This window comes from Diospyros lotus, chromosome 8 (assembly GCF_014633365.1).
Source record: "Diospyros lotus cultivar Yz01 chromosome 8, ASM1463336v1, whole genome shotgun sequence".
Classification (NCBI taxonomy): domain Eukaryota; kingdom Viridiplantae; phylum Streptophyta; class Magnoliopsida; order Ericales; family Ebenaceae; genus Diospyros; species Diospyros lotus.
Genome location: NC_068345.1, coordinates 15,549,612 through 15,621,700, shown reverse-complemented (window position 1 = coordinate 15,621,700; position 72,089 = coordinate 15,549,612). Strand labels below are relative to the sequence as shown.

Sequence of the window (72,089 nt, the reverse complement as noted above, 5' to 3'; positions counted from 1 at the left end):
TAATAGAGGCTTTGACTGGTTTCCTTGTCATGGAGAGGATCGAGATTAAGTGTCAAGTGTAGCCTCCTTATAGAAACTGAGTTCTTCACCTCTTGGTTGGGTCGTCCTAGGTGGGGTGGTTTCTAACACAAATCTCTCCAGTGTTGCAGGTAACGTTACATGGGGAATTATGCTTTGGAGGATTCTTACCATGTCTTGTAACACTTGCATTCCTTTTGTATGTTGTTGCTGTAGTGCTTCATAAGCTTCCCAGGGAACTGTGGGAAGAGCCTATTGTGAAGTGCCTCTTGTTTAAGATGCCTATGATGATTAATTTCAAATGGATGCTAGAAGCCTAGGGGCGACAATTGGTTTTCCACCTATTATTGAGGATCCAAGGGAGATGGCTACGTACTCCCTTGTTGATTAGAGCCTTGTGGAGGCAAACATGCTCTTATTGGATACTAGCTGTCTCGCGGGGGTGGATAAGACTCCCCCCTTGAGAGTGAGTCTGACGTTTACTTCTAGTGTTATGACGACCCCACCCTAGGGAAACCCTGGCTGAGGGATCCAAGGGAAAAGCATCAAGAAGAAAGGTACTTGACGAGTCATTGAAGGAAAATACCATACTCATCTTATAACCAACAATAAGGATATATACAAGACCGAACATCAAATACAGTCATATATAATGGGATTATATCCCCATAACATCTCAAAGAAACTAATACATGGCCCTTAGAAGAGCAAAACATCTGCAGATAGGCACCATGCCAAAATCCCTTAAAGACCTTCTAGTTGGAACAACTTTGTACATGTCTAGACACTGGACCCTACATTGCTAGGCTCCCTATCTTCTGTAGACTTACCTTTACCTAGAATGATGCAAGCATAAGTGAGCTACTAAGCCCATCAAGCATAATCAAATAAAAAGGGTAATAAGAGTACCAGGGCTGAATCATAGACGATAGCAAACATACCCACTCAAGCATTTATGGAAAAGAGTAACCAAGACATATGCATCATGATCATGTAACAACATGCACCCATAATATGCTAGAGTTAAGCCACAAATGAACATGGGTAGAGAATAAGGTGTATGCTTCCACAACTCAACTATAAACATCACCATATCAAGGGATCTAAGTCCCACACGAGTCTGGCACTCTAGCTTACTCGTGCTTGACACGAGTCCAGCATTATAGCCCACCTAAGCTTTTGGCTTAATGTCGTGAAGGATATATCCTAGCTAATCTTGTCCCACACAAAACCATGCCATGCATAAGCATAAACATCATGTCCCACACAAAACCCATGCATAAGATCTTTTATTAATAACATGCATAATGCCAAGTATAATCATATAATCATGTTTAAAATGCATGTGATTCACTCAAGGATAGGGTGACATGATTTAAGAGGGAAGAAAAAGGTTTCCAAGCTTGTAGGAAGCATTTGAGCCAAAACAAGGGAAATTGATCGATAGATTGCCCTTAGTCTGTCAACTAACAGAACCCAAAAACACCCTGATCCTTTGCTTCTCACACCCAAAACTATGGCAAAGTGGATCAAACTCTTGCCAATTCTTCACCCTAGCAAAAGAGGTGAAGAATTCCCATCCTTTCTCTTTAACAATTCCCATCCTTTCTCTACCTTCAGTCTAACTTATAGGTTGCCATACATGGAGATTTGCATCTCTTTTTAGCCACAAAACAAAGGAAAAACAAAATTCTAGGTTAAGGAAGGCTAGAGGTTGAGTTTCTTACCTTGTAATCCCTTCTTTGAGAACCCTAGCAGCCTCAAGAAGAAGAGAAATGGAAAGGAACAAAGCCCTAATAGCTGGAGAAGACTCTCTCGATCCTCCATTGCTTTTTCTTCTAGCTTTTCTATATATATATATATATATACTTAACATTTTGATTTAATTTAATCCCCTATTTTTCAGCCCACTTAAGCATATTTAAATCCACATTTCTATTTCATTTCCTTACATTTAATAGCCATATACCTTGCATTTCAGCACTTCCACCTTAGCCCATAATTTTGACTTGTTCCTTCTCCATTTGACTTTGAATATTCCACCCTCTTTGCTTGCTCTTGTTTGACTTGTCACACATTCCGTTTTAACTTCCTTAATCTTTCCGTAGTCCTTTAAGACACCTTGCACATACCAAAATAATTCTCCAAGTTATTTCCCCACATAATGAGAATTTCTTAGAATAATACTATCAATGTAGCAATAACATACTATTAGGGCATTACAAGTTCTCTCTCTCTCCCCCCCCCCCCTTATTAATAGAATTTGGTCCTCCAAATTCATACATGGTCATTTGAATAGTTGAGGTTAGGACTGTTTCATCTTGTCGATCCTCCAGTTCCCACATCGCTTCTTCTGGGCCATGGCGTTGCCACTACACTTTCACATATGGGATGGACTGGGTCCTTAATACTTTTTCTTTGTGATCTAAGATACGAATAGGAACTTCCTCGTATGATGCATCCTCATTCACTTCAAGGGTCGCATAGTCAATGATATGCCATGGGTCTGGTATATATTAACACAACATAGACACGTTGAACACATTTTGCACGTGCGATAATTGTGGGGGTAATGCTAGGCAGTAGGCAATAGATCCTTCTAGCTCAAGTATCTCGAAAGGTTCGATGTACCGGGGACTAAGCTTCCTAGATATCCCTTCGCATGCCCTTCATAGGCATGACTCTTAATAATACATAATTACTGATAGAAAACTCTAGCTCACAACGCCATTTATCTGCATAATGTTTTTGTCTATCTTGGGCAGTTTTCATACGTGCTTGGATCATTCGAATTTTCTCTGTCGTCTATTCAACCACCTCTGGTCCCAATAGTGCTCTATCTCTTGGTTCCTCCCAACTTAACAATGACCTTCATGGTCGGCCATACAAAGCCTTGTAAGGTGGCATCTCAATGCTAGAATGGTAGCTATTATTATATGAAAATTCCGCCAAAGGTAGATGATCATCCTAATTACCACGAAAGTCTAATACACAAGCTCTTAACATATCTTCCAATGTCTGTATGGTCCACTCTGTTTGTCCATCGATTTGCGGATGGAATGTCGTTCTAAACTGCAATTGAGTCCTTTGAGCATCACGTAGGGCCTTCCAAAAATGAGAAGTGAATTGGGAATCATTGTCAGACACAATAGTAGATGGTACTCCATGTAATCTTACAATCACCTTGATATATAATTAAGCTAACCGATTCAGAGAATAAGTCTTCTTCACTGGTATGAAGTGTGTTGTCTTTGTTAACTTATCCACAATTATCCATACGGCGTCATGTCCTTTCGCAGTTCGCAGTAAGCCTATGATAAAATCCATGGACACATCACCCTATTTCCATTCTAGTATAGGCAAAGATCACTACAAGAAAAATAATTTTTAGAGATAGAATTATTCCGTCACTAATTTTTTAAAATATTTTTTTAATTTAGTAACTGAATTAGCGACGGAAAACCCGTCACTAAATTTAGCGACGGAAATCCTGTCACTAAAAAATAAAAAATATTAAATACAAAAATTAAAATTTAGTGACGGGGTCAACCCTGTTGCTAAAAAATAAAAATAAATAATTCAAATTTAGTGACGGGGTCAACCCAGTGGCTAAAATATAAAAAAAATTAAATAAAAAAATTAAAATTTAGTGACAGGACCAACCCCATCGCTAAAAAATAATAAAAAAATTAAATAAAAGAAATAAAAAAATTAAAATTTAGCAACGGGGTCAACCCCATCGCTATAAAATAAAAATAAAAAAATAAAAAATTAAAATTTAGCAACAGGGTCAACCCCGTTGCAAAGAAATAAAAAAAAAATAAAATTTAGCAACAGGGTTGACCCCGTCGCTAAAAAACAAAAAAAATTAAAAAAAGTTAAAAATTTAATTAAAAATTTTACATTTAAACATATCATAATAATTTTTACTAACATTAATATTAATAAAAATTAAACTAATAATTTTTTAAATATATGACAAATTAAAATCAAAATAAAAACCTAATTTTTCACTGCTAATATAATAATTAATAAAGTTTTATTTGAATTAATAACGAAATAAAATTAAAATTAATATTCATTTCCCTTTACTAACATTAATATTAAAATTAATATCATTAAATAAGTTTGAGAAATTTTGGTGTATAAATATAATTCTAAAATATTTGGAAGAGAATACTATAAATATATTTTATATACATCAATAAATAAGAAGGCTTCCAGATTGGCTGGTTCGCGCGCGGAACTTGGTCATGAGAGGTTAGGGGTTCAAATCCGGTAGAGAGCTTGAGATAATAGCTGGGAGTAATATCCCAGCGCTGCCACATAGCGAGTAGAGGTGCGGCCACGTGGCGCACATAAGGGGATGTCGGGGCCTAGCGTGCATTGAATTTTGAATTTTGGAGTTGAATTTAGCAACAGAATTAGTGACGGAGTCAACCCTGTTACTAAAAAATAAAAATTAAATTAAATAAAAAAATTAAAATTTAGCTACGGGGTCAACCTCGTTGCTAATTTCGTCGCTGATTAACGACGGGTACAACCCCTGTCGCTGATTCCGTTGCTAAAAAAATTCCGTCGCTAACCCCGTTGCTAAATTTTAACGACAGAAAGGTACCCGTCACTAAATCTGTCGCTAATGTCACGGCAATGTTGTGACGCTCTTAGTTCAGTGTGAACCTAGGTAACGAACTAACACAGAGAGGAAGAAGGGAGAGGGAATTATAGAAGAGAGTGAAAGGAGAAAGGGAAGTAAGAGAAAAGATAACAGATTCTTTGATTGAATTCTTGAATATCCTTTTACAGAAGAGAGAATAGGCTTATATAGCTTAGCAGTGAGTGCTGCCACAAAGGATCACTGCACCTCTAACAAACTATTTTGTCCTATTCTAGCATTTAGACACCTGGCAGATTCTGCCATACCAATCTTCCTAGCTGGAAAGCAATCCATAACAAACTATCTAGTTGGAAAGTAAATGCATGCAAGAGAATAAAAATACTAAGGTAGTACATATAGGTAATAACTGATCCATAGCTCAAAATTTAACAGCAACAACAAACGTTCTTTTCTGGACTCGTGACAGTACCCCTCCCATCAACATTTCTTATCCTCAAGAAATACTCAAAAACGTTGCTAAAACGTTGATTTTTTGTAGTGGAATGCAAAGTATCTGCTGGTCTCTGGTGTTCTACTTTCACTTGTTGGCATATAAGGCATCGAGATACAAACTTTACTACATCTCTCTTCATGTCGTCCCATCAAAATTAACGTCGTAGTGTTTGATACATCTTGGTTGTCCCAGTATGAATAGCATTTCATGCCCCATGAGCCTCAATAAGAATTTCCTGTCATATATCCTCATCATCAGGCACACAAATCCGATCTCAATATAGCAATAAACCATCATCTCGTTAACTATATCCCAAAGGAATGAACCTCTCCATATCTCCAAGAATCTTAGCTAATAGTTTATCATCGTGTTGTAGCTCTTGAATCTAATCAATTAATTATGGTTGCACTTTTACATAAGCACAGAACACAAGAGGTTTCTCCTCAGTAGGGGTAATAGTCAACTCACTCATGTGTTTCAATAGTTCCCATTCGTGCACCATCGTTGTAGCCATGGACTCTCCACGTCAGCTTAAGGCATCTACCATAACATTGGCCTTTCTAGGTGATACAAAATCTCACAATCATAATCATTGAGCAATTCTATCCAATGTCGTTTCCTCATATTTAGTTTTTTTCTAGGAGAAAAGATACTTCAAACTCTTGTGATCAACATAGATTTCCACTTTCTTGCCATAAAGATAATGTCTCCAAATTTTTAGGGCAAATACTATTACAGCCAACTCTAGATCATGGGTAGGGTAGTTCATTTCGTGCTTCTTCAGTTTCTTAGAGGCATAAGAATTCACACGACCTTCCTGCATTAAAACACATCCCAAACCCAAATAGGAAGAATCATTATATATAGTAAACCCTACTCCACTCTTAGCGATAGTCAATACCGATATGGTTGTCAATCGTCGCTTTAACTCTTGGAAACATTCTTCACAAGCCTTACTCCATTCAAAATTCTCGTATTTTCTTATCAACTTAGTCATCAGTAAAGCCATACTAGCAAATCTCTCAATAAACCTCTAGTAGTAAACGACAAGTCCAAGAAAACTCTGAACCTCAGTCATAGTTTTAGGTCTTGGCCACTCCCCCATGGCTTTTATCTTCTCCAAATCTACTGAGATGCCTTCCCCGAAAACTATATGCCCTAGAAACACAACCTAAGTTTGCTAAAAATCACATTTACTAAGCTTTACGTAAAGTTGCTTCTTCGACAGCTTTTGTAATATTATTCTAAGGTGAATCTCGTGTTCCTCAAAATTCGGAGAGTGCACTAAAATATCATTAATAAATACAATCACAAAATAATCTAGGTACTCTTAAAACACTCAGTGCATGAGATCCATGAAGATAGTCAGGACATTAGTCAATCCGAATAGCATCACTACAAATTCAAAATGACCATAATGGGTATGGAAAGCAGTCTTTAAAATATCTTCTTCTCTCACCTGGACTTGATGATAACCCGATCTCAAATCAATTTTAGAAAATACAAAGGCTCCATGAAGTTGATCCAATTAATCATCTACCCGAGAAAGAGGATATTTGTTCTTTAGGGTTACATTATTCAATTGTGGATAATCAATACACAACCTCATCAACCCGTCCTTCTTCCACACAAACATCACTAGTGCACCCCGTGGTGAGGTACTAGGCCGAATAAAGCCTTTGTCAATTAGCTTTTGTAATTGTGTCTTCAATTCTTTCAACTCGTTTGGGGTCATTCTATATGGAGTTTTGGAGATGGGCTGAGTCCCAAGTACCAAATCTATCAAAAATTCAATCTCTCGTCGGGGTGGTAAATCTGGTAAATCATTTGGGAAAACATCGAGGAAATCACACACCACAGGTATCTCTGCCAACCCTATTTTATGTCCCCCACTCTTTGTAATACCCAATATTACATGGTACTGAAAATAAATAAATTTTGATTATTTTGGCAGAACCTCAGGTGGTCCGGGAAGCCCGAAAGTTGATTTCAGGTGATTAATTAAGAAAAATTGCTGAATTGGTGATAGGGAGTGCCTCGGGACTTGGATGTCTAGGGAAGAGGGCAAGAGATTGGTGATTGTCTCGAGATGAGGATAATGACGCTAGAAGCAGTCCGATCTGGAATAATTTTTGGAATAAATTCTGTATAAGCCCGAATGGGTGCCAATACCAAATGGTTGTAGATGACCTCTGGGAAGCTGAGGGGACCCTAGGGGTGGTCTGATTTTGAGAATAAGGCAACCCTTAAGTGTTTTCGGGTGGAATAAAGGTTCCGTGAAGGTGCAAGGACAAAATCGGCATTTTTGAGTAAATACCGATCATTAATTTTTAGAAAATTAAGGAATTGTGAAGCTTGATGGTTTTAATTAAAACTTGGAGGGTCCAAGTGTAATTATAAAATCCCCAAGTGCAATTATTAATTCCCCAAATGGAATTATGAGATATATGGGGTTTAATGCGTCATATATATATACATAGGCGTGCATGTGTCTGAGGAAGCTTCCTAGTCTCTGCCATTTGAAATGGCCGAGAGGAGCAAAGTGGGAGAGAGGATGGCTGAGAGAAAAAGCTCTCAAGAGAGAGAGAGAGAGAGAGAGAGCAATGTGAGAGAGATGGAAGATCGGCCATGGCAGTACCTGTCATGGCCGACGATTGAAGAAGTGGTAGCGGTTGAGGCGAGCAGCAGCCATGGCGTGCGGCGGAGCGGAGGCAGAATCAGAGCTGGAGAGACCGATGGAGGTCGGTTGGGCCGATGGTGGCTGGAGGCAGCTGTGACCTATAGCAGCGGAGGTCGGCCATGGCAGCGCTCTGCGACCAAGGGAGGCCGGTGATGGCTGGAGGTGCAAGCTGCGATGGTGGCCATTGTGTGCGGCTGAGCTAGAGCTGTCGACGGTGACGTTGCAGGCGGCAGTGAGCGGCCGCTGATGTGCACGCAGGCATGGCGCGGGGAAGAAGAAGAAGCCGCGTGCGGGAGAAGAAAGAGAGGAAAAGAAATAAAAGAAAAGAAAAAAAATGAAAATAAAGGAGAAAAATAGGGGAAAATCTTAAAAAATTCCAAGAAAATTGGGGAAAGGTCTGGAAATTAATTCAGGGATCGGGGATTATGCTAGAGGCTCAAAATGGGAATCCGATCGCATTATGGCAATCTAATGGGAAATGCCAGTATGAGCGATTAACCGATTTTCTCTTCCCGATTATCTGAGGTAAGTTAATTAATTCTTTTCAGAATATTTCCATTATGTGAGATAATGAATTGTGTAGTGTTGTTGGATTGAACCCTTGGGTGGGGTTGTTTGAAAAATTGTTGATGACTAGTTTATGTTGTGGTTGGTGTTGTTTGGAGATAGTGTTGATGAGTGATTTTGTGGTGTAAGCAAAAGCGAAGGCATTGGTTAATGTTTGATATTGTGGGGTTTTTTGTGTGATTGGTATCTAGGTTCGATCGGGAATACGGTGATCCTAGAAGAGTTGAGACTCAGGTTAGAGTTCGTGTTGAATTAGAGATGAGGCTTCGAGCTAGGTAAGGGATGGCCCCATGTGGAGGTGGCCTTGCAAGTTGGTAAATATGTTTGTTAATGTTTTTATATAGCATTTGCATGTAGTGTTTATCACTTGCGTGATGTGAGATCTAGTAGACCAATGGCTATATGGAGGACTAGTGTTGTGGGGGCTGATAGGTTGATGCCTCAAACCTTGGTGGGTTGTGAGGATGAATGGGCCTAGCCTCATTTGCATGCATTTAGCATACATAAACATGGTTATATTCATATTTGCATGCATTGCACCCTCACTGAGTCTTTATGACTCATGAGGTTTTACCCTATGTTGTAGATGATACAAGCCCAGATGCAAGCAGGGATGGTGCCGGGAGGTTGATGGGGGCAACTAGTGGTGTTGCCCGAGTTATATGTTATGCATTTATCATGTATATTTATTCTTGTGATTGGATGTAAATGTTGTTGAGCACTGGATGGTATCCAGTTTGTTGTAATCATCATAGTGGGATAGTTGATTGTGAAATATTGGGATATATATGGCTTTAGTTGGTGGAGCCCAGTTCAGATCGGGTAAAGATCAGCGAGGTATGTTCTCATAAATCCCCAATACTCAGCGAAGTGTTTGTTATGCTAGCTTTGTGCCTAGGTCAGCTTTGGTTTGCTATGAGGTGAGCTGGAGAAAGGTGAAGCTCACTCGGGTTTCGAGTCTCGGTCCGCTGTGTTTTCTTGTTTGAGTTGGGACCGATTCCCGAATGGAGCGAAGGGAAGGACGAAGCCTAGTTCCCACCTAAGGCATTTCCTGTTGAAACATAGTCCAACCCTTCGATTGTGGTTCGTCGGGTGAGTAATCAGGTCGATTATTTACCGGTGGCACCCATAAGTGGAGCGGGTCGTTACAGTTGGTATCAGAGCATGGCTAGCAAGATAAATCGGGGAAAGCTAGCATGTTGGAATGTTATGTATGGTCGATTAAGTGATTGATGTGAGCGATTGCCAGAATTTTGAGTCGGGGATTGTCTAGCATGATTTGGATGTGAGTCGGAATGTCCTTCCTGCTGAGTTGGGGTTGGGAATAGTCGGTTTGTGATTCAAGGTTGCGATGTGAGATTGAATCGATGCTCTTGAAAGTAAGGACATATGGTCCGAAGAGCCTAGGGATCGGGTTGAGGCATTAAGGCTTATGATGGTTTGAATGGTATGTTTGAATATTCTTGTTATAGGGATAAGAAAATATCATGGGTTGAGATGATATACCTGTAAGAGGTATACGGGTCGAGCAAAGAAGAACCGAAAACCCAATTGTGGGTGTTGGTGTCAAGAAAACTGAATGTGGCATTTCACGGATATGAAGTATTTTAAGGATGGGAACTCCTTGAGATTGAAGTGTTGAGGCTCGTGTGCGGACATGAAGCTGAAGCATGACTAGTCCGAGAGGGGATTAGTCGAGCGTCTCTATGTTAGGGATTTGCCGAGCATGTTCGAGGGAATAGAGTTGTCCCTTGGAAGTGGTGCAGTAAGGCTTGTGCACTTGAGATAGAGTGAGCTAAAGTGGGAGTTAGCTTGGGGCTCAAGGAAATGAGTTGTTAGCGGGCTAGGTGGCGAGCCCCAGGAAGGGGGTAAGGTTAATTGCAGTGAGGCTCTATGGGGAGTGTGCATGTAATGCATCTATATGTCATGGCTAGTGAAGGCATGACGTAAGTAGAATCCAGAAGGACTCTAAGGGGAGTTAAGATGCTAGATATATGTGATGCGATGTGATCGTATTATTATGATGATCCCGGAGGGGATGTGCTTAGGGTATGAGTGGAACCTAGTTGGTTTCATAATGAGACGAGGTCTATCCTTGGGAATGATAGATGTGTGGCAAGTAGACCCTAGCGGGTGTTTGTATGAGATGAAAATCCCAAGTAGGACGAGCTGGAATCCAGATTTGGGATTAAGGAGTTGGGCATGCATTGATATGCATGTGAGAGCCATTGGGTTAAAAGTCCTAGTTGTGAAGGGCCAAAAGACCGTTCATGTGATTGATTGATGATGGGAGATCTCGATTTACCTAGAGGGTAATGGTAGGTGCTCTATGACTATGGGTGCTAGAGCTTGAGATAGGCTCAGCATGTCGGTTGTGGATTGAGAGATCATTGATGATTAGGCTTTGGGATGAGCGGAGTGGTGAAGTGAATCCCAGGGACTTGGATCCATTGTTGTGGAAAGTTGGAACTTTCAAAAATTGATTGAAAGCCATGAGGTGTGATCTTGTGGGGTAAGATCATGAGGCCTTAAGAGTTGGAGTGGTTGGAGATTCTCTTAGGTCATAAGAGATGTAGAGTCTTGAGGAGCGAGACTCATGGTGTGAGTTTGAAGTTGTTTTAGTCGAGGGTGGTGGAACCATCATAGTTCGCAGAGGTTTTATAGTAACACAATGCTACGGGTGCAAGGCTTGCAGTGTCGGATCTAATGCTGTGGACCATGTGGCAGAAGACTAATGAGTTGGCTCGCAAGGAGGGCAGGTGGCCCATGGGCCTGAGCAACTTAGTGAATTGCAGGTGACAGTTAGATGCTGAACATCTGGAGCAGCACCTCAGGAAATTTGGTCTGGTAAGACCGATAGCCTCCTGCAAGGGATAGGACAGCTAGAGTAGTCCTAAGGAGGAATCGCGGAACGTGGTAATGTTCCGATAGACTAGTAGCTGAGTAGGGAGCTTGGTGGGAAGAATGGCTGTGAGCGTGGCGGGGTAGCTGTAATACCTGGTATTAAATAATAAGAGAATTTCTGAAGATATGGGTCAAAATGATATTTAGCAAAGTTTTGGGCCTAAGTGCAATATTCGAAACGAAAGGCGAATGACTAAGTTAAGATGAGCCAATTGAGGAGAAATGGCACAATTGGATGATATTTGATAAAAATTAGGAATTTTCAAAGGTTTGAAGTCAAAAGCACGCAATTAAGAGAGTTCGGGCAAAAGTGCAGATTTTGCAAAATATCAGAGGGAGGTCGAATCGACGAATTTTTCAGAAATTTCAAAAGGAAATGGAAAATATAGAACTTGAGGGTCGTTGTGGTATATTTAGAAAGATTAGGGACTCAAAGAAAAGGGCCAAAATGTCAAATGAAGAAAATAGGGGGTGAAAATGCAATTTTGAAAAACTTGCATAGTGGGAACGCGACCACCGCACATGGCCGCCGGCAGCCGCCTCTGGAGGCATCGGGAAGCTCGCCTAAGGGTGCTAGGGTGATCTACAGGTGATGATGAAGCTTCAGGGGGTGGTCATTGGCCGAGCATGGCGGCGAAGTGACCGGAAATGATGGCCAAAAATATTTCCGATTTGGCCAAATTTTTTGAGGGATCTAGCGCTTGATTTGGTGTTTCTCGATTGGTTTAGAGGCTAGATTTGGGCTTAAGGGATAAGGACGAGCAAGATAGGGTGGGGAATCGAGTAAAAATCGAGTATAAAAGGAGGTTTTCGGCCGAGGGTTTCAAAAACGAAATCGCTCTAATTTCTTGTGTTTTTGCTTGAATCGAGCTTGAGGGATAAGGGGCTTTTGTTCCTTGGATTGAGAGGATCATTTCTGGAGCATTTGGGATCGATTGGTGTAGAAATGGAGAGGTTTTAGAATCTTGGCCGGAAAAACGAATCGCCGCCGCCGCGACCTGCAACTCGCTTTTAATCCTACCTCCGGCCACTCTTTCCGACGAACAAGGGCACCATTGAGGTCGCCTTGAAGAGCTCTACAAGCCCCTATAAGAATTTAGGGCATTGGACGTCATCGGAATCGAAGAAGACGACCGGAGAAGAAGACTGTGCGGCGGCGCGTGGCAGCCACTCGCGGGACCTCTGGGTGGCGCGTGAGGGCGCATGAGGTATGATTTTTATGTGTTTTTAATTTCATAATTTAGGTAAAATTATTCTAGGAATTATCATGGAAAAATATTTTGTGAAAATTGATGTTAGGTATTTTTAATATTTTTCCGAAGGTAGAAATGTTTGAAAATTAAATAAAAATAGAGAAATTGTGGAAAAATAGAAATATTGATTCCAAAGGTCTTAAATGGTGAAATAGGAATCAATTGGGTCATTGGAAGAAGAATTACACAATTTTTGAGGTGTGGCACGTTTTTCGAGGCGAAATCCAGACTTTTCCAAATTGAGGTGAGTGGTTTGATTCCAGCTTTTCCTTGTCTTGGAAGTGTTTTTAGGTGCTTGTGGTGGGTTCTAGTGAGCGGTTATACCCTCCTAGACATAGATTGTTTTACAAGGCTTTTGCTTATGATCATTGTGTCGATATTTGCTACATTGCATTAATTGTTTTATTTTAAAATGTTGGTGCATGGAGTGTAAATTTTCATATCATTTGGGGTCAAGTTTAATTGCATCGTTGGGTCCGTATGGGGCAGGATGGGGTCTACTTGAGATTGGGACAATGTTAATCCAGGTGAACGGGTGTCACACTGGGGCACTCGAGGGAATAATGTTAAACCAGGTGAACGGGTGTCACGACGGTGCACTCGAGGGATTAACGTTGGACCAGGTGAACGTGTGCCACAGTGGGGCATTCAAGGGATTAAGTATGTCAAGGTGATATCTCGGGTTAGACGTGTCTTGCATGTTGTCGTATAGTATGCCATGCTCGTATGTCTTTCATGCATTGTATAACTGTTTCATACCTTCACTTAGATGGTTTATCATCTAACATGGGTTATGCCCCTGGAACATTCAACGTTCCAGTCAGGGACAACAGCGAGGTCGAGGACATGACAGATGAGCCAGTGGTGTTTGTTTGATAGTTGTTGTTGTTATATTATTTTGGAAGCATTGATGTTATATATCGCTTGACGATGTTGTAATATTTAGTATTGATGTTGTATACATATGACGGTATGGGAACATTTTGTGTGTAACACGTGGTAGGCCACGTCATTTTGATTAATTAAGTATTTCGCTGTGTTTATATTGTCTCGTTCGGTTAAGGTTTGTTATTGTTAACTAAACGAGTAAGACTGGATCTCTCGGGGTATATATCTGCATGTGGAGATTGTTCTTAAGATCACCGCGGGTGCCGGCTGTAGTTTTACGACGAGTGTTTCATCTGCATGTGAAGATTGTGCTCACAGGCGTCGCGAGTATCAGACTTGAAAAAAAAAAAAAAAAATCCCCGAGAATTTCCTTATAGTGACACGCTTGTATAGGGCGGGGTGTTACAGTAGCCATGCCGGGGTCAATATCAAAGGTGGGAGCGGAAGGTTTGGAGTCACACTACAGGTGCGAAGCAAATCAGTGATGGACCTGAGCCATGCTGTTGGGAACTGTTGTTGGGCCAGTGTAAGGAGTAACACAGTAGTGATGAATTGGTGTTGACTCTCTGAAGCACAGGGCAACACAATGGGAAACCAGTGTTGGGCCAATGTATTGGAGTGACACGGTAATGATGATTAGGTTTTGACTCTCCGAAGCACAAGGTAACACGATGGGAAACCAGTGTTGGGCCAGTGTATGGGAGTGACACGGTAATGATGATTAGGTGTTGACTCTCCGAAGCACAGGGCAACATGATGGGGAACCAGTGTTGGGCCAGTGTATGGGAGTGACACAGTAATAATGACTAGGTGTTGGCTCGCCTAAAGCACAGGACAACACAGTGATTATGAAGATGGTCAGGGGCCAAAGAGTTGTGAGATGCACGGTAGGGGTGACGAAAGCTGTAGTCAGTTCCACAACTCAGCTGCGAGTAATAAGCTATGTTGAGACGGTTTAGCAAATGTTAAGGCATTATAGCATCTCAAGATGTTTGAGAAAGAAACTTAGGAAAAAGAAACGGGTTTAGCGTGGGAATAACGCTACGATTGATGCCTACCGTTGAAGGGTCTAATGCTAAGGACCACTGGATATAGATGGTTAGTTCACGGGAGGGACTGCAGCCCTCTATGTGGAGTAACCCGTCTACGGTGGAGACGGTTAGATGCCGAAGACCTAGGGTATGCTGTAGGTTATGTCTGGGCTAGACCTAAATTTTCGTGAGGGTTGAAGTATCGGGGTAGTGCCTTTTGTTGTCTTAACAGTAAGAAGGTTTGTCAATCGATTGAGTGATATCTTGTGGTGTGAAAACAAGATCTATGGCGATGCTCCTTGCTAAAGGATGCTAACGCAGTTATGGTTAAATTTGATCGTAATGGTTATGGTAAATTGAGATGATGGACCCAGTGTGATCTTGCGGAAATGCAAGAAGATGGGTTGATTGGTGGAGTTGGTAAATGGCTCTAGAGTGTTATGTAAGTGCCGTGGAGGGCGAGACTTACGAGTTGGAAGCCAACCGTGATATGAGAATATTGAAGCGCGAGAAGGTTTCAAGTAAAGGGATCTCAAATCTTATGATGTTTGTTGTGGTAGGCTGAACGCGTGGCTAAGGCATGGTTCAGAATTCATGAAGGCTCGCAGTTGCACAGTCTAATGTTAGTTCTGAATGTGTCGATGCGAAAATGAGGAAGTATCCTCGTGTGGCATTGGAGGGGTTTTCAGTTGATGACTCAAGAGCAATTTCCAGGTGGTAAAGCCTTGTTGATTTCCATGTATACCTTTATATAAAGGTTCAGCGGGTCCTGGTAGTTAGACCAGGCGGATTTTGAGAAAGAGATCCAAGGTGATAAAAGATGGTTGGTCAAGGTAGAATTGTGCAGCTTGAAGGAGTATTACTCCGTAGTGAGGGTTATAGATAGTAGAGTTGAAATGTAGCCTGGGTGGAACTTGAGATGTTCTCCCAAGAAAAGTTGAACATGGAGCAATAACACGGGATAAGCTTCCTAAGGCGCTATAACTCTAGTAGGAGGGATCACTCGGGGAAAGCCAGCGTAATGGCAAATGCCTGAGTAGGAAAGTGAGTCATACGACATTAAGTGGAAATGTGAATTCCATAGGAGTGGCATGGGTGATTTCCAGTGGGTGGAGTTTAAATCGAAGTCATAATCGATGATTGTAAGTGTAGTGCTTGGAGGAAGGTTGTGTTGGTGGTGGGCCAGGCGATCTGGCTAGAGCTAATTGAGTTAGTTAGATGAAAGTTGAGGGCGAATTTAACATGTTGCCAATGGATGACAAGAGCTCGAAAGAAGAGCTCGTGGGACGAGATGGGTTCCCAAGAATGGTGTTTAGGTGATGAAATCACCTGAAAGTTGTGAGTAATACAATAGAGGGATGCCTTCGAGTGTGGGCAATTGATGAGATTTAACCTCGTGGTTAGGGGTTAATGGGTGTGAAATGAAGCAGCTAGTGGAGCCGATTGGTGACTGGGTAGGGGTAGGCAGTGGTGACTGAAGGCTCCAACCGGTGATAGCAGCAGCGGCGAGCAGCCGCTGGCCATGGTCGTGAGGTGTCGTGAAAGTAGTTGGTCAGTGGCGTAGGTGGCTCTGGAGTCGCGGTTACCGTTGGATGTAGCACCAAGCGATGGCAGGAGGTCAACCTAGCCGATGATGGTGGCATTAAAGCCAATGTGGTCGCCACCGAGTGATGTGAGTTGATTGAAGTAGAAGATTTAAGGAGAATCCGAGAAAAGCCACGATTTTTCAAGGGATTAATTAGTCATCCGAGAAATGGCAAGATGGTAGAGAAAGATTAATCCAAGATTAGAGTTGTATGGGTCAAGTTAACCTGTAAGAGTGGAGATGCAACAACTGTGGAAAGAAATTCGTTACTAACCTGGTATGTCATTGTTGAGAAGGACAAGGAGAACCATTATGCATGGTTTAAGTCAAGTGTCTATTGTGAATTGAGAATGAACCTGATTTAAGTTGGCCGAAAAGTTTCGTGCCTCCAGAGTAAGAGGCCCTGTTGAGAAATGATGGGATTTGAAAAGTCCCAATGAAATTGAAGCTAGGCGAGTGAATTTGGCTAGAAGATCGCTACAAGGGTGGGGGTGTAACCATGTTAGCTTTTTATGATAAGGGATCAAAGGCACGAGTCATCCTACAGGTGCGATGCAATAAGTGATTGTGCAGATGGTAATGAGCTGATCACTTGTGCCACGCATCATGGGTGATGATGAGGGTCCATTAATGGTTCCAAGCCTTTAAGCGCAATGGTAGGATCCCTGACTCGCGGTAGGGTTTAACAGCCAAGGTAAGGCCTAGCATAGAGTATGATGGTGAAAGATGAAATTAGGTGAAGAATTGAAGGGGGTTGCTTAGTGAAAAGTTTCCCAGTATGGGTATGAGACCCCTACTAGCGTGTAATATTGACCAGTAAGGAAGGTCAAAGTATCTATGTGTGCTTATACGAAGAACTCCTGGTTGGGAGAAGGTTATGGCCCGAGCATGGTTAAGCTCGAGGTGAGAATGTAATGGTGCGTGCATCGCCAAGCTCGAGGTGGACTCGGGTAGTGCACATATGATTGCAATATGAAATTACCTAGCATGGTGTTGGGTATGTCGGTTATGCTTGATCTTATTAATAAATGAGGATCTACTGGTCAAGGTAGAAGACCATGTATGAAATGGTTAAAGTTGGCTGGGTGGGCCAAATGGTTGCTTCCCATGTAGTGCTAGCATGGTTAGTTGATCGGTAATGAGAGGTTGCCATGAGGATCGACTCAAACTATGCATGCTTATAATAAATGGCAGTATGCCATGGTGGAATGGGTGTCAGAGTGTCTTGTGGGCACTACAAGTGACATTGTGACTGATGATCAGTGCTAAGACATTGCTGGTTAGACCAGCGTAAAATCATAGTAAACTGATCAGTGATGCAATGTTAGCGAGAGTTTGTTTCGATTAATGGGAAAATGGGAAGTGGACTGCAAAGCGATGCTTCGAGGCAAAAAAAATCCATTCAGAGATGGACATCGTTGCAGTAAGCATGACCAGCGACTAGTGATGCAGTTTGGCAAGAGGCCAAAGCGATATTTGGTTAATGAATGTCCTCGAGAGTCGGAGGACCCAAAAGCCTAAGCGAAGCCTTATGGAGGGAATAGCCTGAGGTAAATGTGAGAAATGGATAGGCTATGAATTTCTCGAGTATGAGAATTTGGCATGTAGCCTGAGAATGTGATTGTCTTGGGCAGGAGAGTAGGGTAAACTGAATTTCGAGGGCGAGATTCTTTAAGGGGGGTGGAATGTAATACCCGGTATTACATGGTATTGAAAATAAATAAATTTTGATTATTTTGGCAGAACCTCGGGTGGTCCGGGAAGCCCGGGACTTGGATGTCCAGGGAAGAGGGCAAGAGATTGGTGAGCATCTCGAGATGAGGATAATGACGCTGGAAGCAGTCCGATCGGGAATAATTTTTGGAATAAATTATGTATAAGCCCGAATGGGTGCTAGTACCAAATGGTCGTAAGGGAACTCTGGGAAACTGAGGGGACCCTAGGGGTGGTCCGGTTTTGAGAATAAGGCAACCCTTAAGTGTTTTTGGGTGGAATAAAGGTTCCGTGCAGACGCAAGGACAAAATCGACATTTTTGAGTAAATACCGATCATTAATTTTTAGAAAATTAAGGAATTGTGAAGCTTGATGGTTTTAATTAAAACTTGGAGGGTCCAAGTGTAATTATAAAATCCCCAAGTGCAATTATTAATTCCTCAAGTGAAATTATGAGATATATGGGGGTTTAATGTGTAATATATATATATATAGGCGCGCGTGTGTGTGAGGAAGCTTCCTAGTCTCTGCCATTTGAAATGGCCAAGAGAAAAAGCTCGCAAGAGAGAGAGAGAGAGAGAGAGAGAGCAATGTGAGAGAGAGGGAAGATTGACCGTGGTAGTAGCTGCCATGGCCGACGATTGAAGCAGCGGCAGCGGTTGAGGCGAGCAGCGGCCATGGCGTGCGGCAGAGCGGAGGCAGCATCGGAGCTGGAGTAGCCGATGGAGGATGGTTGGGCCGATGGTAGCTGGAGGCAGTCGTGGCCTGTAGCAGCGAAGGTCGTCCATGGTAACACTATGCGAGCAGGGGAGGCCGGTGATGGTTGGAGGTGCAGGCTGCGATGGTGGCCTCTGTGTGCGACAAAGCTGGGGCTGTTGACGATGGTGTTGCAGGCGGCGGCGGTCGACAATGGAAACGGGGGCAAGCAGCGGTGGTGGGCGGCCGTTGATGTGCACGCAGGCATGGCGCGAGGAAGAAGAAGAAGAAGCCGCGTGTGGGAGAAGAAAGAAAGGAAAAGAAATAAAAGAAAAGAAAAAAAATAAAAGAACATAAAGGAGAAAAATAGGGAAAAATCCTGAAAAATTCCAGAAAAATTAGGGGAAAGGTCTGAAAATTAATTCAGGGATCGAGGACTATGCCGAAGGCTCAAAATGGGAATCCGATCGCATTGTGGAAGTCCAATGGGTAGTACCAATATGAGCGATTAACCGATTTTCTCTTCCCGATTATCTGAGGTAAGTTAATTAATTCTTTTCAGAATATTTCCATTATGTGAGATAATGAATTGTGTAGTGTTGTTGGATTGAACCCTTGGGTGGGGTTTTTTGAAAAATTGTTGATGACTGGTTTATGTCGTGGTTGGTGTTGTTTGGAGATAGTGTTGATGAGTGATTTTGCAGTGTAAGCAAAAGCGAAGGCATTGATTAATGTCTGATACTGTGGGGTTTTTTTTGTGTGATTGGTATCTAGGTTCGACCGGGAAGACGGTGATCCTAGAAGAGTTGAGACTCAAGCTGGAGTTCGTGCCGAATCAGAGAGGAGGCTTCGAGCTAGGTAAAGGATGGCCCCATGTGGAGGTGGCCTTGCAAGTTGGTAAATATGTTTGTTAATGTTTTTATATAACATTTGCATGTAGTGTTTATCATTTGCGTGATGTGAGATCTAGTGGATCAATGGCCATATGGAGGACTAGTGTTGTAGGGGCTGATAGGTTAATGCCTCAAACCTTGGTGGGTTGTGAGGATGAATGGGCTTAGCCTCATTTGCATGCATTTGGTATACATAAACATGGTTATATTCATATTTACATGCATTGCACCCTTACTAAGTCTTTATGACTCATGAGGTTTTACCCCATATTGTAGATGATGCAAGTCCAGATGCAAGCAGGGATGGTGCCGGTAGGTTGATAGGGGCAACTAGCAGTGTTGCCCGAGTTATATGTTATGCGTTTATCATGTATATTTATTCTTGTGATTGGATGTAAATGTTGTTGAGCACTGGATGGTATCTAGTTTGTTTAATCATCACAGTGGCATAGTTGATTGTGAAATATTGGGATGTATATGGCTTTAGTTGGTGGAGCCTAGTTCGGATCGGGTAAAGATCAACGAGGTATGTTCTCATAAATCCCCAATACTTAGCGAAGTATTTGTTATGCTAGTTTTGTGCCTAGGTCACATTTGGCTTGCTATGAGGCTAGCTGGAGAAAAGTGAAGCTCACTCGGGTTTCAGGTCCCGGTCCACTGTATTTTCTTGTTTGAGTTAGGATCGATTCCCAAATGAAGCGAAGGGAAGGACGAAGCCTAGTTCCCACCTAGGGCGTTTCCTATTGAAACATAGTCCAACCCTTCAGTTATGGTTCGTCAGGTGAGTAATCTGATCGATTATTTACCGGTGGCGCCCGTAAGTGGGAGCGGGTTGTTACACTCTTCGTCATAAAGGCTAGGTATGCTTCACACCCATGCCGCACTAACTTTTCTACTTTCATTACCAAAATCATAGGAGTGGAACTGACTGGCTTAATCCCTCTATAAACAATAGTAGGTTACTGAGGCAACTCAAGGTGAATGATCTTCTACCGATAATCAAATTTAGCATAATGCCGAAACAACCAATCCATACTTAGAATAAGATCAAAATATTTAATATCCAACACTACCAAATCACCAGGACACTCCCTGTCACATACTTTAATTTCACAATCCCTAAGGACTTCACTGCCCAATAAAACTATGCCTCCCGGAGTAACCACCGCTAAATGATATGGTAAATGAGTCTTAGGGATAAAAACATGACACATAGCATGTGGAGCAATAAATGAATGAGTGGAACTTGTGTCAAAAAGCACACATACGTTTATGCCATATAAGGAAAATATACCTTGCACTGTCTCATTACCCTTCTCAACATCAGCTGCCCTAGGGGCAAACACTCTCCCCTACATATGGGGTCTATAAAAAGTTGTTGGGTGTTGTGCTAGTGGTGTCACTGTTTGCTAAACTACTCCTCTCGGCATAGGCAGTCTCTGAGTAAATCTGGGTCCCTATCCGCTAAATCGCTATCCTCTAAACGAGGTTGGGGTGGCCTTGGGCAACTATCTACTCGGTGTCCTTTCTGGCGACACCGATAACACATCACATCTATGTCCTTGGTTGTGATCACTATCCCCTAACGCTATGGGAAATCCTTACTCTAATGTCCCATCTGTCCACACAAATAACATACACCGCCCCCAAAATGGAAGATTCTCTTATAGCTCTTTCCACAAGTATTACATAATGGAGGATTTACCATACCTCGCACTGGTCGTGCCTCCCACTTTCTTTTCTTGCTCCTACTAGGCCCATGAGATGTCTCTACTTCTTTTTATGGTTATTTCCTACTTTGAATTCATTTAAATATCTTTCAATAGCATAAGCCTGATGTACAATAGTAGGGAAATCCAAGATCCTCGCTCCAACCAAGGCATGGCGAATCTCTACTTGAAGGCCTCTCTGAAACTTAGCCTTTTTTTTGGCCTCTGTAGATATCAAGTCCGAAGTAAATTGAGCTAAGGAAGTAAACTCCCTCATATTAAGCCACTATGTTGCTACTTTGCACCAGCTCGATGAAATCATATATCTTCTGCTCCTGTATCTTGTCAGGAAAGAAGTGCTCATTAAATGTTACCTAGAATTCCTCCCACAGTGGATCTCGATTTCCAAACCATTGTCGAACCATCTCCCACCATCGCTTTGTGTCACCTCTTAAGAGAAAAGTAGCTAATTGCACCCCCTTATCTATCAATACAATCCATAGCCTGAAGATGCTTTTCTATAGATAACGTCTAGGTCCCCACAAATGCAACGTCCATACTTTCATAAAATTCTAGTGGTCTAAGAGCCATAAATTTCTTGAGCAACTGACTTCTAGTATTGCCATTTGCTCCCTGAACCACAAGATTTGAAGTTTGCCCTTCATCACTACTAGTTGGATCCCCTTTGATCCCCCAGCATATCTGACCCTGCCTCACCTGATTAGCTGCGAGTATTTCCATAGTCCTCATCATTCCCTCGAAAGTCCCTCGCACTTCCACCATGTCCTGGTGCTAATCTCCACTGGGCTTATTGGCAGACTCACGTGCAAGCTTAGCTTAAGCTCGACCTTGACCTTAGCTGTGGGTCGGTAGTCAGTCATCCCCTACGGGTACTCATCTTTCTTGCACAACCAGCATACCCAAAAATTTAATTCTACAACTAAACTCACATCCATTCTTAAGACATCCCCTTAACTCTACCCAACATGCCTACGTGTATAGAGACTTATCTCTACCCTGGTTTGATACCAAACTTATGATGACCCTATCCTAGGGAAACCCCGACGGAAGGATCCAAGGGAGAAGCGTCAAGAAGAACGGTACCTGTTGAGTCATAGAAGGAAAATACCATACTCATCTTATAACCAACAACAAGGATATATACAAAAATGAACATCAAATACTATCATATACAATGGGATTATATCCCATAACATCTGAAAGAAACTAATATATGACCCTTGGAAGAGAAAAACATCTACAAACAGGCATCATGCCAAAATCCCCCAAAGACATTCTTGCTGGAATAGCTCTATACACTTCTAGACACTGGACCCCACATTGCTTGGCTCCCTATCTTCTTTAGACTTGCCTCTGGCTAAAACGATGCAAGCACAAGTGAGCTACGAAGCCTAGCAAGTATAATCAAATAAAAGGGGTAATAAGAGTACCAAGGCTGAATCATAGATGATAATAAACACCCCTACTCAAGCATTTATGGAAAAGAGAAACGAAGACATATGAATCATGATCATGTAACAACATGCACCCATAATATGCTAGAGTTAAGCCACAAATGAACATGTGTAGAGAATAAGGTGCATGTTTCCACAACTTAGCTATAAACATCACCATATCAAGGGATCTAAGTCCCACATGAGTCTGGCACTTTAGCCTACTCGAGCTTGACACGCGTCCAATATTATAGCCCACTAGAGCTTTTGGCTTAATGTCGTGAAAGATATATCCCAGCGAATCTCGTCCGCAACACATATTAAGTATCACGTAGAATCCCCAAAACCATGCCATGCATAAGCATAAACATCATGTCTCACACAAAACCAATGCATAAGATCTTTTGTAAATAACATGCACAATGCTAAGTATAATCATATAATCATGTTTGAAATGCATGGGATTCACTCAAGGATAGGGTGACAAGATTTAAGAGGGAGGAAAAAGGTTTCCAAGCTTATAGGAAGCATTTGGGCCAAAACAGGAGAAATTGGTCGACGGATGCATTGGCATTAGTCGATAAATTGGTCTCTGGAATGAAATCCATCGACTAATAGAACCCAAATGTTGGTCCCTTGACACACAATGGTCACTCAAAATGGGGGGTGAATTGAGTGATAAAAACTTATTAAATAGAATTCTTTTATTTTTAAAACTCTTGAGCTTTCTTATACAAATAAAATACTTGTTATAAATATATATATATGTTATTTGGGAGTGATAACAACATAAATACACAAACAAACACAATATTAACACAAGATATATAGTGGTTCAGTGTCTCCAACACCTATGTTCACTCTTTCAAGGTCAACTCGACACTTGAGGTTCCATTATACCACACCTAGGTTTTCCAACGAGTTCACCTAGGAAACTTTTACACCACACCAAGGTTTTTCCCTTAGCTCACCCCGGAAACTAATACAACCCACCTAGATTACAACGGGCTCTAGGATGCCACTCATAATCCACAATTAATAAAAATAAACAATCATATATCCAACAAACTTGGACTAATATCGATATGAATACAAAAACAAATATTACAAGGAAAATATACAAATGATATAAGAATTACCAACAAGAAGAAAACTTCTTTTTCTTTGCCTTGGGCTCCAAATGGATTGATCTTTGTAGCTTGAGCCTTAGATTGCTTTGAATGAAATCTTGAGAGCTTGGGTGCGCTTTAGAATGATAGATCTTGATAGTGCATTAGCCTTCTCCAAGAAAAACTCTTCTTGATATATATACTTAAGCTTTTAACGGATTTATAACAGTTAGAAAAATTTGACCGTTGGAGTCTGGAAGTCGACTGTTAAAACTGACAGTCGACTCTGCGACACCCACAGTTGACTCTCATTAGCCTATAGTTGACTCCCAATCGACTGGCTAAAACCTGCTCTCGACTACCTCAACTCTACATAACCCACAATCAACTGTCTCACACCAAGAGTCAACTCTCGGTCCAAATTTTCAGAAAAACTAGATTTGCTTGATGATACAGTACATACCATGTACACATTACAACATATTTACATTTGTAAATGTCCACATTTTCTTTAATTTATATTTTACCTTGCATTTACTTTAATATATAAATGTAAATAAGAAAGTACCCTCCCCCCATTTAGATTCAATAAAAATATCTAAAAAATCAAAATCCATAACAATAAGAGAATAGAATTTTGATTTTAGTACAAATTCGAGATTTAGCGATTTTACCACCCCTAAATACATACATTTTATTTCTTGAAAATTTTATTAAAAATCATTTCAATAACAGTGAATATTAGCTATCAAAATACCGAGAGATAGTTTTTCAAAATGAAAATATTTTCTTATATGTCCGTCTTATAGTGTGTTAATCTTCCAAACTTAGAAAAATAGCATTTCTTGGCTCATTTTGATACACAACATACTATAATACTTAAAATGAGTTTTCCGCCATAAGGCATATAAAAATTCCATTAGGGGATTTAAATATACCAAAAATAGTTTTACTAAAATTATATTTGGTTAAACATCAAAATACACAATAGGTTGATTGGAGCAATTTGGCTCAACACCCTAATCCTCTATTTTTCACATCCAAAACCATGGTAAAGTGGATCAAACTCTTGCCAATTCTTCACCCTAGCAAAAGAGGCATCATTCCCAAGAAAAATAAGGAGAAAAAGTCTCCTTGGAAGCATTTACAAGGACATTAAACAAAAGGAAGGAAGTATATTACAATCATGTAGTTGTTTTACTCTCAAAACAGAGAGTTTTGTAAAAACCATTTCAAAAGCTAAAATTTCAGACTTCCAATCATTAGAAATGATGAGAACTTGCCTTAGCTTCATTCTTCAACAATTCCCAGCCCTTCTCTACCTTCAATCCAACTTATAGGTTGTTATACATGGAGATTTACATCTCTTTTTAGCTACAAATAGAGGAAAACACAGAGTTCTAGGCTAAGGCTAGAGGTTGAGTTTCTTACATTGTAATCCCTTCCTTGAGAACCCTAGCAGCTATAAGAAGAAGAGAAATGAAAGGAACACAGCCCTAGAACCTGGAGAAGACTCTCCCGATCCTCCACCGCCTCACATTGCTTTTTCTTCTAGCTTATTTCTTTATATATATATATATATATGATTGATGATCAAAAATATCAAAATGATGTCATAATTTTATTAATCCATAATAAATTTAATGAGCTAAAATGTCAAAAAAAATACTTGTTTACAGGACTCAATGGAGGGTTAGGATCAAAGGTCGAGATAATTCTTTCTGAGGCATGATCGAGTATACGTAGATGAAGATGAGCAACCCAAGAAAGAAAGAAGAAGAAGCAGCCGAGGCAAAGTCATTCGAATGATCTTTGCACTCATTCGAATGTCAAGACCACCAGTTACTCATTCGGATGAGGTTCGCTCAATTCAAATAAGAAGTAGTGAATCGAGAAATCAAGTTCATTCGAATAAGTCAAACCCATTCGGATGAAAATAAGCCCATTCGAATGTTGCCAAATTCATTTGAATGCATAGAAGAAATCAGAAAGAAAAATCAAAATCCATCCGTATGTAGTCAATGTTGCATTCGAATGACTAAAGAAAATCAACGAGGAAATGAACAGTAAAAAGAAAATTCATTCGAATGACCCTTGCACTCATTCTAATGACATGAGCAACTTAAGGAAATTAAGCTTGTCATTCAAATGCCTTCTCCACTCATTCGATTGACATTCCGAAGAAAGAGTTCAAATGCGCAAATGAGCGCGGTGGCACAAGTGGTAAATTCAAGCAACTTTTTGGGAAACTTTTCACCAATTGATCCCCCTCCTCCATGATGTTTTACACTTGTGATTAGTTTTGATAATGAAAAACATCATTTGGTTTTAATCCCCAAGTATCGAGTCAAGTTTATGGTTTTCAACAAAAATCAATTTCAAGTACGTATGTGAAATGAAAACCGAATTATCTATAATTTTTTCTAAGTCTGGAAGATTAGAAAATGTTTTCATTTTGAAAAACTATTTCCCGGTATTTCAATAGCTAACATTCATTGGTGTTAAAATGATTTTAATGAATTTTTCAAGAAATAGAAAGTCTATATCTTGGAGGTGGTAAAATCGCAAAATCCTAAGTTTATACTAAAAACCAAATTCTACTTTTTTATTATTTTGATTTTTGATTTTTTAGATATTTTTATTGAATCCAAATGGGGGTGTTTTCTTATTTACATTTATGTATTAAAGTAAATGGAAGGTAAAATATAAATAAAATAAAATAAAGACATTTACTTAAACTAAATAAATGTAAATATGTTGTGGATTGTATCATCAAAGCAGTGAATTTTTATCTTGGCAAACTGTCAACAGTTTGTTTCAAGATGTCGACAGTTTTTATAAAATGTCAACAGTTTCTATGAAACTGTCGACAGTTTCAAACATTGCTCTCTGTATCTAAATGTTGACAGTTCCTACATAAAAAATGTTGACAGTTCTTCATCAAATGTCGACAATTTATGTCGCAAACAGCTTCCAACGGCTAGATTCTCCACTGTTCAAGTCTCCAACGGCTATATTTTTGAATGGGCTCGAGATGCTCTATAAATAGAGATCAAATGGATGAATCAAGACAACCAAGAGGATTGATTTCAAGCTTACAAGTGTCCATTCTTTCAAGAGCTTCATTGTTTCATTTGTGCTTCATTTTTCTCTCTAAAGGCTTTTATTATCATTTATATTATTTTGTTCAAGTCTTGTATTTCTATTGAGAGATCTTGTAACTAAGAGTGTCTACTCTTAGATCCTCTCCTTTTGTATTATTCTTGGTTTTCCTAGCTTGTTGTACTAGAGGACTTGCTTGGTGAAGCAAGGGGTTGAAATACTTAGCTTGGTGTTAGAGGGCTTGCTTGTCTAAGCAAGAGGTTGTAATCTCCTAGCTTGTTGCTAGAGGGCCTATTCGGAGAGATAGGAGGTTTTTAGTGGATTGATTGAAAAATCCTTAGTGAGGAGCTAAGGTAGTGGATTAGGCTTGGTTTAAACCGAACCACTATATATCGGTGTGTCTCTTATTTTCTTGTGCTCTTTGTTTCATTTATTGTTCCAAGCATTTCATTAATCATCTCTTTCACTAAAATCTCATTTTTCATCAAAAGGATTTTCAAGGTTAATCAATTTTTTTAAAAACAACCCAATTCACCCCTTCTTGGTGTTGGTGCCATTGCTATTCATATCTAACACTCCAAGCGCAACAAGTTTAAAAAGGGATGATCCTCCTCGAAATCAAGGCAGTAGTGGACAAAAACAAAAAACTTTTTTTATGCTTAGAATCAGATAGGAATCAGTAGAAAGTAGTCTTTTCCTTTATATTCTGCATGTTGGTCTGCACTTTTAAACACGCACTTTGATTCTTGTTCATCATTTGTTCTTTTAGTTTATTGTAAGTTCATTACCAATTGTAGTTTATCTTTCTTTTAGCATTCAATACAACAATAGTTCATCTTATAGCTATCGTTATTGCTTGTTTTCATTCTGTTCATTACCTATCTGCTAAGTTTAATTCAAGCTATTTATTTTCCATGAAGATGTGTTGTTAACTCTGAACTTGGGGCAAGGCAAGGACAGTGTCTAATGCCTCTTATTACCCAAGGTAGCCGAACTTCAAATGTTCAATAACAGAAACTAAGAAAGCTTGAGAGTTGTTCTTCATTTAAAAACTTCAGGCTTAGATTGGTTCGTATGCCTGATCTAGAGTCTCCATGCCATGTATGGGGATTGCTTAACCTAGACACGTTTTCATACCCAAGCCCGAATGATCATCTTTGTAAAACGTTATTTACACACTGATTTATGATAACTGCTTAACATAGAATCCTCCATGCCATGTATAGGGATTGCTAGAACCAGAGTTATCATTATCTCGGTGGTATATTTAATGACTAAACCTCAAGCAATCTGAACATTCTGTTACTCCAAAGAAAGCTATATGGGAATCAGTTGAGCTTGGCACTTGAATTGTCTTGACCCAAGATTTCACCATAACCGAACAACAAGTAATTACTCTCAATTTAAACAATACTCATATTCGTGAAGTTAAGTGACTTGGTGTGATTACCTCCTTTCATGAGTAATCTCCATTTGAATCGACTCAGACTTACCCAAATAATATAAATTTCTACTACGATTACACTCGTGCACTGACGAGTCTAAATGCCTCACTCTTTTTTTTTTTTTTTTTATGATTTGAGCTGCTAAATAACCTTCATTATAACTGGAAAAAGGATAAAAAGTGGCAATATAGGGTGAGTGTTGTAGCAAATTCTGGCATCGTTGCCGGGGAGATTAAGGTAAGTAAGTAATCATTTCCAATTTATTTTGATCATTTAATTATTTTCTTTCCTTTAGTTTTTAGTTTCTTTTTAGTTTGGTGTTGTGTATGAGACTTAGATCTAGTAGAGTTGTGGAGCAAGAATTGCATTTTAGCCAATCGAAAAACTCTCTATCTGATTTTGAACTTTCACTGCTACATTCACTCATGTCTCAACATAAGAACATGTCTGCACATGGTAGTGACCATGATGAACTTGATCCCATTGATCAAGAAATGATCAGACCTCTCAGGGAGTATCTCCATCCTCCTAGGCAAACAACTCCCTCATGCATTATTCTTCCTATCAATCATCATAGGTTCAACTTCAAACTTGGCACCATCCAACTGTTTCCAACTTTCCATGGTATGGATTTTGAAAACCCCTACACCCATATGAAGGAATTTGAGGAATTATGTAGCACTTGCATGAATCATATAGTGAACGAGGATGTCATAAGATTGAAACTCTTCTTATTTTCACTTAAAGATAAGGATAAGATGTGGTTAAACACTCTTCCTCCTAGGTCCATAGGAACTTGGAGAGAGATGCAAACAACCTTCCTGAAAAAGTACTTCCCTGCCAATAGAACTACCACTCTCCAAAGACAAATAATGAACTTTGTGTGCAAATCCAATGAAAACTTTGCCTAGACCATAGGAAAGGTCTAAGGACCTTCTTTATGCTTTCCCATACCATGCTTTTGAACAATGGAGAGTGGTCAGTTTCTTTCATGATGCTCTCAATCCTCATCTGAAAATGCTAGTGTCCACCATGTGTAACGGAGAGTTTTATGAAAAGACTCCGAATGAGGCTTTTCAGTTCTTTGATTCGCTGGCAGAAAATACTAGAAATTAGGAGGTAGGACTGATCTCTTCCAGTGATCTGAGAGACCAACCACAACCCAGGGGAAGGTACCAGCTGAGTGAAAATGATGATTTGAGTTCAAGGTTAGCTGCATTAACCAATAAGATAGAGAATCTGGAAATCAAAAAACCCCAAACAGTGAATGAAATTGAGGTAAAATGTGTTGTGTGTGAAACAAACAATCACAAACTTGATGAATGTCCTACATTGCCTACTTTGAAAGAGGTTTTGTATGGCTAGACCAATAGTACACACTCACATGCTTCTGAAGGAAGGCAATACTCCAATCAGAGTCAGGGAGGAAATTATCATTCAGGTGGTCATAACTCAAATTTCAACACTTACCACCCAAATAATCCTAACCACCCAAACTTCTTTGGGAGAAATGACTTTGGAAACCATACTCTGACCTTTTTTCCTTCACAAACATAGCAGTTTCAACCTAATCAAGTATCTTCATCTAGTTCTTACCAACCTCCTCATAGGAGATCTTTGGAAGACACTCTTCATCAGTTCATGCAAGGATAGATAGGAACTAATGCACAAGTGGCTAAATTTCAAGACCAAACCAATAGAGCCATGGAAGACATTAGATGTCAACTCACCAAACTGACCCAAAATCTTAGCATTAGAGAACCTGGACGTTTTCCATCTCAGCCCAACCCAAATCCAATCAAACAAACAAACCAGGTGGAAGCAACTGCTAGTGAACCCATTTCTCACGAACAAGTCCAGGCCATAACTGTTCTAAGAAGTGGAAAAACAATTGAAAAACCAGATGATCCTAGGACAAGTCAGCCCACCTAGGAAGAAAAATCAACTGAGTTAGCCTTGGAGGAAAAACATGAAAAACTAAAAAAAGATGAAAAGGGCAAAAACATTGTGGGAGAAAGTCAATACAAGCCTAAACCACCCTTGCCACAGAGACTGAATCAAACAAAAAGAGAGAAACAAAATGCAGACATATACGAGGTGTTCAAACAAGTTAGAATAAACATTCCATTGTTGGATGCAATAAAACAAACACTTTCGTATGCCAAATTCTTAAAAGACATGTGTACAGTGAAAAGAAAAATAAATGTCTATGAAAGAGCATTCTTGACTAAACAGGTTAGTGCTATTTTGCAACTAAAAACACCTCCAAAATACAAAGACCCTGGTTGCCCCACCATCTCGTGCATCATAGGAAATCAGAAGGTTGATCAAGCACTCCTAGACTTAGGGGCAAGTGTCAATCTGTTGCCATATAGTGTGTACCAACAGTTGGGATTAGGAAAACTTAAGCCTACCAGAGTCACCTTGCAACTAGCGAATAGATCAGTCAAGTTTCCAAAAGGTATAGTGGAGGATGTTTTAGTTCAAGTCGATAAATTTTATTTTCCAGTGGATTTCATAGTTCTGGATACTCAGCTCCACCATGGTCATCAACCTCATGTTCCAGTTATTCTTGGTAGACCATTCCTAGCCACCTCAAATGCAATCATTAACTGTAGGAATAGAGTACTTAAGTTATCTTTTGGAAACATGACTGTGGAAATGAACATCTTTAGAGTCTCCAAACAGCAGAATATTGAGAGCGAGGTAGAGGAGGTCGATCTAATTCACACACTAACTGAGGATTATTTCAAGAAAGAATTCACAAACTCAAGTGTAGAAAATCAGGAAGTAGAAGAGAAGAGAGAGATGGAAAGCGTCAGAAGTGATTGGGAGACAACCATGTCTAGATGGATTTCTAAGTTAGAACCTTTGGGTTCTTTGGATAGTAAGCCATCACCTAAGAGTCACCCACCCACACCTGAATTGAAGCCATTGCCAAATGAGTTGAAGTATACCTTTCTAGGTGAAGGGGAGACACTCCTAGTCATCATTTCTTCTAGTTTGACTCCCTACCAAGAGAGAGAACCGATCAATGTTTCGAAAGCACACAAGAAGGCTATAGGATGGTCCATAGTAGACTTGCAAGGAATCAGTCCTTTGATTTTCACCCATATAATCTTTTTCGAAGAAAATGCAAAACTAGTCAGGCAAATGCAAAGGACACTGAACCCAAACATGAAGGAAGTAGTAAGAAAGGAAGTGTTCAAGTTGTTAGATGCAAGAATCATTTACCCTATCTCTGATTCAAAATGGGTTAGTGCAACTCAGGTAGTGCTAAAATGATCCGGAGTCACTATGGTTAAGAATGAAAAGAATGAGCTGATCCCAACCATGATGAGCATATAGATGCATGCCTTTTGGATTATGCAATGCCCCAGCCACCTTTCAAAGGTGCATGATGAGCATATCCAGTGAAATGGTTGAACACATTGTGGATGTATTCATGGATGATTTTTCTATACATGGAAGCAGTTTTGAAACTTGATTGGAGAACTTAGAGAAAGTACTGATTTGTTGTGAAGAAACCCATCTTGTGCTCAATTGGGAAAAATGTCACTTCATGGTTAATCAAGGCATTGTCTTAGGCCATATTGTCTCAATTAGGGGGATTGAAGTAGACAAGTCCAAAGTTGAAGTAATTCAAAAACTCCCCGTCCCTAGAAATGTCAAAGACATTAGGTCTTTTCTTGTTCATGTCGGATTCTATAGGAGATTTATTTCCTCATTCAGCACCATAACAAAACCATTGTGTCATTTGCTCACTCGGGATGCTCCATTCAAATGGACATCAGATTGCTAAATTTCCTTCAAAAAATTAAAGAAAGCACTTGTTTCTGCACCCATCATACAACCTCTTGATTGGTCATTACCCTTCAAGTTAATATGTGATGCAAGTGACTTTGCAATCTGAGTTGTTCTATGGCAAAGAAAGGATAAGAAACCCCATGCCATTCATTATGCTAGTTGAACACTCAATGAAGCCCAAAAGAATTATACCATCACAAAAAAAAAGTTGTTGGCTATTGTCTTTGCCCTTGATAAGTTTAGATCATACCTGGTAGGTTCACAAGTGATTGTGTACACTTACCATGCTGCACCGAGGTATTTTCTTACCAAGCAAGATGCCAAGTTGCATCTTATTCGATGGTTCGTACTCCTGCAAGAATTTCACATTGAAATTAGAGACAAGAAAGGAGTAGAGAATGTGATGGCAGATCACTTGTCTAGATGATTCCTGCATCTAACAACTTGAACACTTCCTTTCTTGCTACTTCCTTCATGTCAGGACTAAAGGTCGAGATAATTCATTTTGAGGCATGATCGAGTATACGCAGATGAATTTAATTAGCTAAAATGTCAAAAAGAAAATACTTGTTTGCAGGATTCAATGGAGGGTAAGGATCAAAGGTCGAGATAATTCATTCTAAGGCATGATCGAGTATACGCAGATGAAGATGAGCAACCCAATAAAGAAAGAAGAAGAAGAACTTGAGGTAAAGTCAGTCGAATGATCTTTGCACTCATTTGAATGTCAAGACCACCAGTTACTCATTTGGATGACGTTAGATCAATTCAAATATGAAGCAGTGAATCGAGAAATCAAGGTCATTCGAATAAGTCAAACCCATTCGCATGAAAATAAGCCCATTCGAATGTTGCCAAATTCATTCGAATGCATAGAAGAAATCAGAAAGCAAAATCAAAATTCATCCGTATGTAGTCATTGTTGCATTCGAATGATTAAAGAAAATCAGCAAGGAAATGAACAGTAAAAGGGAAATTCATTCGAATAACCCTTGCACTCATTCGAATGACATGAGCAACTCAAGGAAATTAAGCTTGTCATTTGAATGCCTTCTCCACTCATTCGAATAACATTTCGAAGAAAGAGTTCAAATGCACAAATGAACGCAGTGGTACGAGCGATAAATTCAACCAACTTTTTGGGCAACTTTTCACCAAGTGATCCCTCTCCTCCATGTGCGACGAGTTTAAAAAGGGATGATCCTCTTGGGAATCAAGACAGTAGGGGACAAAAATAGAAAACTCTTTTTATGCTTAGAATTAGATTGAAATCAGTAGAAAGTAGTCTTTTCCTTTACACTATGTATGTTGGTCTGTACTTTTAAACACACACTTTGATTCTCATTCATCGTTTATTCTTTTAATTTATTGCAAATTCATTACCAGTTGTAGTTTCTCTTTCTTTTAGTATTCAGTACAACAGTAGTTCATCTTACAGCTATCGTTATTGTTTGTTTTCATTCTATTCATTACCTATCTGCTGAGTTTAATTCAAGCTATTTATTTTTCATGAAGATATATGGCTAACTCTAAACTTGGGACAAGGCAAGGATAGTGTCCAATGCCTCTTATTACCCAAGGTAACCGAACTTCAAATGTTCAATAACAGAAACTAAGAAAGCTTGAGAGTTGTTCTTCATTTAAAAACTTCAAGCTTGGATTGGTTCATATGTCTAACCTAGAGTCTCCATGCCATGTATGGGGATTGCTTAACCTGGAAACGTTCTCATACCCAAGCCCAAATGATCATCTTTGTAAAACATTATTTACACACTGATTTATGATAGCTGCTTAACATAGAATCCTCCATGCCATGTACGGGATTGCTAGAACCAGAGTTATCATTATCTCGGTGGTGTATTTAATGACCAAACCTCAAGCAATCTGAACATTCTATTACTCCAAAGAAAACTATATGGGAATCAGTTGAGCTTGGCACTCGAATTTTCTTAACCCAAGATTTCACCATATCCAGACAACATATAATTACTATCAGTTTAAACAATACTCATATTCGTGAAGTTAAGTGACTTGGTGTGATTACCTCCTTCCATGAGTAATCTCCCTGTGAATCGACTTGGACTTACCAAGAAAATATAAATTTCTACTATGATTACACTCGTGCACTGGCAACTCTAAATGCCTCACTCTTTTTTTTTAATGATTTGAGCTGCTAAATAACCTTCATTATAACTGGAAAAAAGGATAAAAAAAAATGGCAATACAGGGTGAGTGTTGTAGCAAAATACTTAAAATTTTGATTTAATTTAATCCCCTATTTTTCTGCCCACTTAAGCATATTTAAAGACCACATTTACATTTCATTTCCTTACATTTAATATCCATTTACCTTGCATTTCAGCACTTCCACCTCAGCCCATAATTTTGACTTTTCCTTCTCCATTTAACTTTGAATATTCTACCCCTTTGCTTGCTCTTGTTTGACTTGTCACACATTCCCCTTTAACTTCCTTAATCCTTTCTTAGTCCTTTAAGCCACCTTGCACATGCCAAAATAATTCTCCAAGTTATTTCCCTCACATAATGAGAATTTCCTAGAATAATACTATCTACATAGCCATAACATACTATCAGGGTGTTATAAGTGCTTGTCATTCATAGCAATTCACAATTTATCTTCTTGTTCATTTTCCCACGGACGACGCCAAATTGTTATTGTTGAAATACAACAATCAAGATTTGTAATGTGGGAATAATCTTTGGATTGACAACGCTTGTTAGAATGTGGAATGAGTCTCCAGAGAGAAATGATCTCCCAAAAAAAATTAGTCTTCCGAAAGAAAAGAGTCTCCCAAAAGAAATTATTCACTCGAAAGAAATAAGTCTCTAGACAGAATGTCTCTCGGGAATGGATGTGTCTGAGATGTGAGGCTTTCAAGAAGAGATAGTATTCTTCCGGGAAGGATGTGGATGGCTTCTGGGAATTATGAAGCTCTTCCGAGAAGATGTGCTGACAACTTTCGGAGAGAATTGGTGAGTCTCTCAAGAAGGATTTATTTGGCTTCTAGAAAGGATATGATCCTCTTAGGAAGGAATAGTACTTTAATTGGCTTTCTTTGTATCACTGTTAACACCAACAAAATAGATTAGAAGGCTTGCGGGGGATGCTCACTCGTGAAGACCTCCGACGCTTAGGTACTTAAAGCATGCAATTAATTACCCAAAAGAAAACTAAGAATACTCCCAGTTTCTCTAATTTACCGGATGTCAAAAAAATAATCAAAGAATACTCTCAGTCTTTCTAATTTATCGGATGTCGAAAAAATAATCAAAGAATACTCTCAGTCTCTCTAATTTACCGGATGTCAAAAAAATAATCACTTGTTGAGTTTTGTAGTTAGGTATTTATAGGGCACATATCCCACATCTTGAGAGGCACGCGACTTACATCATGCGGGATCAAAGTTACTAGTTTAGAGACAAACTCTCTCCAAAAAAGATTCTATTTAGTCTGGAGAGAATCTCTCTCTAGATAAGATTCTATGCAGTCCAGAGAGGATTCTACATAGTCCAGAGAGAAGCTCTTTCCGAAAAAGATTTTATATTCCAGAAATGATTACAGTCGATTAAAGAGTCAATTCACCAGAAAGTGCCTTGCTCTCGAAATAACCTTCCTCCCAAGAGAACCTTACCATTTTGAGTGGTACAACACTTTCCCACTTTCCTCGACTAGTTCTCGATCGACTAGACCAAAGAACACTCATGATACAAGATGAGAGGTATGTTTTTCCCTCAGAGGCCGACATAATAATAGGGGAAAAGTCTTGGAAGGCTCATAATAATAAGAGAAAAGCCTTGCATAAGCTCCCCGGTGCCTTCTAAGAGAATTTAGAGAGTGATGCATTTGGAGGTATTACAGGCTAGGGCGGGAGCATGGCATCCTCATGTGAATGGATGGGCTCTACCAAACGGGATGACTTTTTTCTCAATTCCCACATACTGTGCCAAATTATTGTTGCTTAACTACAATAATTAAATTTATTTATCTTAGGGAAGAACTAATGTAGAGTCCTCAATAGAGTTCCAAGGTCTGGGGTACTAGGCTCAATCCGTTGTCCAAGAGAGTCGAGGCTTTAGAGGTCCCCAAATGAGTCTTCAGTGAACTTGCTTCCTAAAGAGTTTTCTTGTGATTGGTCTCCGAAAAAATTTGGAGAGTCTTCACGTATGTGGCACCGACAGGGTTTATAGCATAGAAACAGTCAAAATGCACGTAAAGATCTTTCCCTACACAGGCCCTCCGATACCTAAGTCAAATAGTGATGTCTTGAAGTAAAGATACACATGTATAAGTGTATGCGTGTATGTTGTATGTTTTGTTTAAGTGTTTTATGGGGGATTACCTCTTGAAAGGTTCAATATGGCTCAAGGTCTAACTCTTCAAGACTAGGGTCTTAGTGAGAAAGAGTGAGTCAAGAAAGATCGAAAAAGGTTCGTTTGCCATGGAATAACATGGGTATTTATAGACACTTGGTGGTGGGGTCCACATTGCACATGGTATGCAAATGAGAGTCTCCCAACTATCTGGGAAAGATGCATCGGATGAAGCCAGAGGCTTTGGAGGTATCTTCGGGGTCAGAGTCCCTCGATAAGCATCATCCAGATAGGTTCAAAAACTATTTGGAGTTATCAGGTGGCTTGGGCCTGAGAGACTCTAAATAAGTCTTAGGCCTTAGGAATGCTAAGGCTTGACCTTATTGGAGACTTTCTGGAGCCTTCGAGGGAATCTTGCCCGAGGAGACTCTTCAGGGTCATTTGGGTTTTCAACCTATTTGGGATACTTCTATGAACTTTTGGAATTTCTTACTTTGATTTTTCTATGGTCTCCCACAATAAGTGGTCATTACTATCCTGGACAACTCAACTAAGACAAATTCATACACACTTTTACCTGCATCCTCTCAACATCATGCAGACGTTTGACTTAAGTATCAGAGAGCTGCACGGAATAGATCCCTTCATGCCTTCTAACTTGTTACTACCTTGCATGAGCTTTTCTCGATCAGCTACTCGTTTTTCTAAGCAACCGCGCGAGTTTAGCCGAACAAATGAGACTTTTCCCACCTTGTTTTCTACCTGACTTTGCTCAATTTGAGTTATCCCGATACAAATTTTACTTGTTGTATCCCTTGTAACAACACAAGTTGAAGCTATATATTTCATGTCAAATTATAAAAAAGTACCTATAATAATTTGTTTAAACTAAGAGAATATTATATTTTAAAAAAACAGTAAATGTGCATTTGATAGGGATAAAAAATGGGGGTAAAATTCATTTTTCATCCAAATTTCAAGAAATTTCATCAAATAGTTTTTTTTTTTTTCCATAGAATTCGAATTCCATCTTAGTTTAAAAAATGAAAATTTTCCTTAAAATCAATGATTGAAATTCTTAGGGGTGGAGTGAGAATTGAAATTCCATAAAAATAGAATTCCACCTCACTTTCCATCCCTAATCAAACACATCTTAAGGGTAAATTATGTAATAAATGATCAAATTTATTATTCATCATATTTTTTAGGAACAAAATGATGTATGGATGACATACCCAGTTTGTATTGTGAATAACTTTTTCAGGATTATCCTAAAACTTTTTTGTTCAATCCAAGGTTAAATTTGTCCTTTTAGCTGAATTTTCAACAGAGTTTAATAATAGAACACTTCCAAGCTAGCACCAAGGGGAGTGACGTAGGACGTTAATGGGAAACCGCCCAGGTCTATATGGTGATATCCCAAAATTTAGGGCTTTAGGTGAAATTAACTAAAATATTCTCTCCGAGTCCGGTTAGACAACTATTTCTTCGCGCTCTCTTTCCACACACCTTCAAACAAGCCCCCCCCCCCCTCTCTCTCTCTATCTCTCGCCACATTACAAGCTCCGAAAGAATGCTTATTTTTCCTCCTCTTCTCTCTCCCTCTTCGTCTCGGCCATCTCTTCCGGCGAAATTGCCGCCGTGTTCCAGCCGTTCATCGGCCAGGATCTTCTAATTCACCAACTTGAATTCTGCAAGGTTTTCTATCTCTGCTCTTCAATGCTGTTCAATATCTGACTGTCTTTGTTTCCGGCAATGAATCTATAGATCTGGTTCTTCCATTAAAAACTGCTTGTTTTGCTCCATTTTCTTCGTCAAAGCTCATGAATTGCCGCTTCTCATAAGGATTTGTTTGAATTTGGATATCGGCGGCGTTAAATCTTGGCTTCTCTCTTAAATTATGGTTCATCTTGTGGACGTAATAATGTAGTCTTTTTTATGTTAAACTAGCATACAAAGATGTGATCTTGATATAATTTCATTTCTAATTTTGGGTAAATGATCCATAAAAAGGTAATCATTGTGGTTATTTTCTTTTATTAACTTGTTTGATGAAATTTCAAGCTGAAGTTTTAATTATTCCTTCCATGTTCATCAATTATGAATAAAGTTGTTCGTGGGATGAACTCAAGAATTTGGGTAGTTAATTATGCCTTTTTTCTTTACGTGAAACTAATAACATTTAGAAGTTCGTTACATTGTTATATTTTTCTGCAAAATTGTAAATGGATGGAGCTTTTCCTTAAAAATTGGATAGGATTATCCTCTAAAAGCTTAATCTTTTTTCTTGTTTTTCTTGTTCCATGTGTTCCCTTTGATGGATAAGATTAATTTGGTTTTTGCAACTGTTGATCTTTATGTAATTTGCATGTTCAATTACAAACATCACTCCTCAAGAACCCTAGGCACACCAGTCATCAAGTTTTTGGTTTCTTCTGCGCCTAGGGTTTCATCTTTGCAGTTCACTTAGCTACTTGATTGTTATCACAATCTTTGTAATTTGCATGTTCAATATTAGCGATTCAAGGTCAAAAAATTGGTTGGTCTTTATGTTGCTGTTTCTATTCCATTTTTTTATTTTTTGGCTTTAATCTTTTTGAGTCCATGCATGTAGTTTTATTTGAATGTTCGACCTTATAAGTGTATAGACATGTCATTTTTCTCTTTGTACAATGCTCTATTTGACACAGGATATTCTTGGCTTGAAGAGCTGAGAATTATGGATGGTGCCAAGGAGTATGGCCTTAGAAATGTCAGTTCTCATTGTTCAATCTCTGAAATGGATGATTATGATTTATCAAAGCTTCTTGAGAAGCGGCGGATCAATACAGAGAGGAAGAGATCCTTTGATGACAGATCACTTAGTGAGTTGTCAATTGGCTTACTAAGAGGCCTAGATCACTTTGACAGTTCATACTCACCTTTACGATCAGTAGTGGATTCTCCTGCTTCATCTGACCAGAACTCTTTTGAACCTCATCCAATGGTTGCTGAAGCTTGGGATGCTCTTCGCAGATGTACAGTGTTCTTCCGGGACCATCCTGTCGGTACAATTGCTGCTTATGATCATGCTTCAGAGGAGGTTCTTAATTATGATCAGGTTAAAGTTTAATCAAACACTTTTTATGCGTTAAATCTTTAGGAGGTGAGGTTATAAAATCTCACAACTGATGATATCCATGCTAGTTGATATTGAAATTGACATGAAGCTAAAATAAAGTGTGGCCACATTAAAGTCTGTCCTAAGACCAACAGCCATTAGAGTTGAATTAATTTTGATGCTGATTCTGTACAAATTTGGGAGTTTTTCTAAGTTTTTTTTTTATCATCTAGGTTTTTGTACGAGATTTTGTACCCAGTGCTCTGGCTTTTCTAATGAATGGTGAGCCTGATATAGTTAAGAACTTTCTACTAAAGACGCTACAACTTCAAAGTTGGGAAAAGAAAGTAGACAGATTCAAGCTTGGGGAAGGGGCTATGCCAGCTAGTTTCAAAGTTCTTCATGATCCAGTTCGCAAGATGGATACTATAGTGGCAGATTTTGGTGAGAGTGCAATAGGAAGAGTTGCTCCAGTTGACTCTGGATTTTGGTGGATTATTCTACTACGGGCATATACAAAGTCCACCGGAGATTTAACTCTGGCTGAAACATCAGAGTGTCAAAAGGGAATAAGGCTTATACTGACCTTGTGTCTTTCGGAGGGATTTGATACATTTCCAACTTTGTTGTGTGCTGATGGATGCTCAATGATTGATCGAAGAATGGTAAGATACCACATGATCTTATTGCAATAATACTTTCAAATAAATATTGGTGTTGCATGTTCTTCCAAGTTCAAAAGTTCCTGTGCACATAATTAAAATGATTCTGATGCTTCACATTCCATAGATTAAAGAAAGTATTCATTCTAATGATTATTACTTGGTTAAGTTTCTTTATTCAACCTGATGGTGCAAAATCTGGGCCTTTTTTTTTTTTTTTAATTCACCAAATTCTTCTTTTGTATAAGGAGTGGCTGTATTGCCTCAACCACGAAATTTTTCATTTGTGCAACAAAGTCCTCCTGTTGTGTTTGTAAGCTTGCTGACTCTAATATATTGGTCATTATTTAAGTACTATACATATAGGCAATTTGTAATGTTTTCTACAGTATGTTTATCAATGGAGGTGAAATCTCCATGTTAATTATCATGCTTTACCTTTGCCAATAAATTCAATTTTCCCTAGAGTTACTTAATTCGTGGTCTACCATTGTTTCTATCTGGTGTGATTAAAGGATGCTCCTGAACAATAATATCATAAAACTAGGAAATAAATTTACCAAACTACTTAAAGTTGTAACCTTCCATTTCAGATTGTATCTTCCACCTCAAAGCAAGTTAATGGACTGACGTTGTACTGTTCCTTTTATGCCTTGGTCATTTCTATGTACCACACTCAAATTGGAAAATATGAAGCAGTGCTCTATTTATTCTCAAGTGCCGTTTCATTTTATGGTTTGGTTTCACTATTTTTGGTCCCTAATATATAAAACCTGAGTGTTCATTACTTGGAGCCTTTTTCACTGACTTGATTGTTATTGGCGCTTCTTATATTTCTAATGAGATGCATTTGTTTTAGGAATCAAATTTAACCTCATCCCATGGAGAAAGCTGCACTTATTTTGACATTGAGATTAAGAAGACTAAGAGGGTGTTTGGCTTACCGGTTTTTTTCATAGCTTTAAAGCTATTTAGCTTTTAAGTTAAAAGTTGAGTAGTGTTTAAGCTGATAATGTGTTTAGATAAATGTACTTTTAAGCTATCAATTAATAGTTATGTGTTTTGTTTGAAAGAGCTGATAAGCTATTAAAACTTGACAAAAAGACCAAAATAGACATGATATTTAAATGATGTAAAATTTTACATTAAATGTTGATAAATTATATATTTATATTAAAAATATATTAATATAATACTGTTATATGTATTATATATGTTAATTATTATGTGTTATATATATAATATATTGTTATATGTATATATATATGTTTATTGTTGTTATATATATATACATACATATATACACGCAATGGGGAGGAGAAGCTCAAAGGAGATGAGGGTGGGGATGGCAACAGGCAACGACCAATGGGGCGATGGAGGAGAAGTTGAATTAGATAGGGGCAGCGGGCAATGGAGGAGAAGTTGAATTAGATGGGGGTAGCGGGCGATGGGTGCGGTGACTGATGGGCGTGACCCACCAACCCGACGGCGGCTTGCGGCGACTCTGCTGGACAACGGCGATGACAGATCTGGAGGAGGGGCAACGGCGGTAGCGGTGGTAATGGGAGAAGCTCGAGGGAAGATGGGAGAAGAGAGGGACAAGGGGTGTAAATATTAAAAATGTTTGAGGGCAAAATAGTAATAGCATCAGTCAACACAATAGCTTCTTTTGCAAAAGTTTGGGGGTACTAGCTTTTCTCAAACGCTATTATAGTAGCATTTAAGCTACCTAGCTTTTAAGCTAATTTGTGTTGCCAAACACTTCACTCAAAAACACTGCTTAGCTTATAAGCTACTTATGCAGCTTATTAAGCAGTCAAACCGCTTAGCCAAACACCCTCTAAATCTAAGGGAATAAAATCACGATAAAATAAAATTGTTGACTATAATTCTCTGGACACTCTCTCTCTTACATTTTCACCAATGCATGTGAGTAAAGAAGTTGGTTCAAAACTAGAAACTCATGATTGGATCATGGAAAACTGTAACCTTGACAATAAAATCTATGGAGGTGGTAGATCTGATTATTAGAAGAAAAATCAATAATATTTGCCCCCAAAGAGACTAGATGAGTTGGTGAGAATGCTAAATGTTAGCTGAGTCAGGGTATAAAATTTAGTATGCTATATATGTAATATATATATTTATTTATATATATATATATATCATATGATGCATGGAAAAAAACACGTGTAGCTTAGTTGTATTTCTCAAAGTTATTTAATGAAGGTGGAGAAACAAGTTTTGTAACTCTGAAGAAATTAGGACATCCATATTGTAACATATATGTCCAAATGAAATGAAGAAAATACTAAAAAAGATGATAAATAATAAAGTAGTTGGATTAGATAATAACTCAATAGAAGCATGGAAATGCATTTGTTAAGAATAAATGAAATGTTCAAAGTTGTGAAAATTATGGAGGAATCAAACTAATTGTCAGATCTCAAATCTGACCAAAAGGTTCTTCTGTAATTGAGGAAGAACAGAGAATTAGGCGGGAAGGTTGAACACAAGAGTGAGAGAGAGAGAGAAGAGGGAAAAGATCTGTGGAATTAAGCCTCACATGATCCCCATCCTCGTGTGCATTCTCTTATGTGAGAAGGAAACATTACATTCGTTCATTAAATGTGTAATACAAGGAATATATATACAAGAATTTTAAGCTATTTACATTAATACCCCTTACTTCTTATTTAACACTCCTCCTCAAGCTGGAGCAGATATATTGAGCATGCCTAACTTGGTACAGATGTAATTCACACGAGAACCTCTAAGTGATTTGGTTAGTAAATCAGCTAATCGATCGTTGGAACCACATATGTTGTAACTACATCCCTAGAGAGCGCCTTTTCTCTAGCAAAGTGACAATCAATTTCAATATGCTTGGTTCTCTCATGAAACACATAATTAGAAGCAATATGCATTGCAGCCTAATTATCACAAATCAATTGCATAGACTTAACCTGCATAACTCCTAACTATTCAATTAATTGTTTCAGCCAAATTAGTTCGCATGTTGTTACGGCCATTGCACTATATTCAACTTCTGCACTGGACCTGGCGACAACAGTTTGTTTCTTACTTTTCCAAGAAACTAGATTTCCACCCACAAATACACAGTATCCAAATGTGGATCATTTGTCACTAGGTGATCCTACCCAATCAATATTCGTATATCCCACGATCTGATTGTGTTCATGATTATGATACAATACACCTCGACCAGGGGCAACCTTAATATACCCAAGAATACGAATCACTGCATCCCAGTAACTGTCACAAGGCGAATTCAAGAATTGACTTACCATACTCACAGCAAATGAAATATCAGGACATGTGATTGTGAGGTAGTTAAGTTTCTCAACTAGTCGATGATAGCGCCTAGGTAAAAAAAAGGCTCCCCCTTGTCTTGGTAATAGTCTAATATTCGGATCTATGGGAGTATTTGTTGGCTTACATCCAAGCAACCATGTCTCCTCTAGCATATCCAAGGCATACTTTCTTTGAGAAATATAGATTCCTTGCTTTGTCTGAGCTACCTCAATACCCAAAAAATATTTTAAGGAACCCAGATCCTTAGTCTAAAATTATTGGTGAAGATGTGCCTTCAATTTAGTGATACCAACATCATCATTCCTTGTAAATACTATATCATCACCATACACCACTAAAAGAATGTGACGGCCATATTGAGAGCGATAAAAAATAAAATGATCAGCTTCACTACGAGTTAACTCAAACTCAAGAACAACTGAACTGAATCGACCAAACCAAGCTCGAGGAGACTGTTTTAAACCATGTAAGGATTTTCGAAGGCAACACACCAGCCCGGACTCCCCTTGAGCAACAAAGCTAGGAGGTTGCTCCATATACACCTCTTCCCGTAAATCACCATGAAGAAAGGCATTTTTTATGTCCAGATGATGAAACATCTAGTTAAATATAGTAGCAAGGGACAAGAAAAGGCGAACAGAGGAGATCTTAGCAACAGGGAAAAAAGTATCGCCATAATCAAGGCCAAAAACCTAAGTGTATCCTTTAGCAACAAGACAAGCCTTGAGGTAATCAATCCGACCGACAGGACCAACTTTAACCGTGTAAACCCAGCAACAACCAATAGTAGACTTACCCTTGGGAAGAGGTACCAAGTCCCAATTCCCAGTGGAATGTAAAGCAGACATTTTATCAGCCATAGCAGCCTGCTACCGTGGATGGGAAAGAGCTTCGGAAACAGATTTAGGAAGAGAAACATAAGATAAAGAAGAAATAAAAGCAGAATATCCAAGGGACAAAGAACTATAACTAACAAAATGTGAAATGGGATGGAGAGTAGTGCAATAACGAGTACCTTTACGAAGAGCGATAGGTAATTCAAGATTAGAGGGTGACGGACCGAAGGAGGAAGAACTAACAAGCATAGAGGATGAGTCAAGGGATGACTCCCTTGGACTAGTAACGATAGGTGCTGCTGGTTGGGCCACAATTCAAGAACCCCATTGATAGACCTGAAGATCGGGGCGATTAAGGCGAGAGGTGGATGGCAGTGAAGGAGAAGATGAAAGATCAAGAAAATGAACAGGCAAAGGTAAGCCAGTAGACACGGACTCAGAGACCTCAGATGAAGAGAAAAAAATAAGGAGATGACTCAGAGAAGGTAACATCCGCTGAAACAAAAATAGCGAGCTAGTTGAGGAGAGTAGCAATAATACCCCTTCTGAAGGCATGAATAACCCAGAAAAACACATTTGACGGAATGAGCTGATAGCTTATCAGGACGTGGGGTAAGATGATGAACAAAGCAAGTACTCCCAAAATACGAAGAGGGGGAGAATATAAGTCACCCCGAGGAAAAAGAACAAAATAAGGAATCTAGTCATTGCGGACAGAAGATAGCATTCGGTTAATTAAGTAACATGCAGTTAAGATAGCATCATCCCAATATTAACGCAGAACATGCATATGAAGAAGAAATGTGCGGGCGGTCTCAATTAAATAATGATTCTTTCGTTTAGCTACCCCATTTTGTTGTGGGGTTCTAGGACACGAAGTTTGGTGAAGAATCACATTGGATGCCATATAGGATTTAAATGGCGAGGACAAATATTCAAGAGCATTATCACTACGGAGCACACAGATAAGCACATTAAACTAAGTTTTAATTTCAACACAAAATCTAGTGAAGATAGAAAACAATTTTGAATGCGTTTTGATTAAATACAGCTATATACATCCTCGCTATTGTCACCGCCCCCTGCGGCCTGCTCTGCCATTGTCGCTGTTGTCCGCGGCCTCTATTGTCGCCATCGCCTACGAACTATGCTGCCACCATCGTCACCTGCGATCTCCATTGCCGCCGTCCATTGCTTCAGATCTGTTGCCAGCCACTGCAGCCGCAACTGTTTCCACCATCAGTCGTGCCCAGATCTGTACGGCCTCCGTCGCTGCTAATACCCAGATCCGATCGCCGCCTATATCTGTAGGCGTGACAGATGGCTGCGAGTAATAAATATGAAGGTCGCGGCTTGACTGCTGCGGCAGATAAAGGCAAATCTGGAGGTCGTGAGCTGCAAGCAATGACGACAGATGACTGCTCTACAAGAGGCAATGGCGATCCGCGCGACTAAGCAAGAGTGCAAGCAATGACAAAGGCGGGGAGCTCACAGGCACCAAAACTAGTGGTGAGTTAGCTGGTGTCTTCGCATGCGTTGCTGACACCAGAGCAATGGGTATTGAGAAGAAAGGCACCGTCGGATAACACAGCGGGAAAGAATTCTCTCACTTGCTCTGATACCATGTGAGAAGAAAACAATGCATTCGTTCATTAAGTGTGTAATACAAGGAGTATATATACAATAATTTTAAGTTATTTACACTAATACCCCTTACTTCTTATTTAACATCTTATTTATAGGAAAGTTAGTTACAACTTCTAGAGAAATCAACTCAAGTGGCCATGTGCACTTGGCTCTAGTCCCTACATCTCAGCCTCTAGTTACAATCGTGTATCCCCCTTTTTATTCATATACACCTGATTACAATAATACCCTCGGGCTGTGACAACTCCCCTCCCCTTGAAGGATTTCTTGTCCCCAAGAAATCAGAGAAGACTGGCCACCTTCGAGTACTGTTGAAGAAGGTTCGGGAGGTACTCCCAAGTGGTGTTGTTGGGGTGCAAATGGGTCCACTATACCAAGACCTGTGTGAGGGGAAGGGAGTCCTTGTAGATCACCCTCTTATCCAACACAGCTTTTGGCTCCACTTCCACTATGTGATCTTCAATTAGCTCAGGTACCTCCTTGCTTACTTCTTCAATTATTCTTACTACCTTCTTCAAGATGGAGACATGAAACACCAGATGCAGCCCCACTCCTTCCAAAAGTAGTAATCTATAGGCCACTGGTCCCCATCTTATCAATGATTCTAAAAGGCCTATAATACTTGGGGCTAATTTTTTATGTAGGAACCTTAGTGAAAAGATGTTGTTGGAACCTTTTCACCTTCAGATAGACCTCCTCCCCCACCTTAAAAGTCCTGTCTGTGCGGTGTCTATCTGTCGTCTGCTTCATCTTTTGTTAGGCCATGGTAAGTTCCCTCTTGATCACTTGCAAGGCATCTTGTATAACCTGCAAATACTGATCTACTGTGGTTTTAGCTGGGGTGTAATGCATGACAGCAGGAATAATAGGGGGTGGATATCTGAACAGTGCTTCAAATGGAGTCCTCTTGTGGGTTGTATGATAATTGTTGTTGTACCACCACTGTGCCAACGCCATCCACCTATTCCAAGTCCTTTGCTTTGTAAAGCATAAACACCTTAGGTACGTCTCTAAGCATTTTGATTCACCTTCTCAGTTTGTCCATTAGTTTCGAGGTGGTAAGCTGATGACAAATACAACCCAATTCCCAACCCTTGGAATAAAGTTTTCCAAAATTGACTGGTAAATACTTTATCTTTGTCTGAGACCACTGCCCTTGGCAACCCATGCAGCTTAAACACAGAATCCATCAGCTTCCTGGTCACCTCTGTAGCAATAAACGGATGTGCTAGGGTGATCAAATGGTTGAACTGATAGGAACCCAATTAGAAAAATTCAAATAGCAAACAATTATCAACAACTATCAGGATTTCCAGCTAAGAAATTAACAAAATGAAAAGAAAGTGGACTTTCGAGAGGTCCACACTCTCCCAATATCCTCACTAAAATATTCCCCCCTTCTACTCTATTTGCTTATCTTATTTATAGGAATATGTTGCCCTCACATGCCCCCTTCTCTTTGCTCTTCCCCTTCTATCTCTTAACTGAATTTGTTAGGATGCACATTCACCAATTGGCCTTCTCCTATTTCAATTCCTATTCTATCCTTATTGCTGGTAGCGAAATATTATGGGTTGCCTATCAATACTCCCCCCCCCCCCCCCCCCCCAACTTTCACCTTGTCCTCAAGGTGAAAAACAGGGAACTGTTGTAGGGTTCCCAGGTGGTCCAGGACCCACTTGAGCTTGGAGTATGTGAATCTTGTCTTCAATTCGTTGGGCTGTCTCCGTGATTTGCGATAGACCCGATGGCTGTAACACCCTAACTTCTGCCCTGATTTTTGGCTTCAACCTGTTAACAAATGTGCCCTCCAATATGGTCACTAAAACTTCTCCCACCAAAGCCGCCAAAATCTCAAAGAGGAGGCAACATTCCTGCACTTCCGGTCGCCAATTTCCTCCAATTCCACCCTCGAACTCCCTGCCCATTTTGATTCCAGGTGATCCCTCGGAATTCTGGGTAAATTCTAAAGGTCTATCTCCCTCCTTCGCTTTGCTCTTCCGCTCTCACTCTTGATCCGCCCACTTTGTCCTCGAGTATGCGAGCTAGTCTAGCATGATCGCTACATTCCTTTCCATCGATTGCACCTCCCCTCTTATGGTGTCGACTCCTTTCTGCATCCCAACTCTATCCGACAAATTCACCACTGAATCGTTGGCCAGTTTCTCAACAGCCCCTTCAGCTCTTCCCAGCTTCTCACTCTTCGTCTTCGTTGCTCGCACTAAACCCATGAAAGTGCAGCATCCTCCACACACAGTGTTGCTGTGTCCGTCTTCTCCTCGTCAACCAACTCCGCAACTCCCAACTCCTCACCGGTCGCCTTAAGCTCCCCCCAACTCCTCACACGTCGCCTTCGCTGCTCCCACTGGAACCAAGCAATAACAGCTCCTTCGAAGCCGAAAGCAGCAGAGACTAACTTCTCCGCATCCAACAACTGATTCACGGAGAAGTATTGCTCGGCCCAAAACACCCAACCGTCCAGGTCGTCTTCTTCAATCACCGGCATCTCCAAGCGTCGGCCCCTTCCGTCCGACCTCCCATAAACGTCGTACTCACCGCCAGCTTCCTTGTGCCGATTTCCCAGCTCCGACGTGGCCTTCTCCGTGAGGGACAACCCCATCGATAAGCGCTTGCCAGACTATTTCCCATTTCGTCCCCTCTCCTACTTTCCCCACTTCTCCGCTAGCAGGTTAAATTGCTCCAACAACGTTGCTAAACTCTTCTCTATTCCTTTCATCCTCTGGAACTCGTTCTTTAGCGAGTCCATTCCCGCTTGCAGACCATCCATCCTCCCTTCTATTTGCTGTTGGTAAGTTTCCAACCTCCGCTCTAGGTTGCCCACCCTCTCCGATACAGACCCCGCCCCCATGGATCATGCTCTGATACCAAATTGATAGGAACCCAATTAGAAAAATTCAAACAGCAAGCAATTATCAACAACTATCAGGATTTCCTACCAAGAAATTAACAAAATGAAAAGAAAGTGGACTTTCGAGAGGTCCACACTCTCCCAATATCCTCACTAAAATATTCCCCCCTCCTGCTCTATTTGCTTCTCTTATTTATAGGAATATGTTACCCTCACATGCCCCCTTCTCTTTGCTCTTCCCCTTCTACCCCTTAACTGAATTTGTTAGGATGCACATGCACTAATTGGCCTTCTCCTATTTCAATTCCTATTCTGTCCTTATTGCTGGTAGCAGAATATTATGGGTTGCCTATCATGAATTTGGTTATCCTGTCAACCACCACTAGGATAGTGTCAAAGCCCTCTGACCTTGGCAACCCTTTGATAAAGTCCATAGAGATTTGCTCCCACGCTTAGGAAGGTATCTCCAAAGGTTGGAGAAGACCCAAGTAAGGCACTTGCTCATGCTTGCACCTTTACAAGTGGTGCACTATAGAACATAATTGGTCACGTCTTTCTTGAGTCCTGGCCAATAGAAAAGCTGCCTCCCTCGGTGATAAGTCACATTCAACCCTGAATGCCCACTGATGGGGGAATCATGTAAAGACTGTAGAATTTGCTTCTTCAGTTGTTCATCCTCTCTAATCACCACCTTATCATGGTATCTGAGTAATCCCCCTTTTAGAGTATATCCTAAGTCCTCCTAGGGTTATACTGATAGTCTGGTCAGAATCTCCTTGACCCAGCTGGTTTGCTCATAACTACTAGCTATGCCCTACACCCAATCAGGTACTAGGGTAGATATGGCGTGGCAACTACCCTCATTCTCCCTCCTTGACAATGCATCTGCCACTAAGTTCTCCTTTCCCTTTCGATACTAGATCATGTAGTCAAACCCCATTAGCTTGGTGATTCCCTTCCTCTATAATTGATTGTTAGCCCACTGTTGTGACAAAAACTTCAGGTTCTCGTGGTCTGTCTAGATTGTGAATGGTCTCCCTTCTAAGTAATATCTCCACTTTTCAATGGCCATTAAGATAGCCAACAGCTCCTTGTCATAGATACTCAAGCCAAGATGCCTTGGGACAAGGGCTTTACTTAGATAAGCTATAGGCCTACCTTCTTGAATTAGGACTGCCCCTATCCCAGTGTCACAGGCGTCCGTCTCCAAAGTAAACTCCTTAGTAAAATCCAGCAATGCTAAGATGGGAGCTTGGGTCATAGCCTCCTTAAGAGATTCAAAGGCATCCTCAACCTCAACACCCCATTGGAAGCTGTTCTTCTTTAGCAAATTGGTAAGGGGTTTATGATCAATCTGTACCCCTTGATAAATCTTCGTTACTAATCAATGAGTCCTAGGAACCCTTTCAACTCCTTAAGGGTCTTAGGTTTAGGCCATTGCTTCATAGCTGTAACCTTTTGGGGGTCAGTGCTTACCCCCTGGCCAAATATAATATGGCTGAGATACTCCACCCTGGTCTCTGCAAAAGTACATTTAAACCTCTTCACATAAAGTTAATGGTGTTTGAGGATTTCAAATGCCTTCCTTAGGTGGATCAGGTGCTGGTCCAAGCTAGGGCTGTAGACTAAGATGTCCATCAAAGAATACCAGCAAGAATTTTCTAAGGTAAGGAGCAAAGATGTGGTTCATGAGAGCTTGAAAGGTTACAGGAGCATTTGTGAGGCCAAAGGGCATGACCAAGAACTCATAGTGTCCTTGGTGGGTGCAGAAGGCTATTTTAGGGCAGTCCTCAGGCTTCATTCGAATTTAGTGGTACCCTGAGGTGAGATCCAATTTGGAAAAAATAGGGGCCCCTGTTAGCTCATCTAGGAGGTCCTTAATAATGGGTATTGGAAATTTTTTTCATGGTTATGGAGTTGAGTTGCCTATAGTCTATGCAGAACCTCCATAAACCATCCTTCTTTTTTAATAAGAGAACTGGGAAAACAAATGGGGTTTGGCTTAGCTAGATAAGGGACTTCCCTAACATCTCCCTTACCAATTTTTCAATCTCAGCTTTTTGAACAGGAGAGTATCGGTAGGCCCTTAGGTTAACCGGCTCACTGTTTGGTTTGAGGTGGATGGTATGATCAAAGAATCGGGGTGGGGGCAAGGATGAAGAGTTAGCAAAGATTTCCTCAAACTCCATTAACAGTAGTTGAATTGGTTCGTGAGAATGTACCTAAGTGGTGGCTAGTACTTTGGCCCGGGGCATAGGGTGCCATCCCATTCCTTGTCTCTCCTTGGAGGATTCTTCTCCCTGATCCCTTGTTGTCTCTATGGCATATAGAGAGTCTAGCTGCCCCATAGAGGTCCTTCCTTGATCTAGGAGTTTTTGTAATTTTTTTCTTGACATGGCTCGACATTCCCCCTTATCTTGACAGCCCTTAAGTGTGACCCTTGCCCTTCCATTTCAAAAGTGACCTCAAGTGTGTTGAAGTTAAACACCAGGGGACTAACTATCCTCATCCAATCCACACCCAACACAATGTGGCAGCCTCCCAACCTGAGAATTCTCAAATCAGCTGAAATTTTTTGTTAATTCATCACCCATTCAAACTTTGAGCACTTAAGTTAGCTCACCATACAACTCCCATTCGCAATCAAAACATACAATGCAAGTGTTTCTTGCAACTCACATTGCAATGCAGTGGTTGTTCTTCATCCAAGAAACTATGGGTACTGCCACTGTTAATGAGTACGACCAACCTCTGTTTCCCCACAATTCCATTCACCTTCAGTACTTTGCCGAGGCACAACCCTGTAAAGCGTGCATAAAGATTTATCCACCTTCTTTCCCTTCAATTTGCCCTTCTTGCTTTTCCTCTTCTTCTACTCCCACTTTTTCCTCTTCTCCTTAGCCTTCCATGGCCAGGAGCATCCATTTGCATTGATGTCCTGGCCCGTATTTCTCCCCACAGTGAAAGCAAATCCCCAATTGTCTCTTCTGATCCAATGTTAAGGCCTTAGCTAGGGGTGGCATGGATTGGCTTCTCCCCACGGGTCCACTGTTCGACCAAGGTTGATTACCCCCTTTACTCATCCCTCCATAAGAGTTCTTTTCCTTGCTCTCTCTAGGGGACAACTCATGCCTCTTTGTAAAGGCCTCCAAGGCCATTTCATGGAGGTGACCTTGCTCTACCGCTTGTCCCACCGACGTAGGATATAACGTCTTTACAGTGGGCCGGATCTGATCATCCAACCCACTAATGAAGCTAGACATGAAGTATGCTTCATCCCGGGAGGGGTGAGATAAAGATAGCAGGGATCAGAGTTCCTTAAATCTCACCTGGTACTCCTCCACCGTCCCCTTTTGCCTCAGCTTATTGAACTCCTCGATAACACCAGTTCTCATCTTCTCCCCAAACCTATTGCAAATGCCATTCATGAACTTTGGCTAACTCCATTTTACTTGACCCCTACACCAATTTTGGAACCAAGCATCGGCCACATCATTCTAGATATGCGGTTTCCATATTCACCTTATCCCTTTCAACCACTCGGTACTGATAAAACACCTATTCACACTGTCTCACCCACCATCTAGGTCTGTCCCTCTCAAATGTGGGAATCTCCATTCTAGGCCCTGTAGGTGCAAGGTGAGTTCCTTCCACTCCCATGTGGAAATTCTCCTCCTCTGCCTCCACTCGGTCCCCGGCCTCTATTGGATTGTGGGATCTCGGTCTATTCCTTGGCGTTGTCAGAATTAGCGCTGAGGAAGCTTTGTGGGGAAAATTCCTTGGGAGGCTAGCATTCGGCTATCGAGCAAACATGCTCAAGGCGGTGCTTACTTGCTGGTTAATTTGCTGGCTTAGTCCAGCAAATTCCTCCTGAAGTCCACCAACGGCTCACTCCAAATGAGTCGTGTTCTCTAATTGGCACTAGCTAATCTCCTCTTGTGTGTTTCGGATTCTCAATTCCAATGTCTCCAAACAATCATCGACCTGCTCTTGGTTTTGTCGCATCCCCAATTCAATGGCATCCAATCTGGATTCCATTTGCTTCGCACTAGTGCCGTCAGCCATAATCGCTAATCCGGCCAGGTCTTTGGCTTTGGTACCAAATGTCAGATCTCGAATCTAACCAGAAGGTTCTTCTGTAATTGAGGAAGAATAGAGAATTAGGTGGGAAGGTTGAACACGAGAGAGAGAGACAGAATTAGGAGCGAAAAGATCTATGGAATTAGGCCTCACATGATCCCCATCCTCATGTGCATTCTCTTATTTATAGGAGAGTTAGTTAGCTACAACTTCTAGAGAAATCAGCTCAAGTGGCCATGTGCACTTGGCTCTAATCCCCTACATCTCAGCCTCTAGTTACAATTGTGTATCCCCCCTTTTATTCATATACGCTGATTGCAATATTACCCTCAGGCTGTGACACTAATTAGCCATGCTATGAAACTTTGTTGAGCAAAGATTAAGAAGAGAAACTAAGGTGTTTGAAACCCAATTTGGTTTTATGCTTGGTATGTTAACAATGGAAGCTATGTACTTGTATTGCATATATGCTGGTTATTGAAGACAGTATCATAGAGTAGAAATACGTGTCAAAACATTTAGAAGAGATATTGAGGCTTTTCTAATTACAATTGAATTACGTCAAGAATTTGTATTAAGCCCTTATCCCTCTGCCCTAGTAATAGATAAATTCACTATACATATATGGACGAATGTGCCTAGATGTACATTATTTGTAGATGACATTTTCTTATTGGATCAAATATCAAGGAACACTTTAGACTCTAGAGGTTTGAAGTTTCCTAGATTGAAAATCGAAGATATAGAATTCAAGTTAAGAATACAAGTATGGATGATGACAGTAAAATTTGAGATCAAGTCATCCCATGAAAAGATCAATTAAAATATCTTGGATTAGTCATCCAAAAAGATGGAGAAATTAATGAGGATGTTGTCCATAGAATTAAGGCAAGAGAGTTAAAATGAAAAAAGTGTATCTAATGTTTGATGTGATAGTAAGATTCTATTAGCTAAAAGAAAAAAATTATAAAAAATATAAGACTGGTTTTGTTGTATGGCACAAGTTGTTGGGTAGTAAAACACTAATATGTGCAAAATATGGGCATAACAGAAATAAGGATGTTACTATGGATGGGTGACTATACAAAAAAAAAAGATAGAATTAAAAATGAGATTATTCGTAATAAGGTTAAAGTGGTTGCTACGAAAGATAAGACGTGAGACAATTAAGATAGTTTGGTCAAATAACAAGAAGATCAGTAAGGAAAATCGGGAAAAGAAGTAAAGGAAAACCGGGAAAAGAACTTGGTGAGAGACTTTTAGGTATCATATTAGTTGTAAAGATCTTACAACAGATAAGGGTATAGATAGAAATGATTGGTAAACTAGAATTTATGTAGATGACCCCACATAGTGGGATTAAGGAGTAGTATGTTATTATCTCATTCAAACAACTAAAGTTTATGAGGTCAAAATCTTGCTGCAGATCATAAGGTTTGAAAATTTTATGATCCTTCGAAGAATTGGTTGTAGCCTTAGGATTTAAGAATTATTTGACTAACAGCATGGCACAAAGTTAATGAATAGTTGGGTCATTAATTCTAGGCATGCTTATTATAGCAGGATGTGGAAAACTGTTCTTTCCATCCATCTGCTCCAGTTCAGTCACATGTTTGGCTTCGTTATACAACTTGAGAATGTATTGCGTTGAGTATTTAGATATTAATGAAAGAGGTAAAATTAAGTTAATGATTATTTTTGAATTTCATTTCATTTGTTTTTCTGGCTCCCAAGTTGTTCCTCTTTGTTCACATACATCTGTAGTGTTTTGTGCTACTGAATTTTTCTCAATGGTGATGTGGCCTCTCTTGTGTTCATCTTATTTACTTGGGAATTCCCCTTTTCTGATGCTTTTTATTGGTGAATGTTTATTTATCAGAACTATGCTATTTATAGAATGGAGGCATAGTAGTGGATATGGCACTCCACTGAATTTTAGCATTGGCAGTCATAGATTCTTAAGCCTCAATAATTTTATCAATGGGAATGGGCAGGTTTTATTCTTTATTTGATTGTGTGGTTTGCACTTTAATAAAAACCTGAACCAGCTTTGGCTTTTCACATAGTATGTACTATTTCCAATTTTTCCGATTGCAGGATAATTCACAGAATTATTTTGTTCATCATAGAATTGCATCATGTAGAGGCCATTTCATATTCATCAAGGAAGAAAAACAACGATTGAGTTGTATTGTTCAATCATTACTGAAACTTAATGGAGTTTTTAATGTCCAAAAAAGAAGAAGAAAAAAAAGTACACATCTTTGGAAGTTCATCGGTCTTCCATTTATTGTCATTGAAGCTCTTGAAGAGCTTGTCTTGGCCCCGTGGCCCCCATCCCTACTTGACTGAATATTGTGATGGGGTGCATTCATTTTTCAGGGTATTTATGGTTATCCTATTGAGATTCAAGCACTTTTCTTTATGGCATTGAGATGTGCTTTCACTATGCTGAAACATGATGCAGAGGGGAAAGAGTTTGCGGAGAGAATAGTAAAGCGCTTGCATGCGTTGAGTTATCACATGCGAAGTTATTTCTGGCTTGATTTCCAGCAGCTTAATGACATATACCGATATAAGACGGAGGAGTATTCCCACACTGCGGTTAACAAGTTCAATGTTATTCCTGATTCAATCCCAGAATGGGTGTTTGAGTTTATGCCAAAGCGTGGTGGCTACTTTGTTGGCAATGTCAGCCCTGCAAGGATGGATTTCCGATGGTTTGCTTTAGGTAACTGTATTGCTATTTTATCTTCCTTGGCAACTCCTGACCAATCTGCCACTATTATGGATCTTATAGAAGCACGCTGGGAGGAGCTGGTTGGGGATATGCCTTTGAAGATATCTTATCCTGCAATAGAAAGTCATGAATGGAGAATTGTGACTGGTTGTGACCCAAAGAACACGAGATGGAGTTACCATAATGGAGGATCTTGGCCAGGTTCTAGTTATTCTTTCTATTTCAATGCTTCTATTTTCTGCCATCTCTTAGTTATTATCAGGTGCACTTGTTAGTGCTCAGTGGGCACATCATGAACGGAGAATTGCACTTTGGTTTTTAGTTTTTTGTTTTATTTTCAAAATTTCGTAAACAAGAACCGAAAAGTCTGTTTGGTAACTTTGTTTACCTATTTTTGTGTTCGAAATTTTGAACACACAAAAAACTTGTAGTCACTTTTGCCTTTCCTTTTCACTTTTCAATTTCACCACTATTCATTTACTCACACTGATGCTAGACAACTGCAACTGGTTGGCGAAGGGCTTATCGTCCATTGATCAAGATCGGGATGGGGATCAGGGATTCCCCAATTAGATTTAGTTGGGGGAGGGTCAGGGGCGGTATATATTCTCCCACTCTGCCCTGCTAGCCCCTCTATGGAAATACTATATATATGCATTATTACAAAAAAAAAATTATTATAAATTATTTTTTTATTTATTGGGATTCCAGTATCCCTGTGAGCGGTTGGGGCAGGGATGGAGTTCAAGACTTTGCCTTCGTGAGGCATGGGGTGGGAGTACAGGGAGTCGTCTGGGTCAAGGACAGGGTGGCCAAAACCCACCCCCTCTGAATGTCATCTCCTTGCCATCCCATCTAGGAGTCGCTGGTGACAAAGTAGAACATCAGAGGAATTGCCAGCGACAGTAAGGATAGAAAAATAAAATAAACACAAAATTGTCAAACATGTCAAGTTTTCATTTTTTAAAAATGAAAATGAAAACTGGTACAAAAAATTGAAAATGAAACTGACAGTTGAAAATAGAAATTCGAAAGTTCTATCAAAAGGGCCCTTAGCTAGTAGATTATCAATCTCAATCATCTGGCCTACCCAGTGCTAGTGTAGGTTGATCGAGAGCAGGCCTTAGGAATCATTTGTTTGGTTACTTATGTTGACTGAGTGATCTGGGGCACTTCTTGTTTAATCCATTTTGCTCTTTCCCTTAAGCCCCGTTATCAAATGGTTGAATTTTTGCTTTATAGTTTTATTACAATCAACATCCTGTAAGATGGTTTAGGATAATAGGATTCATGTTACTGATCATTCTATTCGTTCCATCTATTTTCTTTCATCAGGTGCCCATGTGTTTTCTTATGGATTCTCTGTGGAGAAACTAACCTACAAGCCACAGTTACCTTTAAAACTATGTAGTTGGTTCTCCACTTGGTGAACTAACCTGTCCTCTAATAGCAACATTTTTTTCCCCCCTCTTGAATGCAGTGCTTTTGTGGTTGCTAACGGCTGCTTGCATCAAAACTGGACGACCCCAGATAGCAAGACGAGCAATTGATCTGGCCGAAAACCGTCTGCTCAAGGACAATTGGCCAGAGTATTATGATGGGAAACTTGGGCGATTTATCGGCAAGCAAGCAAGGAAATACCAGACATGGTCGATTGCCGGATATCTGGTAGCAAAGATGATGTTGGAAGACCCCTCACACCTGGGGATGATCTCCCTGGAAGAAGACAAGCAAATGAAGCCTGTAATGAAGAGGTCCTCCTCCTGGAACTTTTGAAACAATCAAAGATGATAGGCAAACCCAAGGTTAGGGATCATGTTATTTGTAGGAAAGAATTTCTTTGGCAGTTGCATTCTTTTGTAGGCATGGTTCAAGTTTAGTTTCGTGAAATAGGATTTTTCTTTTTTCTTTTTTTGGCTGGGGAGAAATAGGCAATTTTGAAATGCAAACTCTGAATCATGTTTCATATATATATATATATAGTGTTTCTTGTATTGCTTTGAGTTTAAAATTTTCCTTCGCAGGCCAAATTGATTCTACTCTTCTGGTTTTTTTTTTCTTAAGTTACACTTTGGCTAGTTATCAGAGGGTGAATCTCATGGTTGTCTTAATTAAAGAAATTTAAATTCCACCATAGAGTCGAATGGCCCAAGGGTATTTTTGGTCAATTTAGCAAAAAATAAATTTGTATGACCTTCATATCATTTTTGGTTAATTATTAAAAAAAACTCACTTTATGTTATATTTTTCATTTTTAATTATGTATAAAAAATTTATTTTTCCAATATTGGACCTAAATTATTAATTTGTCTGCCTATGTCTTTAGGTTATCGTTAAAAGGAGATTATTAGTTTTTAACTTATTATCCTCAACTAAATAATATGGCTTTAAAAAAGATAAATTGGGTAAATGATGTGGCTTGAAATATCATTTTATTTCTCTTAATGTTTCTTATTTAGTAATGTTATGGAATGTCCTAAAATTCTCTTAAGTTTTAAAGTAATTTTCGAGTTCATTATTCTTTGGATAGTCTCCGGCACAGAAGTCTCTGAGACTCCTGATGGGTCCCCCGAGACCAGCCTAGCATGCATCATTTTTATCCAAGTCCAAGAACACCCTTCGAGGTCTACCGAACTTAAGTTATTCGGTAACTTAAAGTTCCCTTCGAGGCCACCCGGAGATAGCCATCGGGGTGTCCCACCTCCAAGATTTCTCCAAGCCCTCCAACCTCCTTAAGACACTTGTTGGGAGAGTCTTCCAGCTCAACCATAAGTCCTACCACTTTATCTATAAATACTTGGCTCTTCGAATGCAAATAAGCCTTTTTGGACAAACATATCTTTTTAGACAAACGGACATTTTTGGACTCACTTCATACATTTATCCTAATATTCAATCTCTCTCTAAAACCCATCCAAAAATATGAGTATCCTTTTAGGACACATAATAGACATACATTTGCATTATACTTCATATTTCGAACTACTGTCTAACTTAGGCATTTGAGGGCTCGCGTGGGAAGTCTTCTGTGTGCTTTTCTGACTTTCATTTGTGACCATAGGCTAAGTTCTAGCCTAGCTCACCTGAAAAATCGAAAGCCCATTCTCCCGAAGACCCATTGGGGTTCCTTCTTCTTGACTCCCTGAAGGCCCATCCGGAAGCCCCCGAGGACCCATCCAGGGTTTCGGTCTCGACCTATTCCAGATCAATTTGACTTTGCTCATGGCATGTTAGATCCTTTGCCATGGTGAATGAGTATGGTTTGGTTAATCCCAAGACAAATAAATTTAATTGTTATAGTTAGACAATAGATATATTATAAGTAAAAACTCATTAAATCATCAAAGAAGTTTAAAAGTTCAAAATAAATTTTTTGATTAAAAAAATGAAAAAATTCCCTTTGATTGGGGGGAGGGGTCTGAATAAATGGCAAACATAATAACTCTGATATCCAATAATCCTTCAAGGGTTCTATGCAAATGATTAAAGAATCCTAATTCTAACGGATAATAGAATATTAGGATTATCCATAAGAATTATAATTTTAATGGATCTCGAAATATTAAAATAAATATTATTTAAAAGAATCATAATTCTAGAAATTTCAGAAAATTTTATGTTTTTCTATAAATAGATGAGTCTTTATTTCAAAAGAGATTCATCTTTGATACTAGTTTCAATACAGTATTCAAGCTTTTAGTGTCTAACTTAAGTAACAAAATATTTGCACGAGAACTTCTATGTGCTCTCCGATTGTTCTCTTTCTTGTAGAATCCAAACGGCTTAATGATAATATTCAATCAATAAATCTATTGTTGTGTTCAAGAGATAACAATTGACGTCGTTTGGTAAAAAATGTTTAAAAAACTTAAAAATATTAAAATGGTTATGATACGATCTCAAGTCACGGGAAACAAACAAACACGACGAAGAGAGTTTGATGTTAGTAGCCCTAATACTAATTTTTGAGAGCCCAAAACTAATTTTCGAGAGACTGTCCATTAAAATTCTGGGAGCCTGAACCACTGTGACTAAGATGACTTTAGGAGACCGATTCAAAAAAATGAAAAATGCACTAACGACGAAGACCGATTATTAAAATCTTCGGTAAGGCCAGGGAAGGCGAGATCATGGCCGTTCTTGGCGCTAGTGGCTTAGGGAAATCCACCCTCATCGACTCGCTCGCCGACCGCATCGCCAAAGAGAGACTTAAAGGCATCGTAATTCTGAATAGCAAAGTTTTGAAATTGAAGCTTCTAAAAGTGATCTCCAACTATTTGCTGTTTCATATGTTTAACAGTGGAAGAAACTCTCATGTTCTCTGCGAAATTTCGGCCGCCTAGAACCTTAATTATCGGCGTCGAAGAAAGAAGCGAGAGTCCAAACTTTGATCAGCCAGCTCGAGCTCCGGAGGGCTACCAAGATAGTGGTCGACGACGAGGGCCACCGAGGCATGTCTGGAGGGGAACACTGGCAGGTCTCGTTGGGGGTCGACATAATCCACAATCTGATCATCCTCTTCCTCGATGAACCAACTTCGGGGCTTGACTCCACCTGTACTTTCATAGTCGTAAAGGTCTTGCAGTGAATCGCTCAGAGCGAAAGCATCGTGATCATGCCAATTCATCAACCCAATTACCGAATTTTGAACCTTCTCGATCGGTTGATCTTCCTTTCCCGTGGGCAAACCCTTTTCAGTGGGTCTCCAGGCAACTTGCTCCAGTTCTTCAGAGTTCAGGCACCCAATCCCAGAGAACGAGAACCAAACAAAATTTGCTCTAGATGTGATCCAAGAGCTTGAAGGCTCTCCTAGTAGAATTAAAACTCTAGTCGATTTCAACAAATCATGGAGAATGGGAAGAACGATTCAGAAAAGCACCAAAAATCGGTCAAAACAGTCGTTGAAAGATGCTATTAGCACCAGCATTTCTCGAGGAAAGCTATTCTCCGAAGGCGGCACCACCGGCATTGCTGCCGAATCTTCGATGTCAATTTTCGTAGATCCGTTTTGGATTGGGGTCTTGGTGATCGCCAAACGATCACTCACAAACTCCCGCCGGTCACTGGAGCTCTTCGGGATTCGGCTCGACGCCGTGCTCATCACGGGAATTATCCTCGCCATGATGTTCTAGTGGCTCGACAACTCGCCAAAAGGCATCCAAGAACGAATCGATTTGGGAAATTTGGAAAAATAAGACTCAGTGCTAAACTTTGGAAAAATTGGACAAAATCTTTGCAAAACTATCACTTTTAAAAATTAATTAGATAAAAATACTCCCGCTTTAAATCAGCGATAGGATCTTGTCTTCTTTTTTTCTTCTTTCATGAACATTCTTACTCACCAAAGTGTTGTTATTTCTTTATCAATCATCTTCTTCAAACTCATTGTTGTTCTTCTTTAAGTATTGATACTTTCGCACATCAATCCTCTTCTTTCCATTTAAGTATTTATTTATTTATTTTCCTATCTTTGAAGAAATTTAGTCAACGAATCTGAGTAGTTTAGGTGAGTTCAGGATAGTTTAATTATCCTCTTTTCTGCTATTTTTTGAATAAAAAAGTAATGGGTCTGTAAATAAAATTAACTCTGGTTATTCATTGAAAAGCTCGATTGAGTGAAAAATATGCATTTCGTTAGTTTGGACATATATCGGATCATATATCGGTAATTTACGTCATGATATATTTTGACCGATATAGGTTTAAACACAGAAGAATCATGAAAAATGATTATATTGGTTATGAAAAATGTAAGTACTCATCATTTGTCAACTAATATATCAATAGCATGTTATCGGTTGTGATCTTATGTAAACTGATATCTATTAACTGACATATCCTTACACAACTGATATTAAGAAACCGATATAACCTTAAACAACCAATATATTTTTATACTTACAGAATCGATATGTTTGTATTTAATTTAGAAATTGATTCAATTTATATTATAGGAATGGCAGCTTTGAGACCTATCTTTGTACCTATGATATATGGAGGTCAGTGGCATTATGATGTTGATGCAAAAAAATATAAGTATGTGACTGATATATCTTTGTATGTGATCGATGTGAAAAATAAGAACTCGCATGAGCCAGGACGTCAAAAGTTTAGTTTCTAGTGTGAGTTGTGTCAGGTTGGAAGGAACCTTCAGTAAGAAAGTGTTGAATGTTCATAAGAGATATTAGAAATATGTGGTTGTGGCAAAAGAGGCGAAAGATGATGAAGGAAAAGAAATGACTGTAGGGAAGAGATCGAAGATGAGAAAGATCAAGAAGTTATTACAGCAACATGAGAGAAAAGAAAAAAAATAAAATTTATTAATTACGTATTAAACAAAGATTAAATACTATTAAAATTTATTTGCGATGGGAGGTTCCCGTCGCTAAATAATTAAAAAATTAAATAAAATTAAAATTCTTTAGTATTAAATGCATATTGTAAAATGTAAATTGATATGATATTGTAAAATTTATAATAACAAATATGTATTAAACTAATTTTTAATCAAATAAAATTTAAATACTTAAGAGATTAATTAATTACACTAAATTAATCGATTTAAAAATTTACAACATTTATTTTTTTAAGTATTAATTTATGAATGTAAAAGATTTAAAATTTAAAATCTTAATTTAAAATAAAATTAAAACTGTTGACAGTTAAATATAGTATATAATTAATATGTGCAGTGTGTGTATTAAGGAGGCTCATAGCTTGGACGGGCGCATGCGCTCACGGGGACCAAGGATTGAAACTGAGAAGAGAAAGAGGAGTGCGCTGGGATTAATTTCCCAGCGCTACATGTGGCGACTTAAGGGGGAGCCACTTGGCCTGTAGAGGTGAAGCCACCTGTCGCCCACCAAGCAGGGGCGTGCACACGTGCCTGCCCAGCGTGTGCCGTGATCTTTTTAATTTTTTTAAAAATAAAAGTTAGTGACGGAAACGCCTGTCGCTGATTAGCGATGGAACTATTTTCGTTGCTAATCCTAATTTATTTTAATATTTAATTTTTTTATTGTGTATTTGCTATGAAAGCGACAAAAATTTCTATCGCTAAAATAATTTTTAATTTTTTAAATAATTTTTGTTTTTTTTAATCAACGATAGAAATTTTTGTTGTTGATTCAATTGCTGATTTGTGCCCTTACTAAAATTTAGCGATATCATTTTTAGTGATGGGAAGCTGCCAATCGCTACATTTTTTAGCGACGGATTTTGATATTTTAGCGACGGATATTTCCGTCGCTAAATACTGTTTTTCTTGTAATGAATAAACATAAATCGGTGATAGCAAATGCAAAGGATATTAGTTTCTCTTTGTCATGTCCAACCTCAGCATCAGACTCACCTCATCGATCAGTTTGTAAAGCCAACAACTGCATCCTCTGTTGCCTCATCAATAACATTGTTCGTTATTTCTTTCTAAATCTCTTGTGACGCAATAATTTCTCCATCTTTCTTTATTACAATAACTTTCCCACATTTCTTGTCTTTAGCGACAAATTAGTATCGTTGTTAAAGTTTCTAATTATTAATTTAATTTTTTAATTATTTAACTACAGAATATTCCGTTGCTAAATATATTTATTTTAAATTTAATTTTTTTTATTATTTATTTAACTTCTTTTTATTATTTAGCAACGGATATTCCGTCGCTAATAAATTTTAAATTAAATTAAAATTTTAAATTATTGAGCGACTGAATAGTCCGTAGCTAAATAATTTTAATTTAATTTAATTTTTTAATTATTTAGCGATGAAATATTTTGTTGCTAAATAATTAAATTTTTATTTTTATTTTTATTTTTAGCAACAGGGCAATACTCATTGCTAAAAAATAAAAATAAATTAAATAAAAAATATAAAATTTAGCAACGGGATTACCCCGTCGCTAAAAAATAAATTATTTAGCTATGAAATATTCCGTTACTAAATAATTTAAAAAAATTAAATTAAATTAAAATTATTTAGCGACAGAATATTTCGTTGCTAAATTTAAAAATTTAATAATAAATATTAAAAATTATTTAGTGACGAAATATTCCATCACTAAATTTAAAAAAATTAAAAAAATTTGTGATGGAATATCCTTTACTGAGACGTCTCTAATTAACGACGGAAAAATTATGTCGCTAAATCCATTACTAAATTACGAATTTTTTGTAGTGATATACACTACGAAAAACAAGATTTTTAGGGGAAACCAAGATCGTCACTAAAAGCATAAAAACTCGTCACTAAAAGTTTTAGTGGCCGCTAAATTGGTAGTCACAAGCTGTCACTAACAAGTCTGTAACAAATAGTATTAGTGGCGATTATTGGCTAGCCGTCACTAAAAATACCATTTAGTGGCAGCCAGATGTGACGGTCACAAAAATTTTTTTAGTGACAACCACAATCCTCCGCCACTAATGTCATTTTTTGTGACGGTCATGGTTGTCACAAATAATGACTCTTCATTGACGGCCACCGTTGTTACAAATAATGAATTTTTTGTGACGACTTTGCTGGTTGTCACAAATGGTAAGATTTTAGTGATAGTGTTGGCCGCCACAAAATGAATATTTTTTAGTGACCACATTATATTGATTGCCACAAAAAGTGTTTGACAGATACTTTTAGTGAGAGTCATGACTGCCACAAAAAAAGACATTTTTAGTGACCACTTTTTGTTGGCTGCCACAGAAAGTGATTTTTATAAAATTTTCCCACAACCCACTGCTTGTTTTTCTATATTTAAACCCTATTAATTTAATACATTGTATTCAAAATAAACACCATTCTAATCATCAAGAAACTTCAAAAAACAACTCTAGTCAATTAATAATTGACTAGCACTTTACATTTACATTGTTATCAAAAAAAGACATCTAGCACTTTACATCAGAAAAAGACATCAAACAATTAAGTCTAGTCAATTTTTATTTCTAATCCTTCCTGCCCTAACATCTTCCATAAAAGCTTCAAAAATTTATTGCCTTTCTTTGACTTGGTCCAATTCTGTTGACAACGCTTCATTTTTCTCTTTCAAAAGTTGCATTTCATTTTTCAAATCATTATTATGTTGTCGCATTTGTTCTAGTTTTATAACAAGCTCATGACGAGATGGAATCTTTCCAAGGACAGAAGAAGGAATTGGTCTGAATCCATACCCACAAACACGTCCATGTCTTTCTCTTCCCATTACTTCAGAAAAAATTTCATTTTCATCAATAGCTTGAGAAGGTTCTTCCTCAGCTCTTTGGGTTACTAAAGATTGAATTTTGTCCTGAAATTTGATAATAAATAAAATAGATATGTTATAACATAATACTAAAATATATATCACAATAACAACATAAACTGTTTAAAATAAAATTTACCACTATTTCTTTTGATGTGGAATCAACCATTGACCCGTCTTTTTTCTTGTGTGTCACCTTGACCATTTCCCATGCAGATGGTTCGTGTCCTAATATTTCAGGCTGTATTAAATAGACAAGTTAATCAACATAAAAAAAAAAAATTGTTAATGAGAAAGATGTATAAATGATTTAAATTATACCTGTTCAGCTCTAACTCGAGTAAAACTTCTAGTGCCTGTAGTTTTAGTCATTGTTTGCTTTGACCGATTAGACTTATTACGAGCACAAGAAACCTATATGTAAGACCAAATACAATAATCATGTTTTAAATAATTAAAGTGACTTATGCATAAAAAAAGTAAAGGGTATAGAATACCTGAAACTCATGTGAGCTTAACCAACTGACAAATTGTCTCCATTATCCTTGGTCGACTGTTGTTGGAGCAAACATAATTCGATCATCATCATTGTCATATGCCTCATAATAGTCAGCCTTCAACTTATATCTATGGTTTGCAAAAGCCCTTCCCATCTTTCTAAAGATCCAATTTTTTCTTACTTCGTTTTCATCAAATTCAAATTTCTCCTACACAAGTTAAAAGAAAAAGTTGTTTGAAACATTATAAGTCATGAAGAACAATTTAATACAATATCATATAAGTATAATATAGAATAATTATTAATCTTACCAGTACATAAAAATACATTTTATTCTTATTGTCTTGTGGAATATCTTCCCAACGCTTGCAAGAAATTGGTGCATCTTCACATACTTTAACAATCTTGCCAATATGACTTGCAAGCACATTAGCATTTGATCCAATGGCTTGACCATAATTATTGAATTCCAATGGCAATTTTTGACCAGGAGCCAAAGATGTTTGTATTTTATTCTTTGTTTTCCCTCGACCTCTTTTTCTTGCATCAGATGATGATGATCCTATACAATAAATATATGATAAATAAAAACAAATAATTATTTTATTATTTTACATATGAGAAAACCAAACTATTAAAACATAGATAATTATTTCTTACCAGCGCAACTTTGTCTTGTAGATGGATCAAAATTAGGTGGTGTGACGAGAGTTTGTTCGTTGGTTTCAGCTATACCCTCTATTGGCTACAACATAGACTTATATATAGAAAGTGACTAAAGAAAAAAGAAACACTGAAATACACTAAGCTTTAGAAAAATAGAGGGAAAAAAAAAAGAAACATATCAAAACTAAGCAAGCAAGACATATACAATCAATCATCATCACTTAAAACTGGTTTTTGTTTCCTTGTTCCTCTAGTCTTTCTCTTTCCCTTAACTGAAGGATACATTCTTTTCCTTCGTTGTCTTGATGTCTCTTTTTCAAATGCAATCTCTAGCGGAATGTCACTTCTATGCCATGAAAACTCACAGTCATTTAGATCCGCATATTGGGTTGAACATTGGCTAATGTTTGACATATTATTTTGTTGAAATGGTTCATCACTAGTGGCTTCATAGGCATCCATATCATAAAAGTTTCGAGGTTGTGATCGTTGAACAACATACCAATTAGGTTCCCTCATTTCCCTTACATAAAACATTTGTTTAGCTTGGCAAGCAAGTATAAATGGTTTATTAGTCTGCAATGATCTATCAAAATTTAAAGAAGTGAACCCGTAATTATCTGTCTTGATTCCTCTTCCTTTATTGCATACATATCTCCAATCACACTTGAATAGTACTACTCGTAGACCATCAAGATATTGCAATTCGATAATATTCATTAACACGCCATAGTAATCCACATTACCAAGGGTTGGGTTACTATTTCTCGCAGTTGCAAAACTATTAGTTTCCCCTCTCACGAAAACTCCACTATTTTGAGTTTCTAATTCTTTTCTTGATCTCGGGTGTGGAACCGAAAACCATTAACAATGTAGCCTTTGTATGACAATGCACTATGATTTATCCCTCAAGCAAGTGATAACAAATGATTGGTGACTTTGTCATTTTCTGAATTATACATTTGTGTCACCTATCCATTTAAAGGGAAATGAGTTAAATAACAATATAGTTCAGATGGATGGCATTGAACATCCAACCACAAAACATTTAAATGATACAAATTGACTTCCACCTAGGAGCACCACATTTCACACATTCATGACAATTTTCATATTCTTTTCGAAAAAGTATGCAATCATTTGGGCATGCATCTATCTTTTCATAATCGAGTCCTAAAGCTCGGATGAATTTCCTAGCTTCATAATAAGAAGAAGGCACAGTTTCACTCATTGGAAATGTAGATCTTATTATCTCAAGTAGCATGTTGAATGAATTGTTACTCCACCCACTTAAACTTTTCAAATGGAACAGTTTCACAAGAAATGAAAGCTTCGACACATGAGTGCATCCTGGAAATAGAGGTTGTTCGGCATCATGCAATAATTCATAAAAAAAATTTGCACTCGAGTTCGGCTCATTCTCGTTAGATGAATCGTGACCCATATCAATATTAACACCTGGCAACCCAAAGGCTTCTTCCAGCATAGGACGCATATCGTCACTATTATTATTGTCATCATCCTCATCACTAATCTCTACTTCAACCAATACCTCTTCCCCGTGGTAGTACCAATTAACATAATTCTTAACTATTCCATACCTAACTAGATGAAACTTGACATCATCTTGACCAAAAAAAAAAAAAAAAAATGTATTGTTGCATTGCACACAAGGATACCGAATTTTTCCATCTATCCGTGGGTTTCTGAACGCGAATTCAAGGAAATCATTAACTCCATTCAAGTATTGGTCACAAAGTCTTTCATCCAATTGCATCCAACTCCTATCCATCACACTAATTAAAAATAAATATAAAAAAATTATATTCTTATTCAAAAAACTATTAAAGGAAACTACAACAAATGTAAGGTACAAGTTTAACGTAAAATTTATAAAATATTGTTAAACATCCATTAGACAGTCTAAATATAATGGACAAATAAACACATAAATTAGGGTGATCTCCCACCACCCGGAGGGAGTGATAAAATCCTCATCACTCACGGGGTATGTACATACACAATGTCAATGTACATATATATATATATTCATTAATATTCCATACCTATAAATTAGGGTGATCTCCCACCACCCGAAGGGAGTGATAAAATCCCATCACTCCCGGGATACATACCTCTTACGATGCAAATACAATCCCAAATAATGCAACGATTTGAAAATAAACAAACACTGCAAGGGAAATGAGAAAGGTGACAATATTAGATTAACAAAGAAATTATTTCACATTGCACATTGCACCTCTGTTTAGATTAACAAACATCAGTAATAAAATCAGTCTAATTTCTTGTACTCATCCATAATAGCAAGACAATAAAGAAAATTTTGAGCTAGGAAAGCAAGAAACTAATGAAATGAATCATAACTGTAATTTGTACTGCTTGCAATAATGTAACTTCACAGCTCAACCAATTTCCAAACTCTACTAGCCACATCTCAAATCTGCGATCACTATACATAAGTGATAGGCATGTTTTGACAACACAACATTCTCTTCAATTAATTGTTTTCCAGGCTATCCGCAATCATAATATATAAATGACATGCACGTTCTTTAAGCACATCATTCTCTTCAATTAATTGTTTTCCAGGCTATCTGTGATCATAATATATAAATGATATGCATGTTATTTAAGCACAGCATTCTCTTTAATTAATTATTTTCGCTGCATAATAGAGATTCACCTTCTATCTATTTATCAAACAAAAAAAATGACAGCATTCCCCCCTTCAATCTGATTCAAAGTAGTATCAATAGACATTTGGAACAGAAATGACACAATGTAAAGCATCAGGACAACAATTATTAAAATGATAAGTTGGGACACAACAGGGATATGTTATAATAAGATTACATACGAATGCATGTGCAACACACATAAATTTATTTGCTAACTTGTTGGTCTCAACCATTTTGGTGGGGTCAATGTTGCCTTGTTAATAATACTGGCCTAGACATTCTGCCAATTTTCAACTTTGCTAAGAATCTTGACATATGATCTTTGGCTCTGAAACCAAACTAATAAAGCATTGACTGGATCAATCTCACCATGTCAAAAAAAATTGACCAAGACATTTTGTCAATATTTACTTTTAATTTTGTTTATCTTTTAATTGACCAAGACATATGATGAATATTTGGTTTGGCTCTGAAACCAAGTTAATAAACCAAACTAATTGTTTATCTTTTAATTTTGTTCAGATAATGGGAGTTAAACTAATTACATTTTAGTTGTAATTGGATTTTAGCCTAAAAATAGGCTGATGATGTAATCAACAAAAATGCTTTTGAATATAGAAATCACTTGATTTTCTCTATCTGCATATTTGCTTTTTCTTTCCCTTGGCTTTGCTTTTTCTTCTTCTTATTCTCCCCTTCTTAATTTCTTCTTTCTCTTCAATTTTCTACAATTTTTGTTGTTCAGAATATACCAGAGCCTATAAGACTGAGAATGGAATGAAAGGGTGCATTGTGAGAATTAAAAGTGATTAGAACCAAATAATGGTCATTGATCTCTAACCTATTTTAGAGGGCAGTTTAGCAAAGGAACTATTCAGATGGTAATTCCAAGTACCCCTCTGGAAGGAATAGGGGAGTCAAATGATCAGAATAAATGTAACACCCCCTCCCCCAAGTTATCCCATTCCAAGGCAACCTGGAAGAGCAGGTGCTAGGGAACATAGACAAAACAACACTTAGCCACAAGCATGCATACACCTGCCATCCATCAAACTCAAACCCAAAATAAATACTTCCAAGGGTTACAGGCATAATTTTTCTTTAAGTTACATTACACACAAAATAAAGTCTACACATCTACCAACACAGCTTCCCAAGACCATTTAAATCAAGAGGGGACCCGGACACGCACATGTTTACCCATCCTTCTTGCTTGACTCCCCACCTGCCACCTCTTTACCTTTACCTGGAATGGAGGAGAGTACAACATGAACTACAAAGCTTAGCAAGCATAAGAAACAAGAAGGAAGAGCATAATAGATAATAATAGGATACAAGTGTGGTGAACATGCATATCGACGGAAATGACAGGTGATAACTCAGGAGTTACACACACACCCGTAATGATAATATCATGCATAACACACATATAAGTCTATCAACATATAAATGGCCAGTGGCCTCACATAACAAATAAAATGCATCATAATACATACTAGTCTGTAGTTGAGTCCGGCAACCGTAAATCATATCTAATACACTTGGATATAACCATACGTACATATATATAAATATATATAATATCACCCATGGTCGTCACCACTGGGCTCGCCCCTCAGTCGTCACCGCAGGAGCATAACCCCAGTCAGGCTAATGCCTACTGGTTTTGGGGGATATATCCCGGCCATACACAACCGCAACATGCATAATCATCTCTGTCCATGGCTTTTCCAATGCACATGAAACACATAAAGTGGCCACATACAAATTGCACGTGCTAGAAATAAGAACTGATGCTCGTGCACACTCATGAGATCTTATGCAGGAGGTCAAGCCAAGACATGCTCATGATGCACAATTACCATTCTTTCAAAACATGCCATGATAGTATATATATAAGCAATCTAAAGTTATTCTATGTTGATAAACATGTTCAACACAGTTAGCCAATAACATTGAGTCACAGATTTCTTGCTTAAGCTCAATTTCATAGTGAGATATATAAAGTAGGGCATGGAGAAGAAACAAGTCTCCCATGCAAATTTCCACTTAAAACTCCATTCCTTAGGATTAGTGGGGAGAAACAAGCCCCACATGGCTGTTAGAAACTTTCCCCCAAGCTTAAATACCCTAACCCCTGTCATGCTCTCAAGACACGTAACCAACCCATAACACAATAAAATCCAAGAGAAAAGAGGAAGGAAGAGAGAACTTGCCTTTTACTTCACCTATCAACCAGTAAGAACTCCTTGGATAGCAGGATCTAGCTTGCTGTGAGAAAAAGAATGAGGGTTTGAAGAAGAACAGAGAGTTTACGAGAAAGAGAAAAAGAGTGCTCTATTCCAGTGAGATTTTTCTCACAAATTTCTCTTTTATATTTTCTTTATAAGTCATCTTTATCCATCTAATTATTTCCCAAATTCTCTATATATTTATTATATTTTTTTGATATTTCAGTTCTAGAATTTTCTATGTGTTTCCAGAATTAATGAGGTATCAGGCGATATATATATATATAAATCGCTGAGGGAGGCATTCGAATATAATCTAAGGCATTTCGATGATATTTACATATATATGTAGCTATTTGAAAGTCATTCGGATGATCTGGCGTGTATTTGAATGAGTTAGAGAAAGATTTCAAGTTATGAAAATGACATTCAAATGAGGCAAGGGGACATTCGAATGAATTTTAAATAGTAACTTAAATTACTGAAGGAATTGGAAGCTCATTCGAATGCAACAGTGCCCTTATTCGGATGAATTTTTCAATTTTCGCTGGGCTCATTCGAATGTAAAGGCGACTCATTCAAATGTAAAGGCTCAAATGGATTCTGGACAGCTTTGATACCCTTTCGAATTTTGAGCATAACTCTCTCATAAGAACTCCAATTGAGGTGATTCAAGATGCTATAGAAAGAAAAGAGAAAGATCTACAACTTTCATGTGTTAAGATTTGAAATATTTAGGCTAGAACACAATCAAAATTGGGTTACAATGAAGAATCACCACTCAGCAAAACAGACCATTCGAATGGTTCACCCCCCATTCGAATGACTCACACCCCATTCAAATGATGCTTCCTCCATTCGAATATCTAGCCTCCCAAAGCACCACACATTCAGATGCCTCTTCATAAACCCTCCTAACTCTTAACCACTCATCCTAAACCTTCCAAAACACTTACTTACACACTCATACAGCACCAAAACCCAATTTAACGAATAATTCTACCCACAAGTCATAAAATAATACCGTGTTATTCATTGATATCAACACCCCATCTTCAAGTTGTTACAATAAATATAATGCTTTCAATTCTCTATCATATTCATCATCTTCTGACAATCCAACTCTTGGGACATATTAGTGACAGATGCCATGGCAATTCAGTAGGAGAAGCACAATGCAATAACATGGTACATGGTTAA

The 72,089-nt window shown here is 38.7% G+C and overlaps 1 protein-coding gene and 1 pseudogene across 1 annotated transcript; both read left to right on the top strand.

Moving 5' to 3' along the window:
* Window positions 1-37,837: 37,837 nt before the first annotated feature.
* On the top strand, window positions 37,838-57,554 carry LOC127807336 (probable alkaline/neutral invertase D). Its single transcript, XM_052345077.1, has 5 exons — window positions 37,838-37,996; window positions 38,989-39,398; window positions 39,632-40,063; window positions 55,211-55,769; window positions 57,049-57,554. The coding sequence occupies exons 2-5, from the start codon at window positions 39,018-39,020 to the stop codon at window positions 57,342-57,344; spliced, it is 1,668 nt and encodes a 555-aa protein (XP_052201037.1). The 5' UTR covers window positions 37,838-37,996; window positions 38,989-39,017; the 3' UTR covers window positions 57,345-57,554.
* A 1,258-nt stretch (window positions 57,555-58,812) lies between these two features.
* LOC127808542 (ABC transporter G family member 20-like) lies at window positions 58,813-60,869 on the top strand (annotated as a pseudogene).
* The last annotated feature ends 11,220 nt before the right edge of the window (window positions 60,870-72,089 follow it).

What these genes read in the sequence shown, in the direction of transcription:
- LOC127807336 (XM_052345077.1), top strand. Translation starts at nt 39,018, where the DNA reads ATGGATGGTGCCAAGGAGTATGGCCTTAGAAATGTCAGTTCTCATTGT. An exon ending in AGGTTCTTAATTATGATCAG is followed by an intron (nt 39,399 to 39,631) that starts GTTAAAGTTTAA and finishes TTTATCATCTAG; the next exon opens with GTTTTTGTACGAGATTTTGT. An exon ending in TAATGGAGGATCTTGGCCAG is followed by an intron (nt 55,770 to 57,048) that starts GTTCTAGTTATT and finishes TCTTGAATGCAG; the next exon opens with TGCTTTTGTGGTTGCTAACG.